The sequence below is a fragment of the Rhipicephalus sanguineus genome, chromosome 4 (assembly GCF_013339695.2).
Source record: "Rhipicephalus sanguineus isolate Rsan-2018 chromosome 4, BIME_Rsan_1.4, whole genome shotgun sequence".
NCBI classification, from domain to species: Eukaryota; Metazoa; Arthropoda; class Arachnida; order Ixodida; family Ixodidae; genus Rhipicephalus; species Rhipicephalus sanguineus.
Genome location: NC_051179.1, coordinates 38,840,373 through 38,912,461, shown reverse-complemented (window position 1 = coordinate 38,912,461; position 72,089 = coordinate 38,840,373). Strand labels below are relative to the sequence as shown.

Below are 72,089 nucleotides of genomic sequence, written 5' to 3'. Positions count from 1 at the left end.
AAGCATGCTATGTCTCTTGCGACGTAAACTGGCAGAATCCGCGATGTAAACGTGCAGACGCCCCCGCCCACCGAACGAGAGTGAGAACCAGCCTCTGTTTGAAAAGAGGGTGCCTGAAGAAACGGCAACTTCCGCTCCGCTTGTGGGCCTTTACGCGGCGTGCACGAGTGTAATATTTGGCAGAGCAGTTCATAGCCGTGTCAGCTTTCCACAGGATGGTGTTTTTTCAACAAGCCCAAGGGGTGCTTCATGGCCCCTTTAAATTGCGTCATCCTGCCGATAGGTATCCGCTGTGGTCGGGCGGGCTGATGGGCGCGCAGCGTTGCTACTTTATCTGGTCGATCGCGCTCGCGAGTACCCTCACCTAAAGAGATATTTACACCGCGGTTTAGGGTTACCATCTGCGTGTCTGGATTGGATTGGTTGATGATGCCTAAACTGCAGGTGGTGAATGCAGCTCCATTTCTCGCTAAAATTAGTGCAACTGAGAAAATTTTGAGGCCGGCTGGGCATTTCAGCGCAGTTGTGGCACAAAAATAGGGAATTGTATCAAATTGTCGCAATTGACACAGCTGTTGCACCCCTGCAAGACTATGTAAATATCGTGCGCCTGAATAAATGCTCTCATGTTCCACTGCCCGAGGTAAGAAACCTCGCTGGAACATATACAGCTAATATTGCTGCGTCGGCACGATTGAATCCATCGCTGCCTTGATATCTTCAAAAATGTGAAAGTAAGCTTTTTACACGCGTATGCAACAACCACATTGTATGTCAAGTGAAGTATGAACGGAAGTTGAATTATTGCGGTTTGGTGCAAGATAAACCATTGCCTCGAACCGGCACAACATTCAGCTGAGTGCAGCGCGCATGCCTGAATGCCCCTCACGTTGACCGCGGCGACCCTAGAGGCAGCCTCTATCCCTGTATGAAACTGCGGGCGGAGTTTCGTGACCAGAAAAGCATTGAAGGACTCTGGCAAGACTTAGGAGAACAAAAAAAGAAAGAAAGCTGTGAAATCCAGGGTTCGACGAAAACCCGTCTGGTCGGAAAAAATTCATGGCTGGAAATAACAAGTGCTGACCAACAGAGAGCAGAGTGGCTGACCCAGCCACAGCACGCCATGATCTCTCGTACAGGCTACCCCAGTTCATTCATTCAAGCTGTTGAACAGAGCCTAGATCCTCCAACGCCAAATTACTCCCAACGGCAAGATAACAAGGAAAACAGAAAAAGGATTCCTGTCTTATACGTCCCTGGCATAAGCAAAAGTTTGTCCTAAATCCTTTCCGCTTGTTTCTTCTTCCTTCCTTCCTTCTTTGTCCTAATCCTTGGGGTGCGTGAAGTTGATGTCGCTCATGTGTCTACGCACAAGCTCAGGCGCGCTGTGGGAGGGTGAAAGACCAGCTTGAAAAAGAGAAGTTTCCGGACGTCGTATACAAGATTCCTTGTGTTGATTATAACATCTACATCAGTGAAACTGGCGGTTTCGGAAAATGAATTACGCAGCATAGCTACCGTATAACCTCATTACAACAGACCTTCACATGAAGAGGATTCTGGTCTGTTGTAAAGGGAGTATGTAAAATCCAAGTACTGTTACAACAGACTTTTACGTAAACACTGAATGGGTCTGTGTGATGATGTGGATTGTGGCTGCGACCAAAGCGAAGAGGAAACGGCAGTTCTTCTCTTCGCTATGTGCCTCTGACGGGAAAGAAGACGAAAAAAATCACAGCATATCCACCAAAGTGAATGATGCTGAGTGGGCGAAGCGGCGGAGGTCATCGGTAAACCGTGAATCTTCCGTGAATTCTGCCCAGTACATCATCACTGACGTGAGATCGGGCACGTTTATACTAAAGGTTCGATGAGTTATGACGACTGCAGCTCACTTTAATTTTACATGTACGCTGTGAATTTTCATTGTTTAGAAACCAGTGCTTTAGAAACCATCTGGCGTCTTTCGTTAAGCAGCTGGCGTCTTTTCATTTTGCTTTAGAAACATCTGGCGTTCTTTCGTTTGCTTTTAGAAAACATCTGGCATCTTTCGTTGGTTTATTTCATCAATCAACGTCGTTTTGAACAAAATTTTTATTGTTTAATCACGCACAGCAGAAATCTCACCAGGCACTACCTTGGAGGTAAACAACAATGGCTGCTAATGGGAATGAGAGACAGAAGAAGTCGGCTTTAGCTAACACTTACACTTCTACTCTTCTACTAAAGGTTTCCTACTGGAACATCCAATGGCTGCTAATGGGGAATGAGAGCAGAAGGAATCGGCTTTTAGTTAACCGCGCACACTGCAATTTTTTTATTGTTCAACACGCACAGGAAAAATATCTCCACGGCCCCACCTTGGAGGTCAAGATCTGGTACTAGCTGTTACGACTGGTTACGCACTACGACTACGACAACTACGAGAGACGAACGGGGCCGCTTTAAGGAGCTTCGCCCCTAAAAGAAGAGTGAGCGCGGGTGCAGCTCGGGCAGAAGGGGTGTGACACGATCGAACGGCAACCTTGCTGATCGGCGGTTTGGGTCGCGGCATGTTTCAACCAGGCGTCCTGCAGACATGCGGACCTGGTTAGCCTGATGTCCCGCTGTGAGCTGCTTCCCTCGACCGGGTGTCCCTGCAGCTTTGCTGACCTGAGTGCTGTACTGGACGTGAGGACCTGTGGCGTGGATGTTTGTGGCCTGGCACAAGAGGGCAACCACCTGCTGTCCAGGTAAAGTCCCTGAAAAATAACTAAAGTAGCGCCATTCGTGTCAATGTACAGGCACCTCCTCACTCGTGCGCTCTGTAGGTTGCAGTTGAAGTTAGTTGAGCTGCGAAGCTCACAGAGCATGGCTCTTGGCCGGAAAGAGAGGCGTGTGCAATTCTTCCGCTAGAGCGCCCGAGGGAACAGTTTTAAGTGACGCAATTGGAAAAGTCCGCGAAATAAAGGGTATGAAAAAAAAAATCACGCCATATCCACTAAGTGAATGATGATTGAGGAGCTGGCTCAGAGATCGGGAAACCCCATGAATTTTCCGTACAAGTCTTCTACCATCATATGAATACGTGACACACGTTATATATACATATAAACAAAAGGTTTGATTAACTTACAATTTGATGAACTATTTACAGAATTTATAATTATATACATATTCATGAAGTAAATATACAAGAAATATCTAAGAGCGTCTGATTCTCCATTGTCGACACTTGCAGACGCAATGCTCCTAATGTTCTTTTCAATTTGAAAACTGCCCTCGAGACGCACACGACAAAGTGGCCCAAAATATAGCTGTCCGACGCTCGCCTGGCTGTCGACCGCGTTCCCCGCTCGCCCTGTGAAAATTAACGACCAGGCTAGAGGGAAGACACGACGCACGTAGCGTTCCTCTTCGCGTTCCATGATGCTTTGAATGGATGGATGCAGGTTACGGCGCGGAACTTCACCCCAGCTTGAGAACCTTGCGAGCTAGCTCATAATAGCGATAAATACTGCAATGTAATGCATACCGAAGTAAGTGGCGTCTTTTCATGGTGTCCGACAGCATACAATTGTGCGGTACATAATCTTTTAGTACGCAAAAGCGCTCGCTCTTGATGGAAACGCCACTGCAAGCTCGGCGGGCGCTATGAAATCGCTAGAGTGGCGCACTAGCTATTTAGAAGGTCGTCCGAGCGCCATCTTGTTCGTCCTCGTCTGGGTTGTTTACTTGATCGGTGCACGGTGCGTGGTCGACTGCGCTTGAGTCAGTTCGTACGGTGGTTCTGGATGATTCAGGATGCCGACCTGCTGTGCCAGTGGCACCCATCACTGGTACAACAGCAGAAAGAAGAGGTTTTCACTACAGTGGGTAAAATCTAGCTTCCCGGAGGACACCCTAGAGGCGTTGCTGCAGCTGCTAGGAGAGGAGGCAGAGGCAAAGGGACGCAGTTGGCGCTACTTTATATTTTTTAGGGACTTTAGTCCAGGTGACACGAGGTTCCCGCAGTCCATGCCTTCGACTGGTGACTGAGATCTACTGCAGTGGCCTGGTGTCCTGCCGGCCTGCAGTTCGACCACTACTCCGTCACAGCCTGGTCAAGCCATCTTGGGTGCTAGACGTCCGACTGCCTCGTGGAGGTCCACGACGACCAACCCCACCACAATGACTACATACCGGCGAGTAGGACGGTTAATGTGAGTCTAGGTGTGTAGGACTTTCAGACATTGTAAAGTATGGTTGTTAGTGTTGTCAAGTTTGCAGTGATGCTACCGAGGACTTCTGATTTGGAGCAATTTTTGGAGCAGCAATATTTCCGTTTTGGAGCACTTTGGAGCAGCAAAATTTTCATCTTGGAGCACTTTGGAGCAGATAATTTTGTATCTGGGAGCACTCTGGTGCAGCGAATTTTACATCCTGGAGTGCAATACAGAAGCATATTGCAATAACATTCAAGCACCGGAATTACTATGGGGCTCTTATGAAGGCTAGAAATATTTCGATTCACTGCAAATCTCATGGAAAAAAATAATCTCAGGAGAACTCCATACTTCACTCGCTAATGAAAAAATAAGGGCTCATGCAGTTTAGTGTTCTGAATTAACCTCTTCGGCGATTATTTTCGACACTAGCAAATAAGCAGAATACCAGATCAATAAAACGGCACTTTATGAAATAACACTCTAAATACATCGATGTGGTTATCAGCAGACACTGTAGACAAACGCCGTGATGTACAGCACTGCCTCAATGCCAAAGAGCCACACTGTCCCTAATGCATTCCCCTAAGAAAACTCCAAGGCAAAAGCCAGGTTTTTTTTCTTCTCGATCTACGGGTGGATCCTCCCCCTCCTTCTCTGCAAACTATCTGCACCTCACCTGGTTTTGCGCTAGCTCCATGATCGGCGCACCGATTACGGAAGCAGTGTAAAGCGACGATGTCGTGATGGCGTCATCACGTGACATCACGATATATGACGCCATGATGACGTCACAAGTTTTGACGATCTATGACGTGATGATGACGCCATCACATGATTATTTTTGCATCAATCGATTGACGCCGCCGACGGTCAATTTTCGTGTTTGATAAAGCACCTGATGCTTTCGCATTAATATTGCGTATTGAACGTTAACAACCTGGCCTTACATACCAAACTGCCCTCCACCATGTCACCTCCTCGCCATGCGCGAACAGCTTCGCTTATCATCCACTTCACAGAGTGAAATGGCTCGTCAACTTTTTTTGAATGTTTATTGTGATAACAATTATATGAACGCTCTCCGCGGATTTTTGCCGTCGCCATTGCCGTAATTTTCTGTATAAAGACCAAATTAATAACATCACCACGCGCATTCTAGCCGCGGGTAAAAGCTCGCGAGCGCTGGCGACGAACGCGGCTGAAGCGGAGATTAAGCTAGCCGGCCGTCTGTCTCCGTTGCACGGACAGCGCATGAGATATCATCTTCCCGTGTGCGGGCCTGCCGTCGATTGCTCATCAAACAGAGAGGAAACGCCCCGCCCGCCTTTCGTAAGGAGCATGAAGGGATGCCAGGGGAGCGGGGGGGGGGGGGGTGAGGGTACCGCATCGTTCGAAGGGCGCAGTCGCTTGCGCGCGCGCCATCTCGAGGCATCAGGAGACGGCTCGTAAACTTGCTCTGCTCTCAACGCTTACTTCGTGTTTAGAGAACTCAGAGCAAGAAAACGCTTGGGTTCCTGGAGCGGCCATATTCCCTTAAACCAGTGTTTTGTCGAGTTACGCGAGATCGAATCCAAAAGAGCTAGCTGCTAGCCTTACTTCGTTTAACAATACAATTTGTTGATATCGCATCCATTGCTTCGCCCTTAAGCGAAACTGAGTTTTTTTACCCGTCAGCTATTGACCCCCGAAAGCGAGGGGCAGACGTGTAACATGGGGTAGCCGCTTCACTGTGGGCCGTCAGCGATGGGCCCGCTACTGACAGCTGCGTATTAGCGGCTGCTCCGACCAGGATATATGCTTTCATTAATGAGATGACATTTTTAAAAAGCAAGCAAAACATTCGAATTGGTACCCTAGCACGTGAGCTCGAAAGGGCAGGGCCATTTAGGGGTATTTACAGCAGACTGATTAAACTCGGACGTGCTGGTATAAGCAATTACGAAAAAGCTCTTCCGAATGAAGATCCATGGATAAAGTATATCTGAGGAAAAGTGTGAACGCGTATCCACCGTTCGCGTGCTCTTGAATAACGCGAAGCAAGGAAATTCGATATTGTTCCATATATATATACTGCTAGCGATCCCAGATATCATTCCGCGATGTCCGGAAACAGAAGTGACAGATATTTTAGCAGCACACATGTAGTAGTTATTACTGAACATTGCTTTCCTTACGTGCCGTGCGACGCTTGAAACGAGCTATCAGCAGCGTTTCTAGAACAGACGACGCCCGCCGATGAATCGCCGTCGCACTTTCTCGCTACCGAGAGGCCTAGACGTCACGAGCCTCTGCGGAGAGCGCGTTTTGCTGTCGAGCCGACTTGCAGAACAGAAGCTGCGTCGGCACCGTGCATGGCATCGTGGCTTATTCGGGACGCACGCGCGAGCGCTATTTATTCAGCGGAATAATTCTTGGTCCATGGTTGTGACTTTGGCAGTCCCAAGATCAAGCTGCACATGTTCTGACGCGCCGGCCGTGCGATTGCCGGTGATAGACGCCCCCAAACCCGAGACTTTGGCGCAGTTTGGCGCAATTTTCGTCGATATTATCAGGATGGCGCAAGTAAATACAATTTGGCGCACTTCGGCGCAGTTGGCGCAGGAGTGGAATCACTGAGTTTGTAAAGCGTTTAACTTAGCATCTGTTGTAATATAGTCTGTGTTGTGTGCAAAAACACCTGACTGCCGTGTCAATTCATACGGATCCTGGGCCCACATTCATTCTCTTATCACAGTCTGTTACAACTCGAGAGAATTACAAGTCACAAACAAGGTCTTAATTTTAACAGGGAACCAAAAAAAAAAAAAGCGATTTTTGAAAAATTGCATTTTCAGTTTCTGTAGCCCTTATTCTATCTGATTCCAAAATATCTTCACTGAAAACTATGTAGAAGTGCTATAAAAAATTTTTTGCGTCTGCTGACATGGCGAAAAACAAAACAAAAACAAAAACAAAAAAACAGTGTTTTCCAGAATTACAGCTCGGCAATGGCGCAACCGCGCACCGCCATTTTGGGCTCGTCGTGAAGAGCATTTCTCCGTCTCCAATTTCTCCGTTTCAGCTAGCTCCTCCATTCAGTAACAAGAGTGCAAAAAGCACATGTTTGTAGTTCAATTGAAGGCCTTCGATTAGCTGCTTCTGCCGTGATGCTTACTTCGGGAGCGTCGTGAGGTGATGGCTGTAGAAAATTGCACTACTTAGTGGTGCATTCGCACTCATTCTGGGTTCACGGGTCAACGATAATTTCGAACGCCTTAGTTTGGCAGCTGCAAGTGGAAGCTCAATCATGAGATTATGATAGCGCGCCGCACTCGTCGTGAACATTGCAGACGTGCGACTATAATAGCGTTGACTCGTTGGACCCGCTGTTAGAGGTTCTTCGTATCAGCATTTCGGATATGACGAAGACCACCACGGGACAACTTTTTGTACTCTCGATTGAGGATGATGTACATTGAAATATCGGGCACCGCGGCCACGCACATCGCAACCAAGCTTTCTACTCGATGTTGTGGCTAGGACCAACTCCGCTCACGGTGCCGACGTATGAGATAAATCCGAACTTTGCGGGCAAGAACATCTCGCTAGCAGACATGCGAAAGTGAAGGAGCCCCAATGTCCTTTGTCGCAAGCAACGAATCGCACCGCCCGGTGGATCCTCAGAACCGGGGATGGGCATTTTGCACATCGGCAGCAGACCCCCCGGCCAAGCTCGCCGTGCAGTGACTGCTCGGAGAAGCGGTGGCAGCGGCTAGCAATTTCGCGCGTCAGCGTCCCAAAACGCAACACCAAGCACGCTGCGCACCGATTTTTGTCGCTACAGCTAGGCATAGCGGATCATTGACAGACCGGAGATCGGCAGCCTTCGTTCTTAAATTGATACGTCGATATCCGCGGCCAACTGTCCCCGTCCAGAAAGTATGCTAAGCGATGTTTGAAGTCGGAAGTTACTGAATTTGGGATGTCAGTGGTAGAAAAGTCCGCTCTAAAGGAGTCCTGACCACCTTGCTGGCCTGACATTTTAGTCAATTATATCCGAATGTCCGTTGTACCAGAATCCGTTGTAAACGAAGCTCAATCAATGGAACAAATATGGAGGTTGGCATAACGCCTTAAATTGGTATGTAGTATCTGAATGTCTGTTGTAAACAGATCCGTTGTAACGACGTTTTACTGTACATTGTAAAAACCAAGCACGTGGCAACAAACACACTGGCTGAACATGCAGTGTTCACGAAACATGACATCAATTGGGATAGGGCGAAGATAATTGGAAAGGAAAAGAACAAAACAGCAAGGCTTTATCTGGAATTTCTTCACATTTAGACAACGGATAACATGCTTAATCGCAACTCAGGTATATATTTGATAATTACGTCACATCATGAAATATATAAGCATCAGGCGTGTGTGTGTGTGTGTATGTATATATATATATATACAGACGATCCCAGTTATATCGAACTCTGATATATCGAATTATTGGCTATATCGAACAGTTGAGAAATCCCCTTGAATTTCCCATGCAAAAGTATGGGGTCGGTGTGCACGTATATCGAACTCCCGCACAGCGAAACATCAGCTATATCGAACGCTGCCCTGTGCCGAAGCCCAGAAAGTGCATTTTTCCTAACAATTATTGATCATTTTTCGGCCGCATTCTTAGAAGTTCCAATCCCTCATTACGCGCAGGTGACGAAATTGCATTGCTCTAGTTCGTTGCGCAGCGGCTGCCTTCTGCAAAGCAACAAGTGCCATCGGTATCACCAACATGTCAACGGTGGAGAAATGTTTCTTCGTGCAGCGGTGCGGCGTTGTCTTTTGCAGAATGTGTACTGTGTGTACTTCGCGCTTTGTTCTTGATAAATCGTCATTCGCGAGTCGAACTGAACATTGTCCCGCTCGTAGCGATAAAAATGATGACCATTGCTTGAAACGATGTCAAGTAAAGCACCGTCGTGCACTGTTTCCTTACGGGCCTTGGTGCCAGGTGACGACTTCGGGCACGTCATGACCGCCGACAACGGCGTACGGTGCGTAAGTGAATTATGCGACTTAGCGTTTCCGGGCGCCGTATCGGACGGGAGCACAGCGAGTGACTTCATCGGTGCGGATAACGATGTAGCTGTTTCTGACTGCATCGATGCCGAGATCGTAGCTGACGTTGCCGGTGCTGCGGAAACGAACCCGTGCGGTTTGAAGATGCCAGCCACCGTTGCCACCACTAAACCCCTTTACGGTGCTACAGAGCTCGCATCAGCGTTCAGCGTCGATCACCGCTGTTGTGGTGGAAGGTGCTGAATTTACTTATTTGGAAAGCTTATATAATATTGATGATGACTTGATGAATTCACGGCACGCAAGAAACAAGACAGGTTGACGGACTTTATTCATGCGAAATAAAGTGCACTAATTTGCAAAAGAAGTTCTCGCCTTGTTCTTTAGCGTACGTGAGCGAATCGTCATGTTCGCACTTTTTACGATTTCAGAAAACTGTGTCGAGGCCTGCAGTGCTTTAATTAAAGCCTTAAATAAGCATATTTCCTATTTCGAATTATCGATATATCGAACTATTTCGCGATCCCCTTCGAGTTCGATATATCCGGGATCGACTGTATAGATAGATATATATATATATTGTGACGACCAAGAACGACACTGGGGTCCGGGCGCACGGGGAGGTGATCGAAGCAGAGAAAGACGAAGAACAAAATAGAACAGCCGGCCATGCGGTCGGGCGTTGTCTCGTTTCTCTCATCTCTAGAATGGCGCAGCGTACAACGTGAATCGAACCTTGAAGCTGAAGCCATGTGTCCTCGAGGGTCGTTGGCAGCGCGGGTCTCTCCGTCCAAGGAACACTTTCTTGATAATGGACTCCACGACTCGACCGCTGCTGCCACAACTCATCGAATCATCCGCGGACGGCGTCCATGCCTCTTCGGTGGTTCCAGCGTACGACCTTCCAGGAACCGTGCTACCACTTTCGTCTGAGAATGTGCACAAGCTCCTGTCGTCTGGGAACATCGCTTACGCTTCCCATGACACGCATCCCGTGCCCAGGACTCTTCCAACGCGTGAGCATCAAAGGGACGCCATTCAGGCTTCCTTGGACGTGGATGTTGCAGTCACGAGTACTGCTACCACTGCATACTCCATGGACGTGAATCCTCACTCTTTGCGCGCCTCATCCGACAGCGCCACAGGGCTATTGCGTACCATCGCACAACTCCGCGTCGAGATTAACGCCTGAATAGCGCGGTGCTTCGAGCTGTGTCCTGCCGCTATACAGTAAAAGCTCATTAATTCGACTCTCATTTATTCGGAAAATCGGTTAATTCGGACACGTCATCTGGTCCCTGTAAATATACGCATCACTCTATGAGACTGGGCGCTCGTTATTTCGGACAGATTTGACCGCAAATCGGATAATTCGGCGACTTTCGGGCCGCTGGCGAGGCTCGAAAACAAAAAAAGAACAATTCGGAACAAAAGTGAAGCTCAAACGCAGCATCGCCATGGACATCAATTATCGACTTGGCTTGGATTGAGACTACAGTGTACTAGAAGAGGGCAGTGGGCTTACTCCCCGGCGGAGGGTATGCAGTGGGGTGGCTCCACAAACGTCGCCAGTGTATGCTTCTCTCTTCGCCCGGGCGGCGGCGCTGGCATCGCCATCAATAGAACTTCGGGGGAGCATGGCAGCTGAAAGTGCTGGCCAGCTCTTGCACAGCAGCAGTTGTCGAGCGACGTGTTATTGCTGTGGACGTTGCAGCGCCGAGTTTTTGCCGTCAGCTGTGAGCCGTACGCACCACGCAAGAAATCAGCATGTTCTTTAGCGCCTTAGCCATGCCGCGATAACGGCAAAACCACTGCTACGCGCCTGGGTGCCAAACAGGCTACACGTTCGTGAAGGGTGGGCCGAAGCTGTCGTTTTTTGGCGTCCCGAAGGATGAGAACAGGTGTAAAGAATGGGAGAAGAACCTGCGCAGAGCGGACAAGCCCCTGGAAGACACCAGCACAGTGTGCGAGCTCCACTTCGAGCCGCGTTATGTGGTCAGAGACTATATGTGCATATTATCGAGGGAAAAGAAGTGCGAATACCTCACGCAAGACCCATTCTCTACGCTGATGCTATGCCGACGCTTGTAGCAAATCTGCCAGCTTACATTAGGAAACGATCGGAATCTTCAGACGGGCAAAGCCCGCACTCTGTCCTACCGACAATGCGGTGTCTGGCCTGTTTGCACACATTGACGACGCTGTTGACGCAGGCTGTGAAGAATGGCCACAAGCATCTACATCTCCACCATCTGATGATGTGAATCAGTTTTATCTAGAAGTGCCTTCACCGTACTGGAGCAAGCACAGTTTTCCTGGCCACGCCGGTGTCGTATACTGCACGGCCGTGCATAGGTTGGCAAACTCACTCATGAGCTGACTCACTCAGACTGAGATCGAGCTGTGAGTCTGAGTCTGACTGAGTCAGGCTAAGTAATATTTTCGGGATTCTGAGTCCGAGTGAGTCCGGTCGAGAAAAATTTTAGTGAGTCTGAGTCCGAGTGAGTGTGTGCGCACGCAGCTACTCTCACAGTTAAAGTAATTAGTTTTTACGTTGTCACACGTCTTCATTTTTATGTGAAAGGACTGAACAGTGACAAAGGAGGAAAGCGGCAGAGGGCCAAGCAGTTGAAGCTGAGCCGTTGCACATGAAGTGAATAAACTGTGTAAATCAATGGTTGGATGTTGTACTTCAGTTCTTGAAAATAATGAACTTCATGTCGGGAACAGAACCTTGTACATATGCCTAACAGATGTGTAACTGCATAATTAGAGTTATTATTAACCCCGAGAAAACTACTGTGCCATGTGCAACAAATGAAGTAGAACAAAAAATATTTCAGCTACAATTTCATTTCAGCATAGCAAAGGCACAAACCCAGCCAGCACGCCTGCATGTTGAAGCTCGGCTAGGAAGGAGCTTGCACTGTTTTCTAATTATCTGATGGAAGGCAGGGCATAATCTTGCTACAAAATCGTTTTAGGTTAGGTCTACGCGGCATGTAACCGTATATGCGGTCACTGTATGAAACCGTATATTATGAGGGGCACACCGTTCTTTTGGGCTCGGCGAGGTGTTATATTGGGGAAAATACGATGTGGCCTGAACAAATGTACTGCTTGTCAAAATGTGCAAAGAACTGTAGCCCCCCCCCCCCCACGTCAAAAAAAAAAAAGAAAGAAAGAAAAGAAAGCGTTAACTGCCTCACACTAGAAAGGAGAAAGCATAGGCTGCATAAGCTGCCATTGAACCGACTTTCGAAAAACTCTATCGCAAAAGAAAAGGGAATAATGGCGAACCGAGAGCAACATACGTTCTCAATACAGTCAAGAGGGATGTCAATACAAGCAAGTTTATTATAAATATTGAAGAAATGCGCGTCGCAACTCGTACGAGCGGCCAGCGGCGAGCAGCTCCTGCAGGCGAAGCTTCCATCGAAGATGCCTGTGGCGCCACCTTTCCTATGCGACACCAACTGCGTCAGAGGAGCGGCGGAGTAAGCCCACTGCCCCCTTCTAGTACACTGTAATTGAGACTGGTTGAACGCCTTTTTTTCGCGTGTGGGTTTTGTTGCTTTGTTCCCGTTGGTGTGCCGCATCGTTGATCGCCGATTTATCGAGGAATATTTCAGTACGCCTCCTTTAGCTTGATCGTTGCTGGTGCTTTTGCGCTGACTTCTCGTGCGACCGCACTCTCCGCCGATGGCAACGCCGGCGAAGCGGCCCAAGTACGAGGCCAAGGACTTCACCACCAAATTAGAAAATTGCGTGCTCTGAATAATGGGCTCTCCCGACAAGAAGTGATGAAGAGTGATGAAAGGGGATCCTTCAATCGGCGGCAAGAAGCAAGGAACGAGTAACCGTACTTTTATCCCCCAACGTGACGGGAACAGAGCGCTTGCCGCTTCTCGTTATCGGAAAGGTTCAAAGGCCACGCTGCTTTAAGAACATCAACAATCTTCCCGTGGATTACCGTGCCAACCGAAAAGCGTGGATGACGGGTGAAACTTTTGTGGTACTGCAGACATCATGCGACTGCTGAGCACCTTGAAGGGCTCAGAAAAATTGTGTCCGCGCGAATTTCTGCTCGAAAACAGACAAGCATCCGTGATTACTTTGTTAAGTAAAGGTATGTTGAAAAAACTCGTGCATTTATTGTGTTTATTTCGACCATTTGATAATTCAGACATTCGGTTAATTCGGACATTTTTTCTGGTCCCTAGAAATCCGAATTAACGAGCTTTTACTGTACAATCATTGTGCACAATGAATGCCCTATTTGCTGCAGCTGCCTCACAAGGCCTTGAATCCAGTTCAGTCCAGAGCCGTAGAGAGCTCCGGTGTGTCCTGACACAGCTCGCATCCCAACTAAGCTCCTTGGTGTCGGTATACCCCAGATTTTTGCCTGCCACCCCACCGTCGCCAGCTGTCTGCGAGTTACCGGAGTTCTGCGGCTTCCAGGACGATGCCGACATTTGGGTAGTGACCATCAACACTATCGGGGCTCGCAAGGCTTGGACAGAACCACAGAAATGGTGCATGGCTGTAGAGTGCCTTCGGGACGGTGCCGCGGTGTGGCACAGGTATGAAGGCGTGAGGCAGGAGTCCTGGGCGGAATGGAGTGCAGCCCTGATTGCCGCATTCGGCCAGATGCCATGTGCCACCAGCGAGTCTAATACGACCTTTACCGAGATGGGAGCTCAGGAGGTGCACCACCTTGAGGCTACAATTGCGCGTTGCAGCTCACCGGCAGACAGCTGCATAGCCTGGTCTGGTACAAACCCTGGACTGACGCCATGCTGTGACTCTGCCTCGGAGTTATGTTTTTCTCTGTTCGTTTTCTCCTTCATGTGGACTGAAGTTCCGTCAAGGAGATGATCGATGTCGAAGCAGGAGGCAGGTTGAAGGTAATAAAAACTTGGAGGTATACTGCAACAAAATATTTACAGTCATATGTACAGCTTGCCGAAGCACACTGATGATAACATAGACATCAACAGCGTCTTACTCTTCTACTTAACTTTTCTTAAGGTAGAGCCTAGAACACTGTTACAACATACGAAGAACCGAGACTCACTGTTCGACCACCAAGTGGTTACGGCCCAGACAAAAGTTGCATCGTACGAAGTCTTACTGATCGATCAGTTAAAGGGACCGACAATGATTTTTTTCGACCCAGCTTTTTACGGCGCGACAGGAAGCTTACCCTTCGTAGCGTTTCTAGCTGCAGTGGTTTATCCTAAAAGCACGTAGTTATTTTATAAGCAGTATTTTTCGATCTGAAAGGCTCCAAGCACGCATGAAGGCTTGCTCCAGCAACGCTGAGAATTGATAGCTATGCCGCTAGCCCTTGTGAAAGCTGTCGTTGTTCTGCTTTCGCAGGAGTTACTGTAGCTATGCTTAACCACTTTTATTTTGAGCTTTCCAGCCATTTTTGAAAATAGCAAGCTGTTACAATGAGATGACGTGGCTTTATACACCTTCTCGGTATTTGTACAGCGTTGTGCGCGCCTGCGACCAAGGTTGCCTGCGCCTGTGTCATCGATGGCTTTTCGCGGCATGGGATCATTACGCCAAGCGAAGGCAGCGCCACTTTGTTGCATACAACTAACGCAGGCCTATATGTACATTTTTATTAATATATTTTAATATAAAGAAATGAACAATATTTCAGTACTAACAGAAAAGTCATCGAACGCATACATCAATCAATGGTCACGTGACCGGCTTCATCGGACCGTGTATGATTTTGCCGCCAGAGGCGCCAAAGGTCATTTTTCCCGACTTTCAATGAAGAAATAAGAATATAAAACCGCCTCTCACGAGATAAACAGAGTCGGTTTGAGTCAATGCGACGGACAATCTTTCCATCAGTGCAGTCATCTCATTTCATGTTCTGGGCAGTTGTTGGTCCCTTTAAGTGATTACAGCCTAGACTGAAGGGAAACGAATTCCGTCCAGTCTTTCGTATCTTGCGGTAAACAAAGAAAAGGGGAGGTGGCCACTGGTGGTCCGCCTCAACATTCCCTTATCCAATCTGTTTACCCCCAGATTAAGCCACTCCCTACTGGGCTGTCCCTAATCTCGACAGCAGTGTCTTTACAGTGCAGACAGGCGTTTTGGCACTCTTTCCCATCATGGCTCTCCCTCTCCTTATCCCAGGCTTTCAGGGACTCTCACGGTCGAAATATATCGGTATTGTAGCCCTGAGGCATTCGTGCCATCTCCCACGCTCATCGAGTCGAGTCCACGGTGCTGGTCGTAAAAACGGTTCCAGGAGACAAAAGGCATTTGCGTGTCCTCGCCTCTCTCGCATTCGGGCTGTGCATTGCTACGACTCGACTTCGCACTACAGTCAGCGAGCCGAAAACACAGTGCCGGTCGTTGTGAACAAAAGCGCCCCTTTCCCCTCAAACGGCGGCCGGGAGCAAGAGATGTTCGGCCCCCCTCCGCTTCCCACGCGTTCGGGCGGCATTTTACCACACTTCGACCTTGACCCCTAGCTGGCCTCTGGGAACGGAGGATGGTCGCGTAACCGCAGCCCCTGGGGGTCAGCGGCGGAGACAAGCTGCTCAAAGGAAGCCGTTTGCTTTCCATTGATAATTGCACAGTCAAAGACCATGCAGAGAGAGAGCCGAGAAAGAAGCTTTGTATAACGTACAGTGCCACGCCGTCCCTTCTGCACGATTGACTTATGAGCGGCAAAACATAACACTCGGTATCCGACACCAGAACGACCCTGCCAATGGCCGAGAGCAATTTGCATCCCTATCTATCAGAAAAGCTGCCCCATGCTCGCCATCACCTGAGTACTTGGTGGCACCGGCCCGCGTCATTCTGGACGTACCACTACCTGATGAGACATACCTGCCCGCGGATTCCGCCAACATCCTCTCTGACCAGACGGAAGCGGATCTGCGTGCGACACATACATTGGCCGAACGTGAGAGCATTCCCAACGATTCCGCCAACATCGTCTCTAACCAGACAGAAGCGGATCTGCATGCGACACATTCATTGACCGAACGTGAGAGCGTTCCCAATTTGCCAAGTGACATTTCTCCAGACGACACCAAGCTCTCTGACACGTCTTGGATTATTCTCATCGAGGACCTGCCCATGCAGCACAAAGCTCCTGAAACGGTTGCTGACAAGAACGTCCCAACTGCGCTGAACGTGGCTTCAAGAATTGCAAGCTTGAGAATGTCAGGGAGCTCCAAAGTAACAGTGTGCAAGAGCACAAGCCATGTCGCAGGTCAGCACGGGAACCTGACCCCACGTTGCCACAGATGTCTAATAGAACACCTAGCCACCTCTCGGCCTGCTGGATAATGCACAGACGGGCGTATTTGTTGCAGCAAGTTGCATTGCCGTATCCGCCATTTCCTGCCGTTTTCCAAAATGTGGAGGGACAAGGGCGAGTGTTTCGAGATCAACCAGCGACCATGCCGATACAGTCAGGGCTGCCCGCCAGAACCGTCGTCAACAAGTGTTCAAAAGACGTTGCACTATGGACGAAACCGACCACAGTGACAGAGCCAATTCTGCCCGCCAGGAAACACACTGGCAAGATCCCCAAGCAGTGTCGCAGTGTGGTTACGACCGGCCACTGCGATGCAGTCAGTGCCGCCCACCAGAGGCTTTGTTGGCAGGTCTGCACGCTCGCAGTCATGGCCAAGTGTGACGCCCAAGAACGACACTGGGGTCCGGGCGCGCGGGGATCTGATCGAAGCAGAGAAAGACGAACAGAACAGAACAGCCGGTCTAGCGATTGGGCGTTCTCTTTTCTCTTGTCTTTACAATATACACACACACACACTCGATGCTTACGTCACATCATGAAATCCATATAACTAATGCCACTCAAAACATTTCATTTTTTGTGAACAAGGCCCCTTAACTGGGCTGAAACATCTTTTTTATTTTAATGTTTGGTCAGCGCTGATTTCCCGCCAAGAGAAAAAGTTATAGATATCTCTAATTACTAAAACTAACAAGCACACGTGGTAACCACTCCTCACCTTCATTAGATCTACCTGCTTGCTCCGATGAGCTGGATGGAGCAGCATACCTCCGAGTAGAACTGGTAAGCTGGTAAAAAAAAAAAGAAAAAAAAAAACACCGTAATGAAATCTCATCCATGCAATCCTTAAAGGGACCCTGGAACAGTTTTCACAATTTTGTATATACGCATTGAGCCGGTCAGGGCTGGGCAAGGTACTTTGAAATTGTATTGCGATACGATACAAGATATTCAGGCAAGAAGTATTTGAGATACAGATACAAGATACCACAACGCCGATTGTATCCGATACAATACATTCCAATTGTATCTTGAGATACTTCAATACATTTGGAAGTTTGTTATTATATATCTGTATATACGATAATGTAGCACTAAGCGCCGATGCGCAATAATGTTCGCTTGAAAGTTTATTAACTGCGACCAATTTTGTTTCATTTGTATGAAATGTGTGTTAGTATCTCCAAAGTTTTGTATTTCTTGCTGAAGGTATATTACTTTTGTTCAGAAACAACTTAATGGGATTGCTTTAGCTGCTTACCATGACAGCTCTTTATACACTTCGCTGATAATGGTTTTTGCTTGCCGCTTTTGTAACTGGGTAGAGTCGATGCTCTGTTTGCCGACCAGCTAGCGGGCTGCAATCTTCAATAAGATGCCTCCGCACAATCTTACAAATAACGTTCCACCATGCCCGTAAACGTATCGTGGTTTTCGCAACACCAGATCACCGGACAGGTGTACATCAGCACGAACGCTGGTAGCGACATTCTTTGCGACGCATCTTGTTTACGTAGAGGACATAAAACTGCAATTACTTTTATATTCTACTTATCTGCTGTCGTAAAGCATTCGTTAGAGACGTACTTGGTAATGAGCGAACGTCTAAGAATTTTTCTTTTATGAGAGAACATCTGTAGCCCAGAAAATGTGTCAGACGTGTTCTATAGTTACATGAAGTGCCGCAGGCCACCGCCGCTATTCACACTACATTGCCGCTTAAGCTCAGATTCCCTCGTGATTAGTAACAGTTAAAATATTTAGAGTTGACTATGACAGAAAAACAAATATAACTAGGTAAAATAGAAAAGCGGTTCTGTATCAAACACAGCGATTTAGTATAGGAACACGATACAGGCGGCACTCCCAAGAGCTAATAATAATTGTTGAGTTTAATGTCCCACAGAATCACGATATGATAATTATAGACGCCATAGTGGAGGGCTCCGGAAATTTCGACCATGTGGTGTTATAAAACTCAAATATAAGCACACGGACATCAAATTACGGCCGCCGCTACCTACGTGTTAGCAGTCAAGCACCATAACCACTAGACCACCGCGGCGGGTAGCCCCTAATAGCCATGACAATTAGGCATTTAAGGTAAGAGCACAGAAGATTCAGTGCCTATGTAAAATAGCGTAAACCGACTCGTTGAGACACTCATTAGGACAACGGAGCATTTCGTATAACAATGTTTCTCCAATCCCTTTGCTAACATATTTGGAATGGCTCCTAATAATTTACGTTATTATCATGAAAACTCAATTTCGCTATTTTACTAAGCAGTAAGCAGTATACTCCAAGCACGCGCAGATTATTATATATTTGACCTCAACATCGCCTTTACATAACAGTAAACTTGAGTAGAATATAAGTCTGTAAACAGTAGCGGAAATAATGCAGACAGCTAAAAGTAAGAATAAAGCAGAGAGCTTACCTTGCCAGCACGTTAAAGACATATTGCCGTAAGCAGAGCCGAAAAAAGCAATACAGAAACATAGGTAATGGAAAAGGACATCTTAGAAAGAACTTGCGCTACCAATCCAATTACGATTTTGAAAACTCATTGAATAAAAGAAAAGGAGACGTACGCCAAGATAGCTTCCGTTAACTGAATGCTTGTTCTCTTAAATCCAGCATCGGTACCGGTGGTGCTGTAGCTGTTAGAATCTTTTTTGCATACGTCAATCTCACTGCATGTAAGTCAAACTTGCATCGACGAAGTCCTTCAAATCGCCAACCTGTGAAAGCCACAAGACGCAAGTAATCCCTTTTCTTGCATTCTTCAGACTTCGTAACGACGCACAACGCAAGAGAAACTTCGATAACGGCACTACAGCGGCATCAGAATTTGTGCAAAAGACACCGCACGCATTGGAGTACGCGGCACAGTATAGTAGCTAAGAGCCAAGTGCCATAGCACCAACACAACTAAAAAGAAAGAAAAAAAAGCCGTGAAAACAAAATGTCATCTGGGCGTAGACGTTCACGCGTTTGTCGAGACAACGCTAGCCCGACTATGTGACTCTGCTCCAGACGCTCAGAGCTCATCCCATGCCCTCGCTGGAAAACTCTGGCGGAAACAAAATGATGTCATTGTTTTTAGTTTTAATCTGGTGGCTTAGTGGGAGCAGTATCAGCTTGAGAAGCAGACTTCAACCAACGTTTCTTGTTTCGCACCGCGATGTTGCGATCGCAGTATCTTGTATCTTTAGATACATGATACATTCTTCAATGTATCGGGAATACAGATACTGATACATGTCTTGCGAGACGTATCGCGATACAGATACAAGATACCCAAAGAGTATCTAAGATAGTATCGAAGATACATGCATCTTCTATACTGCCCAGCAATGGAGCCGGTAAAGCAAGTCCTAAGAAACATTTGAAGACCTTAAACGTGTGAATCGCTACAGATTGCAGTGGCTCAGCCAAACGAGTTTTCAACTTCTCGCGCCTTTTACACGTAGAATTTCTCCAGTACGCGTAGTACCCAGCGACCAATCTGATTGGATATGCCCAGTCCACATCACTGAACCTCCTGTGGGTGAGTGTTGTCTACCTGTGTTACAACGTGCTCCGTGTTGACGTGCTGAGCGACAGCATCTATCTCAAGATTTCTTTTCTTGGACACAATGACTTGCCCTAGCTGTGTTGTGTACCACGCATCTAGCAATTGGCAACTTAAGCTGTGACATCGTGCATACCTGCCAACCTGGCGACATAGAAATTAGTAATACTATCAAGGGGGGGGTGGGGGGGGGTGTAGTCAACCAACTTTTTATTGCGGTAGCAATTATATGGACAGTCTCGACGGGTTTTTGCCGTCGCCGTCATGTTCTTCAGGTATGAAGTTTAAATTGATAAGATCCCCCCGCACATTGTATGTTCTACCGCGGGTAAAAGCGCACGAGCGGGTCGACGAATGCGGCCGAAGCAGAGTGCAAACGAGCCGGCCCGTTTCCGTCGCTCGGAGGGTGCATAACATCATCCCGCTCAGAAGGCCTGCCGTCGAAGGAGACAGCAAACGCCCCGCCCATCTTTAACAAGCCTTAAAAGAAGCGAGGGGGGGGGGGAATGTCGCGCGAGGAGCAACTTTGAATCTGACGGCGCGGTCGCAATCGCTGGCGCGCGCGCTATCTCGACAGCCATCACAGCGGGCGGCTCGTATACCCTTCTACGTGCTGCGCTCTCAACGCAAAATGACTATGCGTAGAGCATCTCTCCCTGGAGCGGCCGTATTCTCTTACACCAGCGTTTTGTAGTTACGCGAGATCGGATACAAAACAGTTAGCTGCCAGCCTCACTTCGTGTAACACTACAATTTGTTGCTATCGCATTCATTGCTTCGCCCTTGCGGCGAAACTTTTTTTTTTGTTTTCAAGTTCCGAGGGTTTTGCCTTTAGAGACAAGCTTAATCATGTTTTTGCAACCATAAGTAAAATCGGTCAGAGAGTAATCAGCAACAACTCAATTGGGCAACAATTTATTTTTGCAGTGACTTTGCTGTTGCGGACTTTGCCCGCTTCAGAAAGTTCTCCGTGTAGCTTTGCTCAAAGCAAGTTCCACTCTGGTGCTCTTTCACCATCAGCAGGCTCTCGAGAGTTTTTTCACAGACAAGATGAGCGAAACTCCGAGTTTTGTTGACAGTGCTGAATATTCTCTCGCATTCCGCATTACTTTGGGGAATGGAGAGAATAAAATTCTGTGGAACCTGAGCGATCCATCAACACTTCGAACAGCTCCCAAACACGCCCACTGCACGTCGCACCTGGGTTTAATAATATCTGGGGTTTAACGTCCCAAAACCACGATATGATTATGAGAGACGCCGTAGTGGAGGGCTCCGGAAATTTCGACCACCTGGGGTTCTTTAACGTGCACCTAAATCTAAGTACACGGGCCTCAAACATTTTCGCCTCCATCGAAAATGCAGCCGCCGCGGCCGGAATTCGATCCCGCGACATTCGGGTCAGCAGTCGAGCGCCATAACCACTAGACCACCGTGGCGGGGCGTCGCACCTGGGTTTAAACACAGCAGTCCTACTGCGTCGGACGCGGCAGCCGGTCATACGAAAAGCGACACGAACAGTGTAGTCCTAACCGCCGACCCGCGAACAAAGCCCACTGCCACCTTAGCCACATGTTTGCGCTTTGCGCACGCGCCAAGGCGGTATGGATTGATAGCTACCCCCCGAGAAGACGACAGAAGTCGCCAAATGTTGAAGCGCTGTAGCTGATGCGCAGTAGCTGATCGCGAAGGCCACGCTGTTTTAACGAATTTAAAATTTTCTTTATCGGAAATGATAAGTTTTCCGTAAAATTTCAGGCAACATTGGTAAAATCGTAAGCAAAGTTAAAACTCATACATTTTACGGAAAATTCGGAAGACTTGGCAGGTATGCATCGTGTAATGTTTGTGAGGCATCTGGCGAGCGGAATCCCTTCAGCTCGTCGCTGCAGTGAGAGTCGCGCTCTCACTATCCGTTCAACGCCAAGATCCACGTGTCTGCAGCTGTAACTTCACCCCTGAAGACACAACCACATTGCCCGAGTTTACGCTTATCGGTGATCGTTCTCGAATTCTTTTTGTTTGTCAGCATGCTTTTGCAGGTTGTCACTGTACAGGAGAATAAAATACGATCCGCTGGTAACGTGGCAGCACCTGTTGGAGTAGATATCAACGACTCCGAGAGCTTCGTCTCTGTTGCCACACGGTGTGCTGCAGGGCACATTGGGCCTCCGAGATTGCGCGCTACCTGTCGGCGCACAATATTAGAGGCCATGACTGGGTGAACTCACACCATCAAGTGCGATCATGAGAGCGCTGCAATCACCAGCGATGCCAGCGTGTCACGAGTTGAGGAGGCAAGGTAGTGGTGAGAAAGAGGGTATAGATAAAATTGTCCGTACAGGCCTTGGTACACGGCGCATCGCTTAATTTGTGGTGCAAATGATTTGATCATGCTATAGCCTAAACGCTGACAAAACTAAAAAAAAAAACGTTTCAGGGTCCCTTAAAAAACAAGAAGGCATGTCCTGTGTGAACCACTAATCAGAAACATGAGGCACAGCCTTCATGCACAATCTCTGCAATTTCGGACTTGCATGGCTTCAGAAGCTTAAAGAGTAGCAGGTCAAAATTTGCAGTGCCACATAAATTTACAAGAATACTGGCAAGTATGCTCAATAAACCATGTACATGCAACAAAAAGTAAGTGGCAGGTAATGCATATATGGTTAATATCCACTAGGTAAATGACGTAAGCAAAGAACACAACTTCCTGAATTCGGTAGGACTTTGTCTTGCAGCAACATTTGGGGTGGGAGGGTTGTTGCTACCCGTGAAGTTAAAGGAACACTGAAGAGCAAAACAATTTTTCTCATATCGGTAAAGTACTATTTCACAATACCAAAAACACCACGCTTGCTGCGAGAAGACGCTTAGTAAGCAAGAAAACGCACAAAAACAAAATGTGGGTGGCGACACCACCTTGAAGTTTCTGCACCATTCGCCGTGACATCACATTTTGACGGCGCCTACTAGGGACTACGTCGTTCCTAATCGGTAAAAATGAAGTACATTGTCCACTGAGGGGGCCATAGATTTAACATACCAAGTTTGGGGTAAATTTGTTAAGCCAATGGCGCCAAAATACGATATATACAGTTTGAAATCCGTGACGTCACGCGGGAAGATTTCGCCGCGAAATTAAAAAATGAAACTGAACTTGGTTTTTTCCTCTATTATTAGACCTATGATGGCGAACTTAACGACGTTAGAGTTCTCAGAGCACAATTTATCAATCTGAACCGATTCATTGTTTCTCTTTAGTGTCCCTTTAAAATATACCATGGCAACCAGCATCAATTAGACTCAGTGATGCCCAGCAATATCCAGGGGAAAAAATTGTGCAGCTGTGGGAGTCAACGTAAGAGATTTGTAACAAACCAGTCATGTTACTTTACATTGCGTATTTGAGCCTAACAATGCAATCTAACCAGTAGAGCATGCAGTTGTTACAATGGAGCTTTAGGTTCAATCTGAAAGTGAATTCTTATTGAAACAAACCCTGGAGAGCCTACCACACGAGACGCCCACCCAGTTAGGCCAAATGCAAGGAGGTAGGCACAGAAGGCTCTTGGTAAATAATGCAATGACCTGTTGCAAATGGTCCTGCAATCTGAAAAAACCTCACTACCACCACATGGGAATGCCCAATTCACTGAAAACTATTATAGCATTACACAATAATGTATGAAACTATCTACAGGGATCAGGGTTGCCGGGTTGAAAATACAAAAAATAGCCAGAAAATTTGTAAAAGTAGCCAAAATGTAGCCAACTTGAGCCAATGGCAGTAAAAGTAGCCAAAAGCAGCCACGCATGTGTGAAATCCACTTCCACATTTTTATTTAAATGACTAAATGCAAAAGCCTTCCGGCGAAATTGTAAATATGTGCTGCCTGAACAATTCAAAATCACAATTCTGGGGATTTCAGCATAAATTCTTGGCTTTAGCGATCATTTCATGCATGACGACATAGTGTTCGCGCTGCTGAAAAAAATGAGTCTCTCTCCACGCGCCTTGTGTGACTTTTGTTGAAATGACTAGAAGCTGTGACAATAAAATTGAGTCTACGGCAGGCCTGTAGCCAGGGGGGGGAGGCCCTGGGGCCCGGGCCACCCCCCCCCCCCGAAATTTTCGTGAAGTATGTGTTTTAGCCAAAAATAAATAATAAAAATAGGTGTTTTTCGCAAAAAGTCACGTTTTTACCAAGTGCCCCCCCCCCCCCCCCCCCCCGAAAAAAATTTCTGGCTACGGGCCTGGTTTACGGTACAAGTTACTGCACTGAAACATAAATTGAAGCCCTTTCGCAAAAATTTCTTTCGTGATGACGAATCCATAGCCGCAGTCCGTACTAAGCCTAAGAAACGATAGAAGCAGTTCATCGGATATCCAAGAAGGATTGTTTGTTGGGTGAGTTGGTACAAGATTCGAAAGAGAGCACCAAAGAAAAAAAAAAACAGGACACGAAAGGGAAAGGCGGCAACAGAAGCACTCACTAACAGTTGTTATTAGTGAGCGCTTGTGTTACCGCCTTTTCCTTTCGTGTCCTGGTTTTACAGTTCTCACTTGAAATGTCGGATATCCTATTTTTATAGTCGATGAACGCACAGCGCCCTGCATGCGGAGCGCTTTCGATTCCTGTTCACGTGCAATTTCGGTTAAAAGCCATGTTCAGCAATGGGTGATCTGCAAAAACAGGCTCCATGCAACAGTTCCCGCTGAGTCGCGGCCAGGCATCCAAAAGCATTGTTTAGTGTGCGCGACGCCTGCTTGACTGGCAGGTTATACACGAGTAGTTTATTTTTATATATATATTTATGTTATGATTGACCATTGAACCCTACGCCTGCTTAAGCCACAGCGCCATCCTTTTAATTAAAATTCATTATCCGCGTAATCAAAATGGAAAATTCAGTTATTGGAGCAGGATGCACACTTTGGCTGCCATGTTTTGGCACCATACACTCGAACGCCAGTGGCCGCGACGTCACCAGATATTGATAATTTTGCTCAAATCGAGGGGACAAGAAAGTAGCCAAAAAGGAGCCAAATAGCCAAGATGATTTTTCTGCCGCCACCGGCCTGAAAAAATAGCCAATTTGGCGCAAAGTAGCCAAACCTGGCAACCCTGATAGGGATCACAATGTATGTGTAAGCTAGAACAGGCAACTGTAGAGAATGAATGGCCCTGCAGTGTTGCAGTCAGAGGCAGATCATTCAAGTAGGTAGATATTGCAAATTACGATAAGCCAGCACATTTTAGTGGTTAAGTGAAGTTTTTTTAAATAAACAAGAGTTCTGAAAAATTGCTGCAGAACTTGCAGTGAAACGCACCAGTGTCATATTTTTAAGCTTTTGCAAGTTCTCCGCAAATTAAACTGGTACAAAGGTTTTAGAAGGTATATGTTGAATACATACTGCAAAACTAATGCAAGCCTTAAAATCCCTTTCAAGCGGACACACCCAGTGGTCTTGCACTACATGCAATGTGTGCTATAAAAATATAGTAGCAGAGAACCTCACAAGGTATATTTGCTACATTTACTGCAGGCAATGCTAAAAAAAGTGTGCAAACAATTACACAGTAATTACGATGAGAGCAGCATAAACTTTAAAACCCAGACATGCACTTCATGCCTAGTGTTGTTTCCCAACAACAAGGCAGCCCTAATAATGGACAAACCACTAATAAGAATTGTGACAAAGATATTTTGATGATGCCACAACACATATATCATGTGAGGTGATGCAAAAAAGGAGTTAAGCACACTTCATAGCCCACGCATTCAGATAACTTTCACAGTGGTTCAAACACACAAGCTTTTGTGGTCGGTGCTCATTGCTTTGGTGAACTTTTCATATGATTTAACAGTACTTGATGCCTCCTCAGAACAATTTTTGCAAAATTATGGGGTCTTGTGCGTTAATGCAAGTTGGACAATGGTGACTTTACATTAACCATGGTTTCAAATGCAGAACACTCTGGCTGGTCTTTAAATTCTTTAGCAAATTTCCAACAAACTTAAAAAGAAAAAAGGGAACAGCACTTTGGTGATCAGGTCCCACACCTTCATTTTTCATGTGCAGAAAAAAAAAACCACAAGTAGGTATGCTTTACAAGTTGGCTGCCAGTGAACATAAACTTACTCCTGTCATGTAAGGACCTTGCGTCAACAGGGCAACTGGTTAAGATTTCACAATTTGCAAGACACCTTTTAAAGACTTCCCATATTTACCATGTTTAAAGCTCTCAATCTTGCTTACCTTATAAAAACAATCAAACGGTAGTCTGCAAAAAATTTACGTTCTTGTTCAGCATAGAAGCTGGATGTTGGTGACCTGCACAAAAACCATAAACATTGTAACTGCATACACAGACAATGGCTTGGATAAAAGCAAGTGTTCCTACATAGTCACAGTTTCACTATGTTAAATATGTGTAAAAAAAAAAAGTCACAGTTTCGCCGCAAGGGCGAAGCAATGAATGCGATAGCAAGAAATTGGAATGTCACATGAAGAACGACAAGCAGCTCGATACTTGCAGCGCGCCGCTGAAGTACAAAGAAGGACACCCAAAATGAGTGCACAGGTACACACAGGACAAGCGTGAACTAACAACTGTCACAGTTATTACGTCTTTGTGCTTGAGCAACGTGCTGTAAGTGTCGACAATGTTTGTTTCTTTCCTCAAAATTATGTCGCATACCCACTCTGAGGGATTGGCCAAGACTGCGTGTCGACAATGGAGAATCAGACGCTCTTAGATATTTCTTTTTCTTTTAAACTGCGGCGTGTGGAGTGACCCCTCTCAACTCCTGCCACATGGGGGCGACTGACACAAGGTGTGCCCGGTGTTCTTTTTTTTTCCCCCGTTCCTCATCCAGGGGTGAGACGGCTGAAATTGATCTGGGAGCAGTTTTTGAAACAGCAAAATTTCGATTTTAGAGCAGAAGAACCCTGATTTAGAAGAGTTAGCAGAATTTTTTATGTCATCTAAGGAGCTTGAAAAACAGATTTGTAGCAACTTGGGAGGACAAGTACATATTTAAATTGGCCTAGGATAGAAGTAACACTGAAGCAGCCTTTGGAGAAAGTATCGCCAGGTATGAACTATGCTACCTCTTTAAATACTAAGAGATCTATCTAGCCCAAGCAAAAATGCATCAAATAATTGAAAAAAAAAAGATTCTGCAAACTAGGTTCACTTCATAAAAATTTGAAAAAAAAAAAGACACAACAAAAAGAATGTGTTTGCACAAGAATTGCAGTTACATAGTAGTAGGCCTTTTAAAGATCAGTGATATAATTTCGCAGATTACTGTTTGGCTCTTATTGCGATAGCAATTATATGGGCATTCTGATCAGGTTTTTGCCGGAGGCATCGCAGTCATGTTCCGTATAAAGTGCAAATCGATAACATCACCCAGCGCATCACATGTTTTAGCCTGGGGTAAAACCGCGCGAGCCAGGGCGATGAACACGGCTGAGGCAGAGATGAAAAGAGTCGACCGATCCCCGTTGCACGGAGGGCGCATGCAATAACATAACACCGCATGCCAGGCCTACCGTTGATTGCTACTCATGCAGAGAGGAAATGCGCCGCCCGTCTTGAAGGATCACGAAAGAACGCGAGGGAGGGGTGGGGTCGCTCGAGCAGCAACTGTGGACTTTGACTTTAAGGGTGCGGTCGCAATCGCTGGCGCGTGCGCTATCTCGGCTGGCATCACAGGCGGCTCGTATACCCTTCTAAGTGATCTCAACACTTCCCTATTCTCTTACTCCAGCGTTTTGTAGTTACGCGAGATTGGATCCATAAGTGTTAGCTGCCAGCCTTACTTCGTATATTACAATTTGGTGCTATCGCATTCATTGCTTCACTTGCGGTGAAACAGATTTTTTCGTAGATCTGCTTATTAGCTTTTCAGGCTTCTCGAGAGCTTCCTGTAGGTCAGTGTTTGTAAGGAGGATATCACAATAAGCGCCTTCAGCTCGGCCTCGCGGTTGGCGTAACGTCAAACCTACTGCACGTATTGAACAGGCGAGAACAAAGGCACGCTACCACCGTTCGCTGCCCCCTCATGCGGGACTGCATTCGAGAGCGCGACGGGGGCGTCAAGATACTTCGCCAAATGCGATCTCGTACTGACTATCACGTACGGTACTGCAAGCACAGCACCGTTGTAAGCGTACTGCATGCTTTTATTGGGGAACGACACAAAGGTGCTTCGCATCAGCCCGCTGCCGGTTTCAGCGTGAAAAACCACCAGAGCATTGCGGAGACTTGCCGCATGCATGAAGCTAGTTGTCGCCACGGTATGGGTCGTAACGGTACAAACACTCCCACAGCAAACGCGTGCGTAGGTGAGCACACGCAGCAGCCTCGACGCGAAAACCATTGCGACCTGAAGAACACGCTACGCACAACGAAGAACCTGAGAGCCATTCCCACTACACATGCCACTTGATAGCGCCAGAAGACACAGCCTAGCGAGAAGCAGCAGCACGCTCAGGGCACGCCAGAACATTTTTGGGTCGCCACGCATATTTACAACAACCCAGAGGAGGTTATGGCGGCATCATGGGAGCCTTCATTAGAAAGGTGCATAGAAACACGGTTGGGCCCATCTGCGCGGTTTGCGAATGTCTCATTTTCTTGGTATTCCAGGCGCTGCTATAGGCGCAACATGGAAAATTATGTTGTCAACTCAGCCCAACGAAGCTGACGTGGGCATCGAAATTCTGGCTTTTGAGGCTGTTTTGGAGCAGCTTGGCACAGGAAAACGGAATTGTAGGGCGATTCCATGTAAGATTGAACAAACGATGGCAGGTCGACCTCTTAAATTTATTTCAAGATTTTATATATTATTGCCTGATGAGTGGAAAGAAGAGATCTGCAATTTATTTTGCCGGGCAAAAAATTTTTTCTAAGCACAGGGAATCAATAATGACTAAGAGGTGGAGTGGAACACTCATCCGCTCTGCTGTTTTGGCCAATTTTCGTTATGAATTGCACAAAATATATAAAAGTTAGGTAGCTGAAATTTCTTTAACTAAATATTTGCATGTTATTGCTTCTGCTCAGGTATTTTTAGTTTTTATGTGTAGTGTAGATGTTTTTATGAGAAACCTCAAAATTGGGTCAGGAAACATTTTCTTTACTTTGAAGGTCTTTATCACAAAAATGCCTTGTAGCAGAGAGACAAAAATTGCACATTACGTTCTTCGCATACTTATCTACCAAACTGCCGAATCTTATATTTATATAACTCTTCAGTAAAGAGTACGGTCGGGCTAAGTTCAAAAAAACACCGAACAATGGAAACTTCTGACTACAATTAAAAAAAAATACAAATTTTTCATATTTCTTAAACTTCGTCCACTTATTCTCCTCCACATCAGCTTTCCCAAATACTGAAAACATATTGCATAATTTCGTTGCACTAATAGTTACGGCCCCTCCAATGAGACCCTTAGGCAAGGATTGGCAATTCCGACTTCTTGCCCAGAAAGTGTATAAAATGCAGGTAGGATTGGATTTCTTTTTATTGAAAGGCCAGCAGTACCGAAAAAGATGTCGGCGGCACTGAAGACGTTAATTTTGAAATTATTTGGTCACTGCAGCGGCCACGAGTGCAGGGCTACCAACCAGGCGCGCGCGCACCCATGATGCTCGTTGTAAGAGATGGTGCAGTGAGAGCTCGTTTTCGTGTCCTCAGAGCAATTGAGTTCGAAACAGCAACACCTCTCGGGTGACTCGAACACACGTGCACTGGAGCTTCGCTATTCTATCCGCCCTCTGTTCGCATCGCAGCTAGGCGCTGATAACACGGCGGAGATGGAAGCAAGATGAAAACTCTATACGGGAGCTATGAGTGCTCGCTTCACGCACGCTGCTGCCAGAGAAACTGCGCTGCGCTCCAGTGGCGAAGCAAAATATGGAATGTCAAAGGAAAGAAAAGCAAAACTATCAGTAACCGGATGTGCTTGCCTATCTTAGATGCCAGCAGCAGACAGCCTGAACTGGCCGCGTCTTCGGTCCACTGTTCACACTTCATTCGACGTCGATAGCGCTTGAGCTTTGCTGTTACTCTGCCCCTCCTGTGCATCTCATGGCGAGAAAGTATAGCTCTGAATGAGTGTATTGCGGAGACTATCTTTCGAAGCACAAGAAGCTTAATTATTGCAAAGAAGCCAAAATTTCGCAGAGTTACCGACATAGACATCAATGCTTTGAAGGAACGTTTAACACCCGAAAGATCAGTGACTGTCAGTGAGACGAGCTACTTGTGCTACACGTGCTTTCGCTACGACTGCAATGAAAGATCTCCACGGAAAGCGCAGTTGAACGATGACATTCTTATGCCCCCTGAAGAAGAAATCGACGTCATTAACCAGATCACTGCGACTACCGGCAGGTCCTCTTTGAAACCTCCTGGCACAGTTAGAAGTCGGTTCAGACCAGCCTACCTCAAAAGAAAACAAACTGAGGTGCAGAAGGTGGCAGAAGGTGGTAGCCGAAAATGTTCGCTGCAAGATACGGTGGGTGTAAAGTTAAGGTGATGCATCGGGAAATTCAGCCGAAGCAAAGTGCTGGTTCTGAGCGCATTGGACCGAAAGCTTTCAGGAAATTCATGCAGCAATGACGGGACCCCGAGAACGGTGTCAACTCCTCACTTTCCTGCGATCCAATCTAGTGAAAAATTAGATTAAGAAGCTTATTTCTTAAGCATGGAAGCATCAGATCTTCAGACCTGCATGGTGTGCTGAGCCTTGCCTATTTCAGTGGAGGGGCCGTAACTGTTAGTGCGACGAAATTATGCAATGAGTTTTCAATGATTGTGAAAGCTGATGTGGAGGAGAATAAGTGGACGAGTTTAAGAAATATAAAAAAATGGGTTGTTTTTTTTAACTGTCGTCAGAAGTTTCCATTGTTCAGTGTTTTCTTGAACTTAGTCCGATCGTATCTCTTTACTGAAAAGTTATACAAATAAAAGATTCGGCAGTTTGGTAGATAAGTATGCGAAGAACGTAATGCAGAATTATCGTCGCTCTGCTACAAGGCTTTTTTGAGATAAAGACCTTCAAAGTAAAGAAAATAATGTTTCCTGGCCCAATTTTGAGGTTTTTTATAAAAACATCTACACTACACATAAAACTAAAAATACCTGAAAAAATTTCAGCTACCTAACTTTTATATATTTTGTGCAATTCATAACGAAAATTGGCCAAAACAGCAGAGCGGATGAGCACTCCACTCCACTTCTTAGTCATTATTGATTCCCTGTGCTTCTAAAAAATTTTTTGCCCGGCAAAACAAATTGCAGATCTCTTCTTTCCACTCATCATGCAATAATATATAAAATTTTGAAATAAATTTAAGAGGTCGACCAGCCATCGTTTGTTCGATCTTACGTGGAATCACCCTGTATCACAAATGCGCAACATGCGCAGCTGTCTCACCGCTGCACATCACGAGTGGGTACAGAAAGAGGCCACATTGTCGTGCGTGTCTCAAGGGCAGTTTTCAAATTGAAACAAAACGTAGGAGCGTTGCATGATAGAAAACACGCTCAAGCTCCTCGAGATCGGCGTACCACCAGCGGTAAATAGTGAACATAAATAGCTCGCCATTATTTCGCCGGTGCATACATGGTGTGTGGTTGAGTTGTCTAACGCAGCGCACTGGGGAGCGAGGGGCCGCTGGTTCGAATCCCCGGTTGGATACTTTATCGAGTTTTTTTTCTTCTGCTTTATTTTTCTTTGTGCCTTTTATATATATACATATACGGAACATGAAGGCGATGGCAAAAATCCATCAAGACTGTCCATATAATTGCTATCGCAATAAAAAAGAAAGGGTAGGCAGCGTTATCAAGTCTGATTTCACATATTTTGCTCAGAGTAATAAAATGCCAATAGCACCCCCACTTTCTCTCTAGACAATTTACAATTTGATTTTTTTCATTTTGTACAGCTTTTGCCAAATTATAAAACAATTTAATTTCTTCCCTGTTTTTATATCAGAACATCATTGCCCTATTTTCACAGTGACATCAAATGCTGTTTGTAAACCATATGCACCATATTTACTACTTCCAGTATCATGACATCCCTGCTCTGTTTTTACATGGCCTTTAAGCACTCCAGAAAGAAAGCCAGAACAGTATACGAATCCTTACCCACGGTGTGTAAATGCGTACAGGGGGAGTTGGAGCACGGGGCAGAGCACAATTCGAAGGTTCTCTGTCATCAGGAGAGTCACTTGAGCTACTATCATCGTACATCTTGTTCCGCTGCCTTCGTCTCGGTTTATCTGGGTCTGTATCAATGGCTGAGGTACATTCTGCCAGAGGAAGTTCAGCCTCGCTCTGTCAAAGGTATCTGGAAATCCACATCAACTGTTGTCACCTTTGGTACAGTGGTAAAAAACTTTTTTGCTGCTGACAAGCCTCTCATGCAAAAGACTAACAGACATTGCAGTCTTTGCAGACCAGCAGACAATTCGTGATGTGTAAACAGAATGCCCCAAGAAAGTCCAAAGCGTGTTAAACAGCAGCATGTAAATAACCCACAAAATAAAAAAGCTGCCTCATATAATGCGTTTTACAAAGACATCCTTATAAAATGTCACATTTGACATTATTAAAAGAATGCAGCAAGTGTGGTAGAGTTATGGACTGGTGACCATGCATCCATGGTGGTACTTAGAAGTGGAAAAAACGCAAGATACATGAGAAAGAAGAATCAGGCAGGACAAGTGCATATCTACCTAAAAAGATGTCTGCCTGCAGTCTCACAATGTATATACATATATATATAAAACAATGCAACATAGATATACACTGTGTGAATCACAACAAATGAGTAGCACCATTCTCACCTACAGCAGCACAAGCTTTTGGAAGATGAGACTTTGAAAGGTGACATGGAAAAATTGCAATGACAGCAGTCATCAACTTGGCTGGGCTTCAAGATATATTAATAAAATAAAGATTGAGCAGCTCAGTCTTAATATATGCACCTTTTTCTTTTGGAAATCGTAGTTGCAAAGCTTTCTAACTTGAACTAAATTGATAGAGCGAAGGAACTTGAGAATATAAATAAAACGCCAGGCCTGCGCTAAAACCGCAGCACAGTCACAGCGAAAGCTGGAAGAGCGGCGTTTCTAGAGCCCGTTAAGCTCTCTTGGAGCTACAATACAAGTACACTAGAAAGGTACCCACTACGCCATAAATCACAATTTTTGTGAAGTTTGGAAGCACCTACTAAGCCATTATTCTTCATTCTGCGGAGAAGCGAGGTACCAGCTACACGTCTGTAAGGCATTATGTGCACTTTGTTCACGCAACGACTGATGACGATGAAGAATTATGGCTCAGCCCTTTGTAATGGGTTGGAATCTTTAAACGGCCCACCAGGTATGTAATTTGCATTGGGTGACGCCCGGTCGCTATTTCCCTCTCCCGTCATGCTGTATAACATACGTTGACGTGGGAAAGAGACGGGGGGGGGGGGGGGGGGAGCGAAGAACTTTACTGAGACCCCGAGGAAATGGATCATACGCTTATGGGCTTCCTTGGCAACCAATACAAGTGCCCTTGCGAGGAACCCACTACGCGATAAATCATTGTAATTTTACTGAGACCCAGAGGAAGTGTATCATGCGCTTATGGGCTTCCTTGGCAACCAATCCAAGTGCACTTGCGAGGAACCCACTACGCTATAAATAATTGTAATTTTTGAGAAGTAGGCCAGCAGGCACTCTGCCATTTTTTTCATTCTACGGAGAGCGTTGGTACCTGCTAAACCCATGTAAGGCATTATGCGCACTTTGTTGATGCTGTGCCTGATGATGAAGAATTATGGCAGGGTCCTTTGTAATGGGTTGGAAGCATTCAACAACCTGCTCGTTGCGCAATTCGCATTGTGTGACGCCTGGTTACAGAATTCGCGTTGTGCTACGCTTGGTGCTTATTTTACTCTTCTACCACGCTATATTGCATATGCTAATGTGGTTCCTTCCCGACATGAAGCCTGTATAGGACCTTTTAGCAAAGCAGTTTCGAGCACCGGCATGGCTCAGGGGTTGAATACTGGGCTCCCACGCAGAGGACCCAGGTTCGAACCTCGTTCCATCCTGGAATTTTTTTCTTATTTAGTTTTTTTTCTTATTTCGAGCGATACTGGTTACGGACACCGGCGGCGGCGGCGGACAACTACGGCGCCAAAAACGGCCGGTAAAATGATCTCATAATAGCTTTCGCTGTAATATATATCTATATATATCGGTCATTCGATGCCAAGTGTCCCAGACGTGGCGTTCGCACAACGCAGATTTCGCTGATAATATTTGTGCCTTTTTCTGAGCCACATAGAGTATTGTGGCAAAACATTCTTGCTGGAAAAATTTTTGACGATTGTGGCGCCCCCTCGAAGTTTGCTTGTATTTGTTAAACTGCCTAAGAGAAAAATCTGTACAAAATCTACTTTTGTGTGTTGAGCTTTGAAACCGTGCTTGCGCTATTACAGAGGTTCTGTTTAGTTGTTCTATTTATTAATTCCGAAATTTTTGTGTTTCACTACCAGCTACGTATCCTGAAAAACTACAAAAATCATCAAAGTTTGTGATTTTTTCTTGAACTATCTCGAACTCTCCCTAACCACTCTTGATAGTAAGGTTTTCAGGAAAGTATTTTAGTACAAAAATGTTTGGGAGTAAAATAAGACTTCAAATCTTCCCGAAAAAAATTGTGAAATTAAAGAAAATATGCGATTTGTCGCATGTTTGACCGTATTTTTCATACTGATGCGGTCCAAGTAAAAATCCTCGTCATGCAGCGTTTGATAGAAGACTTCATCATTAAGTAATGAAGAAAGTCTGATCAAATCATTTTTTGTTTTAAGGAAGAAAATAATTTTTGAATTTGGCCATATGAACACGTCCAGCATTTTTTTTTGGGTGCCACTTTGCCACAAAGCACGTTGTCGCCCTTCACCATCATCATCACAGGCGGTGGCAAGATGGGAGATGTATGTCAGTGGCTTGTGAGTGCTCGAAAGTTTTGTGGCGTTGATGTCAGGGCGACGAGTAATGAATTTGCGTTACAATGTGAGCTTGCTTGGCGGGGAGAGTTTGATTTCGGCTGGCGCGCAATGAATTACGGCGTTGTTGCGGGAGAGGAAATCCCATCCCAGGATGATGTCGTGAGAGCATGCAGCAATTATGATGAACTCGACGTCGTACAGAACGTCCTGAATGACGACGCAAGCTATGCATACTGCTGTAGGATGAATAGTCTGGGAGCTGGCTGTACGGAGGGACATCCCAGAAAGTGGCGTTGTCACTTTTTGTAGTAATCGGCTCAATTTTTCGTCCATAACAGATACGGCGGCTCCAGTGTCGACAAGGCCAGATGCGCGAACACTGTCCACAAACACGTCTATCACGTTCGATGAGCTTCGCTGAGCGCTTTTGCAGTTCGATAGCAATGCAGCCCTTGCCTCGTGGACTGCGATGACTAGTTTTCCTGGTCACATGCAACCGGACGTTGCCGCATAGGCGACAGTGAATGACGTCATGGAGACAGAGGGCGCCGAATAGATGGAGCTTGGCATGACGTCGGTGACAGCAGCATAGGTGGGTCGTAAAATGGGCGGTTCGACTGGCTGGTGGCGGGCGACGCAACTAGAGGCGGCTGCACGCGATTGCAATAATGCGCCACGTGGCTGGCGTAACCGCACGCGAAGCAATGGGGTGGTTGTCAGATGTGCGCCATTGGAGCAGGGCCCGCCCATGGCGCAGGACGTGATTGACGGGGTGCCAACTGATATGACTGCATGGTGGGCTGCAGTCATGGCCTATGCATGACGTCGGCGTAGGTAGCCGGCACACCCGCTTCGAAGGACTGAGGTCTAGCGGCGTTTTTGGCGTAACCATGTAAGGCTGCCGTATGGATTACTGGGGACGTCCTTGCGACAACTTAGGCGTAACTCAGTGGTGCAAGAGCCAGATGGTGCTGGTGGTACTCAGGCATGACCTCCGCAATTTCCTGCTCAATCGCTCGACGGAGGGGAGGGAGAAGAGTGGTTGACGGCTGTTGAACGTACTGCGGGTGAGTGAAGTCCAGCAGAGAGAACTAGCGTGCAATTTCCTCGCGCACGAATGACTTCCCCTCTACAAGCAATGTGGAGTGGTCGGATATGGTCGACAAGCCAGCGAGCTTGGCGTCGTGTGATGGAGAGCGATGGGTCATCGACTGCTGTCGGCGCAGCTCCTTATAGCTTTGGCAGAGCGTTATAACCTCTGCCACTGTGCTGGGATTTTTGGCGAGCAGCATCGTGAAGGCATTGTCGTCGATGCGTTTCATAATGTGCCTGATTTTGTCAGATTCAGACATGGTGGCGTCGGCTTTCTTACACAAATCGAGGATGTCTTCTATGTAGCTGGTGAAGGATTCACCGGCCTGCTGTGTTCGTTCACGTAAACGCTGTTGTGCCTACAGCTTACGAATGGCAGGGCGGCCAAGGACGATAATGGTGGTTTTGAAGTCGGACCACATTGTAAAATCTGAGGCGTGGTTGCTGTACCAAAAGCCTGCCACACCCACAAGGTACAAAACCAAGTTGGTCAATTTTCCTGCCTTGTCCCATTTATTGGGAACACTCACGCATTCATAAATCGCGAGCCAGTCCTCCACGTCGGTCCCATCTGCGCCAGTGAAGACGGGGGTCGCGGATACGAGGGACACCGCGAGATCGGTGCAGGCGGTGGCGTCTGCTGGGCGGCGTCTTGAGGCATGGTAGATGGCAGTGTATGGGATCGAAGCGCCAGGGGCATCGAATGAGGACCAAAGTTGTGACGCCACAGCACCTCCACCAAATTGTTAAGGTGTTTATTGGACGGCACTCAGCGGAAATATGCAGTGGCAACAGTCAAGGCAAATGCACAGACTGAGCGTGAGCGGCGTTCTTTAAAGAACGAGCCGAAGGGGACGACCCACTAGAAGCCGCTGGAGAGCGCAAGCCATTACACAGCACCAAGGCTTCACCACAAGTAGAACAACTAAAACAGAAGCTCTGTAATAGTGCAAGTGCAGTTTCAAAGCTCAACACACAAAAATGGATTTTATACACATTTTTTTATTCGCAGGGGTGGAAGTGGGGTTCAGCCCTTTGGAGCAGCTCAGGGAGCAGGAATAATGCTGTTTTGGAGCAGCTTTGGAGCAGCTTCGGAGCATCAAAAAGTGTGTTTCGGAGCGATGCAAGTTAGTTTTGGAGTAGACTTCTTGGGTCAAACATGATTGTTAATTGAAATCTTTTTATTTCTGTTTAACACAAAAAATTCCAGTGGTTTTTACTAAACATCCAATACTGATGAGCCGACCAGACTTACTAGAAATTAGTAATATACATGTACATCCCATCCCTCAAACATCACAGCTGACAGAGCAATAATTTGGAGAAAACAAGAGATAAGCGATGCTTTGGATTGCTACACTTGACTAGACGTGACATATGAAGAATGTTCATGTTAATAAAAGAACGTAGCTGACATGAACAACTGAAGACTAGAGATAAGACAATAAAAGTTACTTTCACTCTAAACCTATTGACGCTATAAAATGAATGACCAATGCTATACGTACGACGTCGCGCAGGAACCACCGGAAGTTGCTATACGCACGACGCGCCGACGGTGCTGCCAATGGCGGCGAGGTGGCACTTTTTTTTTCCACACATGCGTCACGCGGCGGCCGCAGCAGCCATTAGCTCTGCTTTTATTCTTTTTTTGTTCTCTGACGTGGCCGCTATGCGCGGCGGCAAATTTGTGTGTTACGAGCGTACGGTAAGCATGGACTTCAAAGTTGGATCAACGTTCGGCACATACGATGAATTCAACACAGCCTTTAAGGTGTTTCGAGAGAGGAATCGCATGCTTGTCATGACTAAAGCCACAAAAACGGTTGATGTTGTTAACTGTCGCCTTACAGCCGGCTTGGAGCGATTGAAAGCAGAATTGAAGTATGCCAAAGCCACGTATGTTTGTAAGCACGCTGGTACTACAAGGACAACAGGTGCTGGAATTCGACCACAACAAAGGTACCTAACGTTTTCAATTTTAATCTCTACCAGCGTCAACAATTGCACGTGCAAACTTGCGAGGAACTAAAAAAAAAAGCAGCCAGGCAGCTTTTCCCTTACTTTTTTTTTCTTTTTTTTTTATACATCGTCCATTTATTTTCTAGGACAATGAAGAAACAGTGTCCAGCTACTGTTGTGATTGCAGCACGTCGAATGTCTCAGCAACTAGAAGTCACAAAGTTAGAGCTTCAACATAACCATGAGGTCAGCAGAGAGGTATATATGTCGTGCCCAGAAAACAGACGCCTGACAGACGATGAAAAAGCCTCCGTGCATCCACTTATGGAGATGAATGTGTTGCTATCTATGATCGTGGAAAGGCTGAATCAAAGCACCGGTGAGTGATCTGCAGATAGAACGAAAACTCGATTGGCATGCGTAGCAGAGTTTACTCTCAGATTATTTGTTGTGCTTAGCGGCGTTGCAGCGCGCTTTTGTTGTCGCCTGTTAGAAGCGTGCAGTAAACTTGACACTACGCCAACCGCGCGGCTGAGTAGATAACTGAAGGCGCTTATTGTGATGTTCTCCTCGCAGAGGGGAATATTGACCTGCAGGAAGCAGCTTGAGGGAAGCTTGAAAAGCTAATGAAGCAGACCTACAAAAAGCCGAAGCAGTAATCTGCTAAATCACATAACTGATCTTAAGCAGAGGCCTATGGCTATGTAACTATATATCTTGTGCAATCACAATATTTTAAATTATTTTTGAGAAGTGTGATGCCTTTTTTTTTCGTTTGTTTCAAACGTTTATGAAGTGAACCTAGTTTGCAGAACATTTTTCAACTACTTCAAAAATTACACCTATGTCTCTAAGCTATCCAAAAACTGCTCCCAATTAAATTTCAGCCATCTCACCCAGGTTATTGCAACGAAGATTTGCAGCGAAGATTATTCCTGTGACCGACGAGAATGATGAATTGCAAATTTTGTTGGTGCAAACGCACCATATGCAGCAGGCCTTTAAGTCTTTTCCCGAAGTACTTCTCATTCATGCAACATATCAAACAAATAAGCTTCGAATGCCACTGTATGTGTTCATTGTGCAAGATGGATCAGGCAGCAGCCAAGTTGTTGCTTACGCATTTGTCACGTCAAAACAGCAGCATGTGGTCATGCAACTGCTAGAGGTCTTTGTAAAGGAAAGCCCTGAGACAACGAAGACAAGAGTAGTAATCGTACACAAAGATTTCACTGAAATCAATGCAGTCAAGACCACATTTGCCAGCACCCCTGCAATTCAGTTGTGTCAATTTCATGTGCTTAAAGGAACTCCGGGGGTTTTTCGAAGTTCACCGATTTCAATTAAACTTTCAGCATATGTTCTTTTCGGTACCGTGATGATATGTGCCAAATTATACAACCGTAAGTCATTTAGTGTTTTCAAAAACGAATTTTAAAATTAGTAGCCAATTCTGGAATCACGCCTGTTAACGCGGGCCACCCTGTGTGTGACGAACGTGTCTGCTTTTTTCCGACCCCGCCTCGCCCAGCAGACAGTTGCAGCACGCGCTTTCTGCTACGAGGCGGCGACGACGCGAGCAAAGTTGTTTGGCTTTGTTAGCTGCATTGCGTGTTAGTCGTCGTTGACATCTTGTTTTACAGTAAGCACGCACAATATTGAGCAACGAGGAGATCGATGCAGGGCACGTCAGCTACTTCACGCACCTGCGGGTCGAAATCAAAAGACAATGCTTCCGCGCTCATATAGTAGCTGCAATCATCGCTGAACTCGTCACTGTTAAGTTGAGACAGGTTGCCACAGCTCGATTCTGCGTCGTATGACATCGCCAGCTTGCTTTTCGCGTGATAGATGCAGCGCGTGTGCTATGTTTACAACCTGGCCAGCCGTGGCGGCGTGTAGCGTCCTTCGTGACGTCATCGCATACCCAACATGGCGCAGCTCAGCTCCCTGTTATGGTTTCGACTCATCGTTTATTGCTTATTTAAAATTATTGACGAGTCTCTCGGCAAAATGAATCACCCTTGCTTTTACAGGACTGTTAATACTATTTGAAAACAGCATTATCTCAATATGGTCGAAAATGCACCGGAGTTCCCCTTTAAGGCATTCAGAACTGCTACAGACCAGCTCTCAAAGTTGGCAGAAGAGCGCGAACGTATTGTTGCCAGCTTTGCAGAAATTCTGATCGGTCCCAATGCTGAAAAGTTTTCTGAAGCAACAACGGAGTTTAAGAGACTAGCAAGCAAGGACATGCTTGAATATTTTGAAAAAAAGAAGAAAAAAAAACTGGGAGAACCTATCAGACATGTGGGTGCGTTACCTGTGTGACCGCCACTTTACGGGTGGCAACAACACAACAAACTGTGCGGAATCGCACAATTCAATAATTAAGAATGTGCTAAAATCATCGAGCAAGCTCCATGAAGCTTTGAACACCCTTCTGCATATGGCAGACTGCCAACGACAGCAAGCAAGACACAAAATTACGCTGCTGAAAACTTGTGAATTTTATTCACGCAAAAAATCCGAAGCAGTGGAGCTGCTGTCTGAAAAGATTTTGACGCCATATGCTTGTAGCCTGATCAGTAAAGAGCTAATGAAGGCGAAAAATGCAGAAATATTTGTCAAGCACCTGTCACAGCAGGATTATACTGTAACATCAACATGCAATGATGCTGTGTACAGTTTTTCCCTAAATACACAGACGTGCAGCTGTGGCACCTTTACAAAGATGGGCTTGCCTTGCAAGAATTTACTTGCTGTGTGTCTGAACTGCGTCACCCAACCAGACCTGGAGAAGATTGTGCACAAACAATGGTACAAATCATACCAGCTAGACTTCTTGGCCTCAAGTCACCAGGAACCTCAAATAAATAGTGAAAGCATCTGTGAGAACGTCGATGTGCTCTCGATGGCTGGTCTGTGCTTTGAAAAAATGAACAGGAATCAGCGGTACAACTATGCTTCAAGAACACTTAAGTCCTTGTGTGACAACCTCGCAGACTGTGTCCCCAAAGTTTTCGCAGCACGACTTTCCCATCTTCAGGAATTAAATGCCTCTTGGTTGAGAGGGGAAGGGCCTGAAAATGACCCAGTTGGTGCCAATAGACCGATCTCACCACACGATCTGTGCATGCGCGAGTTTCCGGAAGTGGAGCTGCCGTCATCTTAGCTGGAGTACTCTGTGCCCGCCTGAGTGTTGTTGGCGCGGCTGCTAGCTTCGCGCTTTGGATACATCGGCGTTTTGCACGAATCCTCGACATGTAAGACAACGGAACGCAGTAGAAGACTGTGCCTGGACCTTCAATCTAAGTGTTTCATTTCAATTTATCCGGTGTTTTAGCGCTGCCTGCGAAAAATGAACGGTCGACAGTGCCGATGTCAACATACTGCCATGCCGTCTCACTGCTGATGCACTTACCTCGCTTCGCATTGCCGCTACCCCGTTCGCTGAAAGAAAAAAAAAAAAAAAAGAGAGAAAGCATGGTCCTGTTGTCGTGCAAGCAAAATACTTCAGTGGATCGCGGCGCACAAGCGAAGGTATAGTATCTGCAGAACACAACTTGACCATACTACGCAGAGCTCTCCGCGACTTGCGAAGCTGCATTATGAACGAGACAAAACCGAAGGAGTTCGGTTTTTATTTATTACTACCAATTTTCCCGCACATTTACAAAGAAACGAAGCGAGGCAGGCTTTTCGTTGTTTCGATCTTTACGGCTTGCTGTCGGAACGTCAAATGTACCTTGCAAAGGTTTTGCAGTTGAAACTTAGTGTTAGTTTTGTGAAACACTGCCGTGGACAGCATTGGAAGACGGCAAGTTTAGACTTGTTTACGAGAACATTTGTTTGTTGTGTTGACTACCCGCCGCGCTTCTTTAGCATAGTGCACATACACTGAGCATATGAGGGACGGAAAATACTTGGAATGCCTCACGACATGTTGCGTACTGGTGACTAGTTTAGCGCACGTGCTTCCCAACTTTTGTGCTTCTCGGGAAGTGGTATGAAGAGCCCCTGTAGTATACCAGTCCAATGCCAGCTGTCTTTGCGTGCCAATATAAACAGAAACCGTTTCCTGTTTCTGCTTCAGAATGTGGCCCCATGACGCGGTATACTGCTTTTTCTACAACAATGACAACTAGGAAGAAGCATGTTGAGGCTCCAGGCAGCAGAGCTACTCTTGAGAGCTTTTAAAAGGGTCATTGTGCAGTGCTGAATTCAAAAATACAAGGAAACATGGGAACAGTCGTTCCAAGCTGTAAAAATTAGTCCAATTTCGGTTAAATGAGAAATGGAACTAGTGCAATATGCTCCATAATGCCATGGGAAATTTTAAAAAAAACTGAATATGTTTTCAACATTTCTTTATTCTGGCAGGAATAAACAAAAACATCATGACATTAGTTCCGAGCAACATTAACAAGCAAGAATGGACCAAGGAAACAAGGTCCCTGAATCAATTCTTTGGAAAGGAGCACATTTATAGGTAAGTCGAATGAAAGAAAACGTATTGCAACAGGCTACTGCACATCTCTCCAGTTACATGTTAGCAGCACCTAAGTGACATGCCAGGCCCTTAGTGAATGCGCTGTGAAATTACATAGCAAATACATAGTTCAAGTGTGTGCCATGTGAAGCTTGGTAACAAGAAATTGTGGGTTCATATAGAAGAAAACAAAAGTATTACAGCAGCAACGACAGCAATTAACGAGATGCTGTAGTATTATTTATTTGCTCGTTTACAAGCATGATACATACGCTGATTTTCAAAGTATATGTGAAAGTGGAAGCTTGACAGTGTTACCATTTGGTTGAACTATCAAACAGTAATGCTCAGTAGTTTACGACTTATCATCAGAGAGATATTCACACTATATATACTGTATAAAATATTCACATGGTGTGTCATTTCTATGCAGGTACATTGAAGGCAAGGGTGCACAAAAGCACAGAGATGCAGGTTTGCGGCTCTTCACCTCTGGGCACCTGCAGAAACTTGAGTTTTTGAAGATAGAAAGCTCAGAGACTGCCGTGCGTGCAGACGTTCTGGCATCAATGACAACAAGGACTATATACAGTAGACTCTCAGTAAACGGAAATCTGTTAAACGGAACTGCTGCTTAAACGGAACAACTGCATCTAATATAATTGGTTTCATACTTGGATTCTGCACTCCTGTTCATCTCTCAGTAAACGGAACTCCTGTTTAATGGAACACGTTTTCTTGGTCCCTTCAGGTTCCGTTTAACGAGAGTCTACTGTATAAGGTGTCAGCCCGGCTTCTAGGAAGCGATGGAGAAATTGTTTCAGGCACCTGCACCTGTGTTGCAGGCAAAGGGTCTGCATGTAAGCACTTGTGTTGTGTTTTCTATGGGTTGATGTATATAGCTCAGCATGACCTTGCAACTGTGCCAACCTTGCTGTCGTGTACTGAGACAGAAAGGCAATGGTACAAACCGAGAGATCCAAGAAAAGTACCATATAGCTTTGAAGACCTTGTCTTTTCGGAGCATACTTGGGAGAGACTCAGCAGTGTACCTGAGCACCACAACAAACGAATGAAATATTCATCGCTAAAGCAAGAAAGAGAGGTCATGACGACACGAACCTTAACTGGCTTACATGGAAAACTAAAAGAAAATGGACTGCAGTGCTTCGCTGACATCTTAGAGGCTAATGATTTCTTGTGTAACAAAAGCACCGAGTCAACAAAAGACAACAATGTGCGTGAAAGCATGCCTTTGTGCTGGCTTGACGCCATAAAAAAGTCACAGACACTAGTGTACTCAGCTGATGATGTTGCTGCTGTTGAGTGTGCGACAAGGCTGCAGAGTGGCTCAGCACTGTGGCACCATTACAGAAGGGGATCGATAACGGCCTTAGTAGCACATCAGGGGCGTAGCCAGAAATTTTTTTCGGGGGGGGGGGGGGGGGGTTCAACCATACTTTATGTATGTTCGTGTGTGCGTTTGTATGTGTGCGTGTATATACACGCAAGCAAAACTGAAAAATTTCGGGAGGGGGGGGAGTTGAACCCCCCCAACCCCACCCCCTGGCTACGCCCCTGTAGCACATAACACGTGGGTCAAAACGTGGCAAACAAAAATGGGGCCTCATGATGCCCGGTCACTTCTGAGTGTCATAATGGGGAAGAAGTGTCGAGCCATATACGCCATGAAACGAGGGCTGTTGTGTGAGGATAATGCAAGAAAGGAATTCATAGTGCAAAACAAAGGGCACTTGGACATACAGGTCGAACAGTGCGGTCTGCTTTTGTGTCGGAGGAATTCTTTCCTGGGAGCAAGCCCCGATAGCATTGTTAAATGCCTTTGTTGTGAGCCTAGTGTTGTATAAATTAAGGGCCCAATGAACCTTGACACATTTTGTAAGAGTGAGCTACGCGATGGGTATCTGAAGAGAAGCAGCAGATACTTCACCTAAGTACAAATGCAAATGGGGGTGAGCTGCTTACAATCTTGCATCCTCTTCGTTTACAGTGAGCAAAAGTGCGTGCAAGTTTCTGTGAATTTTGATCAGAGTTTTTTGATGGAACTGGTGAAGCGGTGCAAATTTTTTTTGTGAGAAGTACTTAGTGCCTTCCTTTCTTGACAGTTAGCACTTCAAAATTTCTATTAGGCATTTAGTAGTAGTAGTAGTAGTAGTCATAGGTCAGCAAACTCGCTCATGAGTCGACTCACTCGGACTCGGACCGGTCCGTGAGTGTGAGCAATATTTTAGTGAGCTTGCGTCCAAGTGTGTCCAGCTGAGGAAAATTTTAGTGAGTCGGAGTTCGAGTGAGGAAGATATTGGTGAGTCTGAGCCTGAGTGAGCCCTAAGCGCGAAATATATTTCTTGAGTGAGTCTGTGTGAGCTCCACCTTTTATTACCGACTTATGGTCCTATCTAATCAACTTAAGCATTACTATCAGCCTTATATCGGCTTACGTTTATACTCAAGTCTATTTACACATATCTCAACACACTAGTGCTCATGCGCCACCTCAATATTTATTTATTAGAGGCGTGAGTTAGGGGGAGGGGGATACATGACCTCCCCCGCAAACTCTTTCATGAAAGTTCTTGATAAAAATATCTCGTGCGAGTCGCACATTTCATAACAATGTCCTTACTGGATTGAAACCACTGATAACTCGTACTTGTAGCTGCAAGATCAAAAGGCATATCGTAGAGCACCGATTATGTGAGATATTGGCGTTAAAGAGCATTGACACCACGATCGAAAGCTAATTTTACGCTAATACGGACTCACGAGTCGACTCACTCAGACTCAGGTCAAGTCACGAGTCTGAGTGAGTCCGGCTGAGTAATATGTCGGTGAGTTTGAGTCCGAGTGAGTCCGGTTGAGGAAAATTTTGGTGAGACTGAGTACGAGTGAGCCCTCAGAGCAAAATTATTTCTTAAGTGAGTCTAAATGAGCTCCAATTTTTTTGCCGACCTATGGTAGTAGTAGATCCTGAAACATGGTATATATTGTGCCATTTCATTCTGCTTTGCTTTGGCACGCTGAGAATATATTTAGAGTAAGAATGGTGGTTTTCGAAAACATTATTGCGGTGTCACTAAGTTTTGCTGGATGACTACGCATGGTGCACCTGTACCTAACCTATTAAGTGGTGCTAACAGTCAGCCACTAATGCAGATGCAGGTGATCCTGCAGGAAATGTTGCCAGCAGACATTTATTGACAATATCCTCAAGAAGTATACAGGGCTTTACAAAGGGAATGACATGAATATGTCAGACATTAGATACAACAAACAAAACATTAACACGAAAAAGAAATGTTACAGACCTAGCACTTGAAAATTACAACCAAATAGAGAAAATGAGAAAGACAACAAACAACAAGGTAATACCAAAGCGTGATAACTGAGCAGTGCAAATTACGCAATCACTAATGGCTGCTTTGAAAGCCGCCATCGTAAATGCAGGTAGTGAAGGACGGATGATCCTTATACCTAGAACAACTGTTGAGCTTTTGTTAGTTTGAGGTGCACTTTTAGATGGACCCTTCGTGAATCTAGCCTGGTAGATTTTTTTTTTTTTTTTGCCGAGATGCGGAGCTTTCAGAACAGTAGCAGTTCTCGTCATGGTGAAGTGTACTAAAAATTCTGTTTTGAAATGAACACCATGAAGTTGCAGAAAACCATCAGCAGCTGATTTGAGAAAATGAATCTACAGTCTACATGATAATTGATGGTAGCGCAGGCCAAAAACACGGACAAAAGAAGGCACATGAGACACCACAGCGCTCATGCAACCATACCAACAAGCCCAAATCGCCACCCTCATCGACTACAGTCTACGTCCGATTTCCCGGACCCTCAAGGGACCGCGAAAACGTCCGGAAAATCGGGCAGTCCAGAAAAACGAATGCGTGTGAAAACGCACCTTTTTGGTAGGTATTTTTCGCTGACGGAGAGGATCACGGCCGGAGTACAAGATTCCCATTGCAATTCAGCCAATGCATCGTTTAGGTGGCTCTGAAAAGAGCCGTTTATAAAAAAATAAATACGACGTGGCCGGCGCTACCTCATAGGTCAGCACCTGGGCGCAAAGAAGTCACTTATTTTCTTTTGCACAGTCTGCTTGCCCGCGATCATGTCTGCCTCAATTTCAGTCAATGTCATGTTGCCGCTGTACACCGATGACAGTGTCATCAGTGCTCGCGTCAACTCTGAGCTTGTTGGCTGTGTAGGAGCTGGCTCTTCGTTCTCTGTGTCGGAGTCGTCGGAAACCTCCGTAACTTGACGAATGATTTCGTCATCGGTCAACGCCGCACATAGCTCGAGGTCTTTGTCAGCGTCGGCGAAGCCCTCAAAGGTTATCCTGGCTGGAATCGACACGCCGGCAGCGCGCAGATCGTCGAAGGCAACGTCCGCGGATGGCAGTTTGTCACACACGCTGTCCACTTGGGGCGAGACGGCAGTCTCAGCGTCTAGTGTGAAGCCCGCGTGGCAAAAACAGTTCCGCAGAGTCTCTTGCGTAACCGCCTTCCACAATTCCGCTAGCATGCCGACAGCAGACCTGAGGTCAACAGCGTAGCTTTTCCCGCTGTCGGAGCAGAGCACCATGCGGCTGAGCACGCGTGATTTGTAATGATGCTTCAAGTTACGAATCACGCCTTGGTCCATCGGCTGCAGGATTGCTGTGGTGTTCGGCGGCAGAAATTCAATCTGTACAGCCTTTAGGTCCTTGATGTGGCCATGCGCAGCGCAGTTATCCACAAACAGCAGAACTCTTCGATTTTGCTGCTCGAACCTTCTGTCCAGCTTGCGCACGTACGCTTCTAATAGCTGCTGCGTTACCCACGCCTTCTTGTTAGCTTCATAGAGAACAGGCAGAGTTAATGCCCCCTTGAAACATCTTGGATGCTTCAACTTGCCTATTACTAGTAACAGAAGCTTCTCGCTGCCTGACATGTTGCTGCCAACGAGGACAGTGAGCCGCTCCTTGCTGTGCTTGCCGCCGTGGCAGGGGTCACCAGCAAATGCAAGCGTTTTCTCTGGCAGCAGCTTGTAAAACAGTCCAGTTTTGTTGCAGTTGAAAATATCATTAGGTGGAAACTGCTGAAGCAAGGACTGCAGCTTTCCATCCCGATATTCGGCGACAATGGAATCGTCGACGGCGCCGCTTTCTCCGCACATTTTCTTGAACTTCAAGTCATTGCGGCTCTTGAAATTGCGAAGCCATCCATCGCTGAACTTGAAGTCCTTCACGTTCATCTGAAGCACGAAAACCTCCGCCTTCTGCTTCAGGATGTCGCCTGACACCGGGATTTTCTTAGCGATCATGGCACTGAGCCACACGAGGAGCGCTTCCTCGAGCTGCGGGTAAACACCCTGACTCGCATTCTTCTTTCCAGCCCCGGTTGATTTGGCAGCCACTTCCAAGATCTTCACCTCGTTTTTGATGAAGTCCGAAACAGTTTGCTTCGAAGTTCCGAACTCCCTCCCCACCTCTGTCTGCGACCGACCGCTTTGGACTTGTTCAATGATGGCGGCTTTCTTCTCCATCGTGAGCCTACGATGGGGCTTTGTGCGCTTCGAAGGCGCGGACGAAGATGAAGGAGCAGTCAGTGCCATCGCTGTAAACGGCGAACCCGCTCGACGAAAAGCGCAGCACGAAACAGCTAGGAACTCGGTGGATGCTGAAGGTCGGGAAACGTGATCACTGAAGATAGCGTGCAGCAGCAAACGATCAACCGCAGACACGACCGCAGAGCTGGCAGAGCTGACAAAACAACACGTGAACGAACACAGTGAGGTTTGGCTTGGCTAAGCTACGGCTGGCAACTGATTGACACGTGCGGTTTCGAGGTTACGGCAGCCGCGGCGCGGTGCGGCGGTGCTGCTGGCCACACCTGCGATGCGAGTATGGTGGGTTCGAGGATATGAAAACAACCAAAATGGCGGCATCGGTGGTGACTTTGGGTCGGCGGTTAACAGTAAAATGTCCGGGAAATCGGACGGTGAAGGCTATAAGCGTCCGGAATTTCGGACTTTTTAATACATTGACTCTATTGGGAACTTGACGGTGCTACAGATGAGTCCGGGAAATCAGGAATGTCCGGAATTTCGGGCGTCCGGGAAATCGGACGTCGACTGTATATAGTGGCTGTTATCTTTAGTATATGGAAATGAATGTTGTGGCAATATTTTTTTATTTTACGAGAACATGCAGTGAATTCTTGTGCTCTGTCTTCAGAAGGTTCATAAACACAATACAACCTCATAATGGCTAATATCCCGATTCTGTTAGTGCATTGCTGTGATAGTGCTAGTTTTTCACTGTGACAGAGGGAATGCTGTACATGTATATGCATTCTGAATTTCACTGAGTGTGTATGTTTGATGGGGGATGTGCAATGTTTATTGCTTCAATAAAGGCTGCTAGTATTAGTCGGCGTGTATTTACATGCGAGTTATACTTATATGACATTATGGGGTTATGATCATCATCATTCTCGGCCTGATTAGTCCACTGCAGGATGAAGGCTTCTCCCAATGATCTCCAACTTACCCTATCCTGTGCGAGCTGATTTCATTTTACCCCTGCGAACTTCTTAATTTCGTCACTCCATCTAACTCTGCCTTCCCTGACTGCGCTTTCCCTCCCTTGGTAACGGGATGCTTATAATATGAACCATCAAAACTCTACAGCAAAGGTGTATTTATAAAGTTAGTCAAACGAGCGCATATGTGCCATATCTTGTTCAGCTGATCTGCCATGCTGTTTGGCAATACATGCGACAAAATTTTGAATGTCTTCACCCGCCTAATCACCCTCTCAATGTGTATCCACACACTTGCTATGCGCCTTGTTTCTTCCTCATCTTTCTCGGAGAGTTGCAGCCTTCCATCCATGAAAGGTGGAATGTTCAGATGCAGCGATCGTGCCTTGCACTCGTCTTGAATTGTGAAGCCACAGTCTGCCATTATGCTCCGTCCTGGAGAAAACTTATCTAAAACATTACAGGAGTTGGTGAGGGCCTTGTCAGACAGACGTCCAGATGCTAGGTCCGATACAAACACAACAAAGCCATTGGGACTGCATACTACGAGACCCTTCGCTGTGTTGTGTTTTTTGCAGTTGGAAAACGTCTCACTTTGGACCCGAAATGACGGTGGTGTCTCGATGAAAATCTCTGTGCAGTCCATTATTCCATTTACAGCGTCGTAGCCTTTCACGAGGAATACCTGAGGTCGGCATTTGTCACACAGCTGGGACGGCATCCATATTGGCACTTGCATTAAATTTGAAAACATAAGTTTGTGCTCTATACTGTGTGAACCTTGTCCTCGAAAGCAGTCCCAAGATAGAGTGCAAAGGAATAAATTGACATCTTGGCGAGTTTTAGTGTGTATACAGTAACATTCGTGATCGCTTCCCATATGCATATCCTAGTGATTCAAGAAGTACACGTTGCTGAGCTAGTCGGTTCATGTCCATGTAAAAACCTCAAAAGTATGGCTGTTTTTTGTGCAAAGAAATGATGAGGGGAGGGGTCAAGGGGAGCACAAACTTTTGACTGTTTATTCAACATATAGTGCAACGAAATGTATAGGCATGGACATGCGCTGCAAGCTGGGCAAACATTCAGCGCGCACCACTTAAATCATAACCTGTGATCTGGGAACTTTCTGCCTGTGAGAGGCATCACTGATACATAAAGAACCTCGTGCGTTTACATGGAATGCCTCTAACAATTCTCGAAGCATGGTGTCTGTTTTTACCCAGAATCCGAATCTATTTCAAGCACGACTCATACTTATGTGAACTGCAGTGGGTTGGCGAAAGGTAAAGATGGGGGCACATTTGCCTACCACTGCAGTTCACATAAGTGTGATGCATGCCTTAATAAGATGGGGCACATTTGCCGACCCACTGTGGTTCACGTATGTGTGAGCAGTGCCTCAAATATTCAGGTTCTGGGTAAAAACGGACACCACGACTTGAGAAATGTTAAACGCTTCCCATCACCTAGTGATCAGGGTTTCCAAGTTGATGGGAAGCATTTATCTGCTTTTGACATGCGCAGTGAAGTGGCCGATTCCCTGTATATATCTGAGAAAAAATGCTCTAATATAATAAATTGTTGTAAGTCATACTGTCCTGTGTTCCCTTTCTGTGTCCTGGTCGTTACATGTGCTATGTGTTTCATAAAAAAGTGGAATACAGTTGAACCCCTCTATAGGACGTGCACCAGGGAGCATTTCTTGTCCCTTACATGAGGTGTCTCTTATAAGCAGGGTACCATGTTCTCATTTTTCGGACCAATGCCTATATCGATGCAGGAACACTTGTCTCTTATACACATTTGTCTCTTACATTAGTGTCTCTTTAAAGGCGTTAAACCGCACAACATATTTTTGCCACAAGTCGTCTCGTAGCTTCCATTCTGCTTGTTACTTGCAGCAGGACATTTGGACACTGCCAGAAAAATATTTGTAGCAGTGGCATTTTGGGACCTGTCTGAAAGCTTGTCTGAGAACAGTGAGGAGTGCATGGGTTATATCGAGAGTTTCACAGTTACTGAAAAATTGCAATGAAGCAGCACAAAATAGATACACAATGGGATTGTGCATGGATTACTTCATTACGCCTTAGGAGGCTTCCTTATATTGTTATTGCAGCATAATGACTGAGAATAGTAGAAATAAAAAAAAAAGATGTTTCGAAGCAGGATTTAGTGCCACATTCAAAAAATCCTGTCAAGCCAACTATTCGAATTCACGTCTGGTTTACATAATGGCATGAATAATAACATTATTGACTGCATCTTTCTCGACTATGCGAGTTGCTCACTGTCACCTAATAGCTAAACTAACTGCACTTAGGACTGACTCCTTAACATTATCTTGGCTTCATAATTTCTTATCTAATCGACAGAAGTTTATATTTGTGAATAAATTTAGCTCCTTTTCATCATTTCTTATGTCGGGTGTGCCCAAGGGTAGTGTACTAGGCCCTCTTCTTTTCTTAAATGATATTAATGATATTGCCGCACTCGAAATAGAGAACGAGGACGATGTGCGCGCAAACAGTCTCGTGAAAAGGGACACTGACCAAAGAAGACGACGTGCTTTTGTTTATGTCTTTGCTCTTGGCTGCTGCATAAAAACACGCCGTCGGTTCTCGGACTCAACGTCTCGGTGGTCTGCTTACGTTGAACCGCGACACTGGTGGAGGTGCTGGACTGCAAGCCTGCCGATGCTCTACACCCCATCTGGGAGCCGTTCATCAAGTCCCGACACGCAGTCACCTCTTACGACACCAGTGCACCGCTTCAGTCGGCGGTTGCGAGGCCTCTCTCCTGAGCTGACCTCCTTGGACGAACATTCTACCACGCATTTCTCACCTCTGCCAATGGCCTCCGCCAGCCAGCCACAGGTGGTCCAAGGGATACAAGGCAGCCCCGTTTCCAATCCAGCCCAGGTAACGCTTCTTCAGCCACTTGTACCTAATCGCTTCAGTGGTGCCCCACATGAAGACGTTGAAGATTGGCTCGAACATTACGAACGTGTTGCCGACATCAACCAGTGGAATGATCAACAGAAGCTCGCCCGCACGTACTTCACCCTCAATGACAGCGCTCACACGTGGCTTGAGAATCGAGAAGGCCGTATATCGACATGGGATGAGTTTCGTCAGCAGCTGATTGACACCTTTGCTAGCGTCGACCGTCGAGAGCGGGCTCAGCAGTTGCTTGAGTTAAGACTTCAGAAACCTAACGAAACTGTGGCAATGTTTGCTGAAGACGTGACGCGCCTGTGTCGTCGCGCTGTTCCCAGTATGTCCGAGGAAAAGAAGTTGCGCTACCTTATGCGCGGCGTGAAGGAACAACTGTTCGCCGGCCTTGTGCGCAATGCCCCAACTACCGTGGCCGATTTTATAAGTGAAGCCACTGCCATTGAGCGTGCTCTGCACCAAAGATCGAGGCAGTATGATCGCTCGTCCACTACCACCCCAAGCAACGCCGCTTCAGTGACTCTGGACAATCAGGGCTCCCTACGTGACCTGATCAGAGATGTTGTTCGCGAAGAACTTCAGAAGCTTTGGACTCTGCCAGTGGATACACCAGTGACCGCCGTTGCCGCAGTCGTTCGTGACGAACTTAGGCACGCTTTCTCAGCAGCTGATCTCGGTCGCGAGCAGCGTCAAATGAGTTACGCCGACGCTGTCCGCCGTCCACCACCCGTCCCGCCTATCACGTCATACTACCAGCCACCTACAGCCGCACCTTTGTCGCAACCTTTGCAGGAGGCTTTCAGACGTCGGCCCATGTCTCCGATGTCTTCATGCCACCAGCCATCACTTGCCGCGCCTTACTCACCACCACAAGAGGACATGGGACGCCCACAATTTCGCAGAACGGACGCTTGGCGCACTGCCGATCGGCGCCCCCTCTGCTTCAACTGTGGTGGTGCCGGCCATATAGCTCGCTATTGTTGGTACCGCGACACATCGCTTCGCCCGTCTCGGCCAGGGTACGACGGTCGCCGTGCCAACGCCGACTGTACTGTTCGCCATGACGACCCTGGTTTTCGAGGACCTCCAACGACGTGTTCTCCATATCACGAGTCACTTCCCAATCGCCAGCCCAACTCCGCCCACCGGTCACGCTCTCCATCCCCTGCACAGACATCGTCACCAAATCGACGTACTTTTGCTGACCTTCGGGGAACAAGGTCGCCCAGCCCTTACCGGGGAAACTAAAGGCGGCGACCTTTCGGGGTAAGGTCGCAGCCCGACCACAAGACGATAAAAAGTCCCCAGTACTGCAGCTACAGAACGACGCGACGTCGACGAATATTAACAGCGACGAAACGGTGAGCGCCGACCTCAATGTACTTATTGATGGAGAGCAAGTGACGGCTTTAGTCGATACGGGTGCTGATTTTTCCATAATAAGTCACAAGCTGGCCAATCGTCTTAGGAAAGTAAAAACGCCGTGGACAGGACCACATATAAGAACAGCGGGTGGTCAATTGCTGCTCCCTACTGAAAGATGCACAGCAAGAATCAGCATAGGAGATTCCTCTTTCGTCGTGACTTTCATCGTTCTCCCAGAGTGCTGCAAAGATTTAATTATAGGAATGGACTTTCTCAGGGAGCATGGCGCAATAATCAACATCCCGGACCGCGTGGTTTCGTTTTACGAGAGTGCTCGTCTGCCTGATTCTTCATCACTAGAACACAAATCCTTTCGTCTCAAAGACCACGACATAGTTGTGCCGCCTCGATCATGTACCCTCGTTTCAGTAGCATGTGATGTACCGTTCGACGGCGAAGGAGTCGCCGACCAACTAACCTCGCTGCTTTTCACTCACGGGATTTCAGCAGCACGAGGAATAGTCAATGTCACCGACGGCCGAACGAACTTGCTGTTGACCAATTTCACCTCCGAGCGACGGCACCTTCCAAAAGGCACAAATTTGGCATATTTTGACGAGATAGCAGATGTTTGTGACTGCTTTTCAGCACTCGAAGCAACGCCTACACAAGACCCACATGATCTAGCACTTAACCTTGACGTCAACCCTACTTTAAGTCAGCAACAGCAGGAACGCCTCCTTGCGCTGCTAGCCGAGTTCCACGATTGTTTTGCGTCGACCACGAAAGTTGGCCGGACGTCCTTGACCAAGCACCGAATCATCACAGAGGACACGGCTAGACCAATCCATCAAAATCCGTACCGTGTGGCTTCGAAAGAACGAGAAGCGATAGAACAGCAGGTAACAAAAATGCTTGAAGACGACGTGATTCAACCATCTTAAAGCCCTTGGGCGTCACCTATTGTTCTAGTCAAGAAGAAGGACGGCAGCCTGCGTTTCTGTGTGGACTATCGAAAGCTAAATCAGGTGACAAAAAAAAGACGTGTACCCGCTTCCCCACATAGATGATTCGCTCGACAGGCTTCGAAACGCACGTTACTTCTCTTCTATGTACTTAAAGAGTGGATATTGGCAAATTGAAGTCGACCCCAGGGATCGTGAAAAAACCGCTTTCGTGACGCTGGACGGACTGTACGAATTTAAGGTCTTACCATTTGGCTTGTGCTCCGCGCCTGCTACTTTCCAGCGTCTCATGGATACCGTGCTCTCTGGGCTTAAATGGAAAACCTGCCTAGTATACCTTGACGACGTCATTGTGTTTTCTGCAACGTTTGACGAACACCTCGAACGATTGCAGGTGGTCTTGCAGGCCATACGGGCCGCAGGCCTGACGCTCAAGCCGGAGAAGTGTCACTTCTGCTTTGAGGAACTACAGTTTCTTGGCCATGTCGTCAGTTACGCAGGAGTTCGTACAGATCCCGAGAAAGTTGCCGCTGTCGCACAGTTTCCGACACCATCAGATAAAAAGGCAGTCAGGCGTTTCCTGGGTCTCTGCGCATATTATCGGCGGTTTATTCCAGATTTTGCGCGCATTGCGTCGCCTTTAACTCGCCTCACGAGAGATGACGTTGCATTTGTTTGGGGCGACGACCAGGAAGCTGCTTTCAATGACTTGCGGCAACGTCTACACACGACCCCCGTGCTTGCCCATTTTGATGAGACAGCCCCTACAGTGCTCCATACTGACGCCAGCAATGTTGGCCTCAGAGCTGTGCTTGTGCAGCGCCAGGACGACGAGGAAAGAGTGATCGCTTACGCAAGCAGAACTCTGTCCCGCACAGAAGCAAATTACTCGACAACTGAAAAAGAATGCCTCGCCGTGGTGTGGGCAGTTATGAAATTTCGCCCATACTTGTACGGCCGCCCATTCAAGGTTATCAGTGACCACCATTCGTTGTGTTGGTTAACAAGTCTGAAAGATTCTTCCGGGCGATTGGCACGCTGGAGCCTTAGACTACAGGAATTTGATATAACGATGGTGTACAAGTCGGGAAAACGACACACGGACGCCGACTGCCTGTCTCGATCACCGATAGAGTCGGCTGCTTCCCTTGAAGAAGAGACGGCATTCCTCGGAATCCTCGACACGTCAACCATCGCAGATCACCAGCATGACGATCCTGAGCTACTTGGCTTGATTAATTATTTAGAAGGACGAAGCCAGAACGCACCCAAAGCCTTTGCAAGAGGACTATCGTCGTTCTGTCTGCGAAACAATGTCCTTTACAAAATGAACTTCTCGTCAGACGGGTCCACCTACCTGCTTGTCGTCCCTACCGCTCTTCGTTCTGAGGTATTGCAAGCGTGCCACAACGAGGTCACATCGGGACATTTAGGCTACACGCGCACACTGGGCAGAGTTCGGGAGAGGTATTACTGGCCTAGACTCACCGCTGCCGTGAAGCATCATGTTCGGACCTGCCTCGATTGCCAGCGGCGCAAGTCACCTCCGACTAAACCAGCCGGTTTGTTACACCCTGTCCAGATCCCGCCAACGCCATTTGACCAGATCGGAATGGACCTTTTGGGCCCACTTTCCACCTCTAGTGCTGGTAACCGCTGGGTTATAGTGGCGACCGACTACCTTACCCGCTACGCCGAGACAAAAGCCATCCAGAGAGGCACAGCAAAGGAGGTGGCCCGATTCTTCATAGAGAACATTGTGCTGAGACACGGTGCGCCGTCGATCGTTATAACAGATCGCGAAACCGCATTCACGGCCGCGCTTTTAGATCATGTGTTGGTGCTCAGCGGTACTATTCATCGTAAGTCGACAGCCTACCATCCACAAACCAACGGGTTGACCGAGCGGCTCAACAAAACTCTGGAAGACATGCTTTCAATGTATGTGGACATCGAGCACAAAAATTGGGACGAGATTCTCCCTTACATAACGTTTGCATACAATACTGCTAAACAAGGAACCACACGGATGACCCCATTCAGCCTTGTTCACGGACGAGAAGTAAGGACCATGTTGGACGCGATGCTGCCACACGAATGCGATAACAACGAAACGAGTGCCGACGCGTTCACTCAACGCGCAGAGGAAGCCAGGCAGCTCGCACGTCTGCGAATATACCAACAGCAAGAGTACGACGCAGGACACTATAATCTACGTCATACACCTGTAACGTACGAAACCGGGGACAGGGTATGGGTGTGGACGCCTGTATGAAGACGGGGACTATCCGAAAAGTTGCTCAGAAGATACTTCGGACCTTATCGAGTGCTGCGACGACTAAGTGACGTTACCTACGAGGTCGCCCGGATAGCCCAAACTGTACAAGGCGTCGCCAGCACCGACCTGAACTTGTGCACGCAGTGCGCATTAAACCATACGTCAGCGAGTGACTCTACGAAGCACCGTCGCTTGTACAAAGTGACTTTATGCGCGAATGACTGTCTCAGCTATAGCATCGGGGCGATGCTCTTTTAAGGGGAGGCAAATGCCGTGCTCGAAATAGACAGAGAACGAAGACGATGTGCGCGCAAACAGTCTCGTGAAAAGGGACACTGACCAAAGAAGACGACGTGCTTTTGTTTATGTCTTTGCTCTTGGCTGCTGCATAAAAACACGCCGTCGGTTCTCGGACTCAACGTCTCGGTGGTCTGCTTACGTTGAAACGCGACAATATTAATAACATTTCTTCCACAATATGGCTTTTTGCGGATGATTGCGTAGTCTACAGAACAATTAACTGTCAAGAAGACGACGTAACTTTACGAAAGGATCTCCACTTAATAAATCAGTGGTGCGATCATTGGCAAACATTTAAGACATCTAAATGCTGTGTACTTACTTTCACCCGTAAGAAATCGGTTTTTAACTGTCCTTACTCAATCTGTACAGCCCATTTTCCCATGCAACTACTTGGTGTTTATCTCTGTACTAATCTTGCCTGGTCTATGCGTGAAAGCTAACAGAACTCTGGGATTCTTGCGTTGGAATCAGCATCATTCCCCAGCTACCATTTGGCAACAGGCCTATCAAATGTTTGCACGCCCACAACTGGAATATGCTTCATCGATCTGGTCTCCTCATTAACAATACCTAATAGATAAACTGCAATCCATCAAAAATCATACTGCCCACTTCATAACTTCTATGTATAATCATGACTCTAGCATTACCCAAACTAAACGCGATATTGCCCTTACTCTGTTACCTTTCTGTATCTCGTTCATAAGTACTACTATAACTCGTGTACCAGTCGTCTCTCGCTTGAAGTTCCTTCACGTACTTCTAGTTGACTTAATCGCATCAGTTTCGCCACATTTTCAGCCCTACACATTCATTCAATAATTCTGCACTGCTGCACATGTTGGGGACTATTGAATAACATTCAAGATGAAATTGTTTGAATAACATTCAAGAGCAATTGTAATTTATGTGTTCTCTTGACTTTGTATAACAATGTTTTTTTTTTTCATTTCGTCTTTTACTGCATTTGCTTATAGTGTGTTTTTTCCCTTCCAATGTACAATTTTCGTTGTTTCTCCTTCGATGCAGTTTCTCTTATGCTTTATTTATTGTCATTCTTCCTATTGTCATTCAACCTATCGATTGGAGGAATGGTTCATGTTTTGCCCACGTACCTTCATTTGTATCAACGGATGCCTCTTGACAGTCTTCTGTTTCAGGGGGAAGATTGCAGGTACCCGAACCATGTATGCTTTTCTGCCTCCTTCAAAATGGTCGCCACAGACTTTGTGGCCAGTAGTAGGGACGAACTGTGAGAACCTAAAATAAATAAATACCATTTCATCTCTGACCACTAAAGTTGGTTTGAATCATTTCAGGTCATGCAATACTCACAGCTTGTTTTCATTGTGCATTCCGGTTATGATCCCATACACACCTCAAAAGAAAACTAGTTTGGGAATGAATTTGAACAAATGCTAACCCCTCACACTCGATTACACAGTTACGCATAGTAAATGTCTTGCTGCGGCAAACAGCAGGATTGTTGGCACCGCAGCTGAATGAGGCTGGACAAAATCTGAGTAACAGACATCACTAACCCAGCACTTTTGATCAAAATAAGCAAAATTATACGCGTAATAGGTAGCATTCCAAAATGGTAGGAGTGAGGTCTTTTCAGAGATTGAACGCCAAGAGGACAGAATGGTGAAAAAAAGAAAACGAGTGAATGGCGAAAAATAAAGCTTCGCATACACACTGCTACGTCAATGCAGGGCTCGGTCGTATGGGTTTGACGTGAATGTAGATGAATCGGCCTCAGTGAAGAGGTTATTAAATAGGCGTACTGATGAAATTAGGCGCGTACATTCCAGCGGAACGGCGACTCGCAGCGCTCAGCTTTCAAAAGTCTGAGAGCTGCCGCGAACGTCGTGGAAGTCTCGTGAACGACAAAATATTTGCTTCTGCACAACGGATGACTGAGTCTGTGAGTCACTTTGGCAGCAGGTGCAAAGCAACGGATAAGCGGTAGTTATAGCTTTGACCGCCACCGGCGAGCTTACAGCCGATGGCTCAGCACCGATATTGTCGCTATGCTTTAACATTGTGGAAGTACAGCGCACGGTGCGCCAATAAAAGCCGTCAACGCTCGTGAGATGCCAAGTTTTGTTATCGTTGTCGGCGCTTTACCTTCTGCTCGTAATAGTAAAATATCAGATTGAAAGAAACAGGGAAACACCCGCGGTGCCGTTGGCTGAGACGCCGGCACCGCTGACCAACTCTTTTGCCGTGCACTGGAGAAGCTTGCCATGCATCAGAGATGTCGTTGGTGCTAGATGCTTGACTCATCACTTTTCGTAAGAGGTCAGTTTAGGTATTAGCAACCTCCTTGGGTATTACTACGTTCTAGCGAACACTACTGTTTCGCACGTAAAACAAGTTGTATTCAATCAGCTGCCGCTTGCGGTGATCACTTCGACAAGGGGGTCGAGCACACACTATGCCGCTTCGCGGTCACTGATCAGCCCATCGGTCATGCTTCAGCAATCCTGTAATTACGCACTAGCGCACTAACATGTCATGCATTAAACACAAGAAAATCACAAACATGTTAAACAAGAAAGCTTGCCGTACTTGCCACTCTGTCCGACTCTGTTTATTTGTCGCACCCATTTCTGTCGGAGTTTCGCATCCTTCGGGAACACATAACTCGTGCCCTTGTGCTTCGGGCTGTTCTTGTAGCATCCAGGCACGCAGCACATGAATCCACCCATTGCGGTGTATCTATACAACGCGATGAGACCTCAATAAACAGCTCTCAGATGCAGCACCTATGCAGCCGCAACGATGCAGTCGCGGCCGAGAACTCCAAGTACCGGCATGCACTGCGGCAGTGGTGGCGTAGTGCAACCAAGGGTCGGTTTCTTCGTATACCTCCCATAGGACGCGAAATTCAAACGCTCCGCCGACGCAAGCGCCGACAGCGCCGAGAGCGCTATTGAGTTACGCCCCTTGCAGAAGGCCGCCAAGCTCAAAGGGCGATGACGTAGCGATTACGTTGCTGACGTCGTCAGGGCAACAGTAACAACAGCCGCTCGCCTCCACCCCTCTTTCTCCCTCTCCGCGCGCCGTTTTCTTTCTCTTTTTTTTTGTGCGCCTGCTTTTCCTCCTCTCCCATACCTCGCACCGTTTTTTATTTTGTACGCTTGCTTTTTCTCCTCTCCTATGCCCCGCGCCGGGATTTTTTTTTTTTTGTTCGCGTGCGCTCGCGCGCGCGCTGTGCTTGGCCGCGCATTCGCGTTTGCCCGCAGCCAGCATGTGCTAGAGCATAAAGGATGAATCCACCTACAACATTTCTGTTACCTCTTTTTATTGTTCTGTTTCCGAAACTCAAGATTTGCATGTAATGGGGCACGATACAAGTTCAGGAGAAGAACAGAAGGGAAGAATTCACAGTGTGTGCATGACTAAACACAAAAGTTCATTGTAAAATTTAGAAATTAAAAAATCGAACATATTGGAAAGTGTAGGCCCTTTGACGTACACACATATAAGAAACACGATTTTCATTTGGTGCAATACCGAGCAAAGTGCAGAGGAGCCTCTGATGAGAGGTAATTATGTAGTTTAAAGAAATGTCAGTGCATGACAAAAACATAACGAAGCGCAAAATATGTAAATATGAAATAATATTGCAATGATTTACTTATTAACCGTTGAAATGATACGAAACACAAAACAACCACTTACATATTTGCTCAGATTTTGCACAAATATACACGAAATCCTGGACACCTTCACCAGATAAACAAAATTAAAAAGATAAGATTTAGCACAGTAAGTAGTACATTGCGCTAAAAAGAGCAAGACACAATATATGTCACTTGAACACTACTTGAAAGTTAGTTGGTGGCAACGGGACGCAGGCCATGGTCAGTTTATGCAGCAGCACATGACATTCGAAGAAAAGCGTATTACTCAACGACCAGGTGAAATAAGCCTATACGCAGCTTTTCTTTCACCGCGAATACAATGCCTAGCTGAATATAACGCCACTGAAGGGAGGACGTCATGTTGGGTACACAGATCACTTCATTGTGATAAACACAAACAGTAAAATTCTGCATATAGGACATGTCTCATGCCTACACATGAATCCTTAGAGCGGTTTTTCCATAGGCAATAACAGAGACAATATATAAACACACAAACTACTTCTTCAGCCGTAAGTACATAGCATATTCACGCACCGAGAAGAAGCACTGGGGGCAGGGTAGAAAGCTGGTCCACTTGAGTTGCGGATCGAGACTTCGCAGAGCGCTGATTCTACAGCTCTTAACCCCTCCTTGGGCAAACGCATCAGTTCTTGCCTTCTCGAATACTCCGAAAACGTTTCCGTCCTGAAATAAAGCAATTGAAAACTATTAATTCCAACGATACAAATTACGCAGTCGCATGAGGCAAACGTAGTTTCGTCGTCTCGGCTCAGTGCAAGCTGCGATACATTAGGCAGTTTTAGAATAGCGTACGCTATTTTAGCGTTTGCGGCTCGCTATTTCCGTCACTACGGGAGCCCGCAAGCGATTAGTGTACGACGCATGACAGTTGCGCGAAAAGCCAACGCAAAACTTTTCGTACGCTATTCTAAAACTGCCTATTGCGTCTCAGGAACACGTATTTAAACGATGGCGAGTGATAAACAGGCAAAAAAAGCAAAACGCACTTCCATCACGCAGTTCTGTCATAGACGCAAAAGTTAAACTATGAGTCTCAAGTTCTTTAATTTCATTCCTTCTAGGAACAGCGATATTAACTGCAACATCGTGCTTTTCACGATTCAGCCGTAATTAAAAAAATAATAACTGTATTGTCCAACTGCAATTCGTAAATGTGTGGCTGCGAACGCAAGCCGCATGCTCACCTTTAGTTTTTCGGAACCTCGAAGAATCTTGCGGAACTCGGCCGGTCTTGAAGTATCCGTGCACCGTTCCATGATGTACGAATGGTGCGTGCCGTTAACCACCACGGCGGCAAGAGCGCACAACACGCAAACACCACGAAAACTCCACACGCCGGCCAAAGCTCGCTTCACGTAACGGAACATCACGAAACCTCATATCAAGGCCGGCGACTAGGACGGGCTCCTGTACGGCTGACATAACGACCACTCCGATAAGTCTCAAGAGCGAACAATGACCCGCTAACCACAACGGGAGACTTGCAGGTGTCCGCCAAGCATAGCCTCCCTGCACGGCCAGCCTGGTGCTGCTGGTGCCCGCTCTCAGCACTCGCTTCGTGCTACAACAGAACTTTCGAGGAATTCAAAACTAGCGTCGCGGCGCGCGCGCGGCGGCCTCCGCGGCCCGCGCGGGGTGCACGGCGTAGCACGGCTTTGCCCATAGAGTTTCCTACAATACTTACTAGAGGGAACTCTGGCGCTAGTGTCTATGGGAGCTGCCATAGAGTTTCCTAAAATTAACTAGAGGGGACTCTGGCGCTGCGATCGTTCAGCTACCATGGGAATGATGGGTAGTACACAAATTTGCCTAGTCTTCGTGCTTGAGGCTTCAAACGTACTTGTGGCTTTGTTTATTGCTGTGTTTTGGCGTTCGTTTCGGATAAAAGAATAGACCGTTGTGAACTTCGTGACCAGGTTTGATTTGTTTAGCCTAAAAAACTTAAAGTGGTGAAGTGGAACTGCTGACTTTTGCTGAATTTAGTTTTGCGACAAAGCGGATGCAGCCGACGCGGAGCCAAACGGAGCCGAAAGAACGAAGTTTAGACAAATTTGTGTACTACCCATCATTCCCATGCTGGCTGAAGTAGGGTGGCTAGAAGGGGAGGTGTGCTGAGCGCGGCGGCCAGCCATAGGAGAGGGTGGTCCTCTTTCGCGTGACCGCCGCTAGGGCAGAACATAGCGCTGCCGTCTGGGGCGCCGTCAGCGTTTCCGCGGAGAGAGGCCAATCCGGCTGTCAACGCCTGGCCGGCGGTTTGTAGTTGTGTAGTTTGCTGCGAACTGTTGGCGCGTGCTGTTGATTCATGAGTGATGTGTGCTGGCAAAGATGCCGTCTACCTCAAAGAAAAAAACTGAGCGTTGGTGCTTCGTGTGATTCCGGCTACAGGTCTTGTTCGGAAAAAGTGCCCTTTTCCGTGCACCGACTTGCCAAGAACTGTTCTTGAAGTGGGCATGCGCCATTCCGAGGGCTGACAAACCGCTGCTTGCGCAAAGCATTTGCGCAAACAGCGGAATGAATGACAAGAACTCAAAGAAATGAATGACAAAAAAGTCAAAAGAAGAAAGCCTTGTGTGATGTGAGGCAAGCCGTGGAAACCATCAAGTGCATTCTGTTCTACACAATAAAGTTTCTTTACCTAGTAACATGTTGCATTTATTTATTTGGCCTGAAAAGCCTGAAAAGCGTGCTGGTGTCGATGTAGTCTTCTCCGCCCCTAACAAGCTTTCAAAACTATGTTTGCTTGTTAACGCTGATGGCAACAAAAAAAGAAGGATGCGCCAAAAGACATGGGGAGCGGTTTGTTGACTGTGAAGAAGGTATAGTCTACTCGCTGCCCTTGAGCTGCGGGAAAAGATATATTGGACAATCGGGTAGATGTCTTAACGATAGGCTCAGGGAGCATAAGAATTTGGTAGGAAAGACATGCCATATCAGGCCACTTGTCAATGCACTGCAGGACTTGCGCATGTGAACCACTTTTCGGGCAGTGCTCCGTAATCGGAAAGGAAAAGGATAAGCTGACACGTGAAGTGATTGAAGTGTACGAAATTGATCGCCAAAAAGACAGTTGTGTGAGTGCTCCCTCTGTGACCCTCTCCACTAAGGAGATAGAATTTTTGAACGGTAACATGTCTTAGGCCGTGTGCAAAATAATGAGTGTTAGGTTTGTTGTAACTTTATCTCGTGTTGGTGCTGTGCCTAATGTTGCTTTCATTGGCTCGAAGTGCGCATATAAGGTTCCTCCTTCAGAGAATAAAGTTTCAGTTGCAGTTCGGCGCTTCGTCCTGTGTTTTCTTCTGTTGTCCCCGTCTTTGTGCGCTGTAGCCTTTAAGATGCAGTACGAACTAGCCCACCAAGCCATACTTGTGAACTGAAAAGCCAATTGAGCCTGAAAAGACTACCGAACGCTGTATTACCATGTATGCCATGGTTTAATCCTGATTTGGTTGGCGTAAATCAAGTTATCTGCTTTCGCACGTAATGAGGCGCACGAATAAAATGATCAGAGCGCATTGGAGCATAACTAAGCCACCAGGGCCGTAACTAAGGGGGGGGGGGTTCTGACACCCCCGAATTTTTTTCATGCTTTATTTATTTATTCATTTATTTATCATAGTACCCACAGCGCCCAAGGGCATATCACAGTGGGGGGGGAGAATACAATATTTCGATACAGAATACAGATTCCAACATTTTAACATCACAATAAATGCAATTCACTGTCAACTTACGTAGTGATACATGGGACATACACAATATTAATCGGGTTCATAGTACAGTTTTGTCCTTACAGAACCGCGCGACTACACTACTGGAGACCCAGCAGTGAACTTACTTCATGTGAAGTAATTTCTGCTACTTTAGGAGACAACCAATTCCACTGGCTTATCGTCCTGGGAAAAAATGACATCCTAAATGCGTCAGTCCGGCAGCTTATTTCCTTGATCTTATTGGCATGATGTAATCGCTGCGAAACGTAATCCCGTTTGTGAAAGTATCGCGAGGGGTCCAGACCTGTTCAGTTATGAAATACGTTGTGAAAAAGTTTCAACCTCAGATATTCCCTTCGTTTGTATAGAAGTTCCCAACCAAGCCTTTCTTTTGCTTTTGATACACTGAAATTCCTGGTATAGTCAGAGCAGACAAACCGAACAGCTATGTTCTGAATTCTTTCTAAATTGGACACGTCACTGATCCCACACAGCACAAGCAAAATCTCAGATAGATCGAACGTTAGACATGTACAGTTGAGCCTTGGCCTCAAATGGTAACTTTTTTGCATTTCTGCACAGGAAACCTAGCACACGCCCGTCTTTAATTGTGACGTGATTGATGTGACAGCTCCAGGAAAGGTCCGGTGTGAAATATACACGAAGATGCCTTGCCGAGAATGGAGAACGGCCACGTTCGCTGACGGCGCCCCCAACGACAGCGCCGCCCCACGGCATTCACGCGAATGGCGGCCAACTTTTGCCGCCCGGTCATCACACCTCCCCTTCTAGCCACCCTAGCTGAAGCGTCATGCTATAGTGTACTAGAATATGGGGTAGTGTGTTCAGACGCCCTCTCTCGCCATGCATCGCGTGAAGCAGCGCGCGTGGACAAAAAGCCGATCCGCGTGGCGGCGCTGCCGTAGCATGGGCTGGCAGGATTGTCTGTGTAGCTCTGCCGCTCCGCCTTCTCGGGTACCTTGCAGTGACCTCTTGCTTGTGTTCGCGCTCGCTTAGCGGAAGTTTTTCTGGCGATTGCTTTGCTGACCTTGCGACAGTGAGGCAATGCCGAGTCGTCGGCGACAACGACACTGATTTGCACCTGGGTGCGAAACAGGTTATCATTGGAAAAAAGGTGAGCAGCCATCGCTTTTCGCTGTTCCAAAAGACGAAGCACGAAGAAAACTTTGGGAGCGGAATTTACATCGTAAGGACAGGACCCTGGACGAAAGCTGCTCTGTATGTGAGCTGCACATCGAGCCCTTATGTGTGATCAGACTACGTGCGCGTTATAAACGGCGAAGAAGTTCGCGTACCCCGTGGGAGACCAGAGCTGACGCCGGACGCCGTGCCGACGTTACTGCCCAATGCCCCAAGCTACTTGTCAAAGAAAGCGTCGCATCCAAGACTTCCGAGAAAGCAGAATAATTAACTCTGCGGTTGATTCTACAATCTCCAAGAAAACTGCAGCGCCCTGTGCTAACGGTGAGGCCACTGATTCAGCTCCGTCGGCTCCACGCGAGAAGTCAGAGTTGACGATTTGGACAATGCTGTTGAAGCAGGGAACCTGGACTTGGTGGAGCGCATACTCCAGAGGATTCCATCTGATCACAAAGAATACGTGGAGTAGAAGAGTGATGATCGGCTCATATATTATATTTCCGGTTATGTGGCACGAAAGTTCCTAAAGCGAAATGACATGCACAGAGTGTAGGAACGTTCTTTTGCTTACCACAGCTAAACCGGCAAAAATTGCGAGTTCAAATAGCTTTGTGACAGAGGTGGGCTTCTCTACCCGTCTGACTCCTTATTTGATGCAGTGAAGAAGCTAGAGGGCATATTTACCACCTTTTACAGCAAGCAAGAGCTGTGCAGCAACAGCGTTGTTGATGTGATGCTGCTCGCAAAAAAGCACTGTACCCTAGGCTGCAGCCAACATGCAGACCTCCTGACCGCAGCAGTGGTAAAGTTTTATGTGCTGACACGACTTCATTTTTTTCGTGAAGGGTATCAACCAGTCTCGAGGGGCGAAACGAAAAAAAAAAAAAAGCTGCATGGGTGCCACCGTGATTAAGTGGTCATGAACTGATAACTCTTCGGAATGGCGACTAATTTGATCAGTGTTTCTGCTCACTGCAGTGTGCGCGCACGTAAATAAAGAGTTTCTTCCTACAGTCCGGCAGTGGTGCCAAGTGATGTTTCCTTTTGACTGTACAATGCAAAATCCCGGCCACGGCGGCAGTATTTCGGCGGGCGCGTAATGCAAAACACCCGTGCATCTATAGATTTAGGTGCACGTTAAAGGACCCAAGCAGGTAAAAATAATTCACAAGTCTTCCACTATGGCGTGCCTTGCAGTCTAATGGTAGTTTTGTTACCTAAGCCACATAATTACAATTGCATGAGGCAACTATCAACAAGAACGGTGCCGCGCGTAATGAAGAACGTCGAAGCTGTCGCAGGGTGCAGGCTACGACTCATTATAGTGATATTTTAACAAAAACCTTCAGGGTTCATAGATGCTCCTTCGATACATCGAGCTTCCTAATTTTTTATTCGTTCATCGACCGAGCTTTAAAGAAATTGCAGGGAGTTTTGTTTCCCCAGTTATGACTGTTTCGCTGTCGTATGCGTTTTTTCATTCGGACCGCGTGTTTCAGCTTTATTGCATTTCGTTTCGTTTTGAATGCATGTACGACCACACCCATTCAGAATGCTTGTCGCTGACGTGTCAGCAATTAAACACATAAGGTTATTAAGCGCGACGTATCAAAGCACGGAAGCGCATCAGGAGCAATGGCTGGCAATGCGCGATGTGACAGCCCATGCTCAGGTGGTGCCATCTCGCGGCTGTCGATACCAACTGCGGCAGCCATGGCTCCTCCCTGAACACACTACCCATATTCTAGTACACTATAGTCATGCGTTGCAGCTCCCATAGACACTAGCGCCAGAGTTCCCTCTAGTAAGTATTGTAGGAAACTCTATGGGAGCTGCAACGCATGACGCTTCAGCTAGCATGGGAATGATGGGTAGTACACAAATTTGCCTAAACTTCGCACTTTCGGCTCCGTTTGGCTCCTTGTCGGCTGCATCCGCTTTGTCGAAAAACGAACTTCAGCAAAAGTCAGCAGTTTCACTTCGCTACTTTAACTTCTTTAGGCTCAGCAATTCAAATCTGGTCACGAAGTTCATAGCGATCCATTCTTTTATCCGAAAGAAATCCAAAACACAGCAATAAACAAAGCTACAAGTACGTTTGAAGCCGCAAGCACGAAGACTAGGCAAATTTGTGTACTACCCATCATTCCCATGGTAGCTGAACGATCGCAGCGCCAGAGTCCCCTCTATTTATAGTTAATCTTAAGAAACTCTATGGCTTTGCCGGCACGGCGGCAGGCTGCCATTGGCTGCTTTAATTTTGAATCTCCATGAACACTAGCGCCAATTTCACCTTCAGTTACGCCCCTTTTAAAAGGCCGCCGAACTAGCAAATTATTGAAGATGGTGTCGGTGACGTCATCATGACGTAATTCTTTGGGACGCGTTCCGGGTATTGGCTACATGGGCCCGTATTCTCAAACGATCGCAAAAGGCGATAGTATCGCGTTTGGTGACGTAGAATTTGATGCGTTCATTAAGTAAAAAAAAGACTTGCCTGTGACGTCATTGTTGCAACTGGCCGTTGGTAGTACGAATGTCTCACAACACGGGAGTGAGCGCACTGTACGAGCGCAGAGCAACCCGAGTACGGCGTTTTCGAGTGTGTGCTGCTGCTTCTACGCAGTGGCCAGGCTTGGCCGGCTTGGCTGTGGCTACTTGAAGTGTAAGACGTGTTGAAAGTGCTTTCAACGTTTTTTTGTTCAATTATTTAATGCACAGTATAATATTTAAAGAATGCAACTTTGCGTGAAACGTATTTTCGTTGAGAGTTTAACACGGCGTACTCGGAGAGTTCAGCTGTAGCGTGCTGCCGCAGCGACATCGTCTCAAGATCTCAACATGTTGCCGGCTCGCGATAAGCCACGCGAGCAACGCACGGTTCATGCTCCTGGGACGTTCAAACCACGAAAAAACACGCGCTGGCAAAGAACGAGTGCTGATAACACCCCAAGGTAATGCTCGATGAAAGCTTCAGCGTAAAAAATGCTGCGTATATCCACCGAGGATTGAATACTAGAAGCTACCGCCTACGTCACTGAAATGCTAGACTTCACCACGAACCGACGGTTAACGGTGCCTACGTTTATTGCAAATATGTCGAGAGCACCGTCGAGCACCATGACGCAAAATTGACGTCGGCGGAATTACCAGATGGCGCCCTAACTTTTCCGGTTTGCTCAATAGCCAATCAGCGCGCACCAAAGGCGATACTTTTGCGATTGTCGCCTTTTGGGAATACGGGCCATGATTGGCTAGACCGCACGCGCGCTTCCTTTCTTACGGCCTTCTCACCCGCCGCGAAAGCAATGGGAGAGTTTCTCAGTATGTTTCGCCGCCCGTCGGCGGTAGGGGCGCTGCGACCCTGACCGTACCGTGCATCTCCTGCGCCGCGCACTCGGCACAAGAGCGTTGCTCGATGTGAAACCGCGGAATGGGGGTTCTCGACGGAGAGGGGGATTATTCAGGAAGCCGGGGGTAGTGGGAGGATCGTCTCTTGAAAAAAAAAAAAAAAAACTAATGTTATCAGACGGCTCGCCGCATAATGTAGGTACGCATGTACCCGTGGAGAATACAAGCTTAAACTCAGTAAAACTGTGGAAGAATCGGCTAACGAAGCATAATGCAGGAGGGTAGCGAATTGGGCGAGTTGGAAAATGCTCATGATGGTTAACGCAAACGCAACACGGACGAAAAGAAGAAAAAATGACGACACAAGCGCTATCTAACAACTGAATGATTATTGCAAAAATGACAAATATATATGTAAAAGAAAGAGAAAAAACAACAAACCCGCACATGCGCCAAAGATAATTGACAGATAAAAAAGTGTATGCTAACAAAACTACGCCCTTTCCAGGAAAAACACTTCCTCATCAATCAAAGCGATAGAAGGGCAGCTCACGCAGTTCTCTTTCTTAGACATATATATTTGTGATTTTTCCAATAAACATTCAGTTGGTAGATATCGCTTGTGCCGTCGTTTTTTCTTCTTTACGTCCGTGTTGCGTTTGCGCTAACCATCATGAGGCATAACGCAGGAGGCATGAAGCACTGGCAACGATCAGAGAGAGAGATAAAAAACGGTGCACCTGTTCTGCAAGCAGAGAGCATCAAATACCTTTGGCCCTTGGTCTCGTTGGACAACGAGGCCGCAATTAAGAGAGGTCGCTTACATAAATGACGAGCACGCCTTCCCCTTGCTAGCTATTTTCTATTTCTTTATTTTTCCAAATATATTTGGAGTGGTTTTCAGGGCTAAAAGCTGCAGTCTGCAGCTTGGCAGCTCTTTGAAACACGTACGTGAGTTGTATCTCTAAGGGTTGAAAATAACTGTGTATAGGGAGAAAGAAAGTAAAAAAAAAACAAGAGAGGACTCTTGCTGCTGAATAACCCCTTCGAACGGCACGCTCCGAGAGTGGTGGTGTGCATTGTCAAGGTGTTAACACCACCTGGAAACATTAATTCCGGAGACCCCGAGCTCTTTCGCGTTCCTTTTGTTAGCGTCAGAATGGCTGGGCCGTAAAATAAGACACAATTGAAAACGCAACGCACGACACACAGTTAAAAGGGAAAAAGAAGTTTACATTTAATTCTCAACAACTTGGTTACAACGCAAAACTCATAACACAAAGTCGCATACGCATATTCGCTCAAATCGCACTACTAACAACGCACAACCGCTCTAATCGCACCGCTCAAACGCACAACCGCTCAAGTCGCTCGCACTTTTCAGACTCTCCTCGTCGCTTATTATTATTACAGACCTCGGTTGTGACTTGCGCTGCGCTGCTGACGACCAACAACAGGCAGCATCAGCTGTACAAGCTACTGCGAGCACAAGACAGGAACGAACTACACTACCCGAGGCCTGAGTTTCTAGCTCTTTTGGTCAAGATAGTGGTCTTTTTTCGAGAAGGCCTCTGAACACCTGCCACGCAGGAATGTGCTAGAAGTTTTGGAAACAGCAGTCCAGCCCTACTTGCAACGCGCTCCCATCTTAAGCTGCCCTGAAGGCGTTGACGACAGCCACTCCCGACGATCCGCAGATCTCATAGCCGAAAAATTCCCAAGATTTTTCCTCGTCAATCACTTAAACCAACTGACTGACGCAAACGAAAAGCCTTCCATCTAGGCACACAAGTCGACTAGGAAGCATTTTAGGTTGTGAACGAGACATTTGTGAAGTCCGGAAAAGTTTTCACTTGAAAGGGTTCAACTATTTGCGAGTGCTTACGAGCAATAAATATTTATTTCTAAACCTTAGAATGTCTACACGTTTGATGGCGGAGAGCTGTACTCCCGGCTCTTGCATTTATACGTTTTTCGATAAGCTTAAGCTCGATGCACGTTGCGCATATAAGAAATCAAAATAAACCATTTGTGCGTCTTCAACGATTAGGCAACTTGTTTTTCAACGCGCGGTGAGTGAAGAAGCGCGCCCGAACTCATGTGCCGGCGTTAGGGTGGCTAGAATGGGGAAGTGTGCTGAGCGCAGCGCGTTTCCCTTGCCAGACGGGGTCCCTCTGCGCGCCGATGCCGCCAGGGGCGCTGGTGCAAGGGGCGCGTTTGAAGCAAGGTCGGGCTGCCTTAGAACGCGTAGTTATAAAGCGAGATTCAGCAACGAAGAAGAACAATGTACATGCTGCGGGGGAACTAAGGAAACGATGGAACATGCACTGATTGAATGTGGCGATATTCACCCAGGTATACGTGTGGGCACGAGTCTACATGAAGCCTTGAGTTTTAGGGACAACAATGGAAAGCTCAACACGTCCGCGATAGAAATAAGTAAGAGACGGTTAGAGTATTGGTGGCAGAAAGGTAGAGATAAAGAACAAAAATAAATAATGGCGGAAAAATAAGGTCATTCTGCCTTAAGAGGCAGAGAGATGGACCGTGAATTTATATTTTTTTGGTATAATATAACATAGATTTAATCAATGTAGATAAGGAATTATGTGAACATGAAACAAGGAAGCTTTTTTTTCTTTTTTTTTTCTTCGAGCCTGGTGGCAGACATGTCACCGCCCCGTTTTAAAGGGGACGCTCATAGCATCCATCCATCCATCCTGCATGGGACAGCCGCTGCTGACGCACATTTTACCCGAATGGAGCCTAGTGCTCGGCAGCGCGGCGTCGTTTTTTTTCAGCTTTCACGTGGTTTTTATTGTACATGGATCATGTATTTTTGAGCTGTGAGGATAATGCACTATGAAGAAGAAAGCTCAACCTTCTTGCTTCATTCCTAACTGCAACTTTGGGTACAAAGGGTCTGTGAAAGTTCGAAAAGCTCGAATGCTAGGCCAGGCTAACCTCGCCTGCTGCAACATCACCACCACCACCACCACCACCACCACCACCACCACCACCACCGGTACTCGAATCGAATAGCACATATTCGAAATG

At 46.7% G+C, this 72,089-nt stretch overlaps 1 protein-coding gene across 1 annotated transcript; it reads right to left on the bottom strand.

The window, feature by feature from the left end:
* Positions 1–26,438: 26,438 nt before the first annotated feature.
* On the bottom strand, positions 26,439–48,267 carry LOC119391149 (tigger transposable element-derived protein 4-like). The gene is made up of 2 exons (XM_037658825.1): positions 47,155–48,267; positions 26,439–26,465 (listed from the first exon to the last, which is right to left on the bottom strand). Exons 1-2 carry the CDS (start codon positions 48,265–48,267, stop codon positions 26,439–26,441), a joined length of 1,140 nt encoding a protein of 379 aa, XP_037514753.1.
* Positions 48,268–72,089: the final 23,822 nt, after the last annotated feature.

Coding starts and splice junctions, on each gene's coding strand:
- LOC119391149 (XM_037658825.1), bottom strand. CDS start 48,267: ATGGAGAAGAAAGCCGCCATCATTGAACAAGTCCAAAGCGGTCGGTCG. Junction 26,466..47,154: donor TCTCGCCCCAAGTGGACAGC/GTGTGTGACAAA, acceptor GTTTTTGTGCAG/GTCACCAACATCCAGCTTCT.